Consider the following 72089-nt stretch of genomic DNA (forward strand, 5'->3'; position numbering starts at 1 on the left):
CTGCCGTCCTCAAGATGGAAGCAGAATTATTGCTGGCTAACAGTGTGGGAGATGGAAACGAGGCTAGCATCAGGTGTAGCAGAGAAACGTTACCAAACTTTGGAAAGCATTGTCTAATTGAATGAGCAGGGACAAACAGCTTGGAGTCAGATGTACGTGCGCTATTCTCGAACCTGAGCGCAGCCTAAGTCTTGGATGACAAATCAACAGAGCAGAGTCGACTCGACATGGCTGGTATTTTCTTCAAATTATTCAGAGTAAGTAACGCACCGCTTTTGACAGTCAGTAACGGTAACAGTGTCGTAACGGTGGAAAAAGTAATTAGTTAGATTACCCCGTTACTGAAAAAAATAACGCCGTTACGTAACAGCGTTATTTATAACGGCGTTACTCCCAACACTGCAAATGGGGCAGCATTAACATACAGTACCTGTCAAGTTGTACGGTTTCGACGTAATTTGTACAAGTGAGCACTGATTTTTAAACGTGTACGCCGTACGTTCAAAATCTGTACGTTTTTCGTGCCTTATGTTTTTTTTCTCCATTCAGATTTTGTCTCTGTTTCGTCAACGAGACAATGTGCGTTACTACGTTGGTTGAATGATGTGAGAAAATCAGAGACACTGAGAGAGAAGAGTGTTGTGACGCTGTAACAAACGCGATGCTAGGCGGCTCCAAAATTTCCTGACCGTAGCCGACAATCTACGCCTAGATATCAAATGCTTATAGAACTACATGCGAAATGACAGACGGCGGTGTTAATAAACAGCCGCCATTTTGAAGCAGTAGACTTCTCAGAAAGGCTCTGTTGTAGTGAACCTTCATAGCGAACTTATGTAACTTTTTATCTAAAATACTCCTAAATCGGCAAAATCTTGACGTGAATCTATCTTTAAATGATGAAACAGTTTTAAAATTTTAACATGAAAGTAGACAGAAGGGAACTAATGCAAAAACGGTAGCAATTTTAATACTGGTGCACGATAATTATTGGTCCGACAATTATCGGTCCGATAATAGGAATTATGACGTCATCCCGATAAATCCAATAACATTATTAATAGGACCCATAATATGTATTGTTCTGGCTTTACAGTTTACAGTGACTTTACACACTAGTATAGGAAAGCAGTTGACCATCAGCGGGGCATTACTCCCACCTGCTGGTCAGAATAATTAATTGCATCTGTTTTTTGTCACAGTAGTTTTGTTCACATTACAAGCTCATTCACATACACATTGCGGTGTCTAGCGGTCGCATTGACAATCGTGAATGCTTTCTGTTACGTTTCCGCCTCGGAAATATGTCTGTAAGTATTTAATGTTTACTTTCAAATATGGATGTGCACCATATGTTTACTTCTGGTGTGAAGGGTCATATGTACAGAACTTAATAAATTGTTGTGTTATAGAAGCCAGCCAATGCTTTAGTAGCTCAAGCTAGTGTGCTATGCTATACAAATAATAGTTGTGTATATAAGTGTATTGTGCAGTTTGTTGAATATTTAGTATTAAAAATGTGTATTTTTCTGTTGTACTTTCATATTATTAAGACGAGTGTCTTCCCATAAAAGCAAGACAAGACCAAGCCTTGTGGTTTATGGAAGTGCATTCATTTTTAGCTGGCTGTCGGGCAGTGCAGAAGTGAAACGCACTGTTTTGTTCATGTCATTATGAAAAATCTGGTGAGATCAAAGGCAAATCTATGTTGAATCCACCAACAGTTGTTTTTTTTTTTTTTAAACCTCCAGGTGTTCCAAAACTCAGGTTATACATTTAAAAAGAAATATTTATTATCGGTTATCGATATCGGCTTTGAGGAGCAGGAAGTTATCGATATCGGTTTCAAAAAATGGATATCGTGCACCCCTAAATTTGAACAACTTTAACAGTTGACTCACAGCATTTCCAAACATAGCAAAGGTTACTATGTTTTTTTCTTTTTTTTTTTTTTAAAAAAAACAAAAAAATATGAAAGGTAACACCAGTTACTTTGCCAAGTAACAACTCTTACCTTCAGGTGACTGAGTTACTAACCCAATTACTTTTTGGGAGAAGTAATTTGTAACTAATGAATTGCTTTTTAAAAGTAAGATTAACACGTCTCAGAATTAGCAAAAGAAATGTTCCCTGACTCAAAGATTGCATCGGTAAGTTAATTTTTTCAAGTGACCTTTTTAATTTATAATTGGACACACTAACGAACTACCTTCAAGTCAAACTGAATTGCGAGATTATAACAAAAGTCACTGTTAAATTTTAGTAATCATGATGTAGCTGAAGAATTTGATTGCTCTTTGATTGCACCAGGTTATACAGTATGTTACAATATTACCAAAAAATTCATAATATTTTAAAAATTGAGTTTTTTTTTTGTTTCATATTGCACGCTAAATACAACGTTGTAAGATTAGTCACCAATTTGTAAGGGCATACGTCACTATTTGTAAGATTGCCAAGGGCCTCGGGTTGACAGGTATGCATTAATCTCCCTTTTAATATCATTTCTTATCACATAACCGATTGCTTCAATTCGAGTCTTCTGTCCTCAGTTGAGCGTATGGCTACTCAACCTAGCTAACCAATAATGAAATAGAGGCCCGAATCTTCTTTCTCTCCTTTATTTCCTTGTGTAGCGGTAAAACTAAAAACATTCAAAAACACCAATGTTATACACAAAATAATTGTTCTATACAACAATGTGCTGAAGTAAATAAAAGAAAAACTGGCTACAATATAAGCAAGTAAAATGGAGTGGCTAATTTAGTTTAGCACAAAACGTGTGGGTTCGTGCCACATAAATAACAGCAAAATAACAGAATAGATACATCAAAATGACATCTGATCCATTGCTAAAACGTACAAACTTACAGATTTTGTTTTGTCAAGGGTTCCCAACGATGTATGGTGCAGAGGAGGTTTGCAACGTCTGAACACCTCAAGGCCTTTTTTCCAAATTCTAACTAAAATAATAAGTTCTTTATGCCTGCTGCTTCCAGCAAGTCGCCAAAAGGGGAAGCCAAGCGCACATAGCAATACCAAAGGAAATCTTAAGAGTCAGTTACAATAGCGACATCCTGTGGATAGATGAACAATGTACAATCTTAGAAAGAAATCAAACTTAAAAAGGCGTCAACATAAGACCAGGGGACATAACATAGATCGTTCTCGATTCTATTTGACAAGCCAGAAAACACAGTGGATGTGTCCAAATGTCTAGTTTACCTCTCATCTTTCTCAGCAAAAGCATGTAATAGTTCTACATCATTGCCAGCGTTAGAAGAGCTTGCCCTCTCATTGTTACCACGAAATGCTAACTAGTGTTTTGCTAGGATGCAGATTGTATTAATGAGGTCTTTCAAAATCTCTCGGTTTTCCTTTACCTTAGCACTGTGGTTGCTAACGTTGAGCCTCCGCTGTTCGTTCAAAGCCAAACCGATCCTTGATATTCCAAAAGTTTTTAAAGCAATCTAGCTTTGAATGTGAGTGGTCCATCGCTCATGTTTGCTGAGCTTCGTGGTAATTTTTCATGTACAAAATCCCGCGTTAGTCCAGAAACTGGCACAAGTTGAGAACAAAAGGCAGGGAAAGCAGTAAAGTCGATTTTTCGAACGACAGCCACATAGCCAGTCTTTTCTGGTGTACCCCCATATGGAAAAGAAATATAAAAAACATTTCAGGTCAATGTCTAACCAAGTGAGCTATCAAGGTTCTAGATATGCTGACTAATTGTATACCAACTGAAGAAATAAGTCAATAAATACATAGATAAATACATGAAAATATGAAAGTATATGGCGGAAAACACTCAGGTGACTTGAAGTTCCGCTCTGAAACCCCCAATTTGGCCAACTTTCAAAATTGTCTGCTATGCATGAGTGATACATCATTGGAAACCTTAAAATCTAAATTTTCCGGGGGGAAAAAAAATTTGAACAGGAGGGCATTTAAAAAAAAAAATTAACAGCAAAACCCTATCCGGAGGTGAGAGCACGCGAGAGCAGAATTAACAATGGCATGACATTAAAGAGTATTAAAACACCTGGGAAATGCTAATATTCCATCATTTATCCATAAACGCACGCCTTTTGGATTCATATCATGCTACTTCGTGTAATTACACACATCGCAACACCAAGAAAATGATAGAAATTTGGATCGATTGTCAAGCTAAAAGGACCCGCCCACGAGATCCCGGAAATCTAGCATATTGTGTGCGTGACATCACTACGAGGAAACAACCGGCTCAGTGCTTAGTACTGAATGGCAGCGACGATGGCGGACAATTTTGTTTCTAGTTGCAGCGAAGAATCCGACGTAACGAACGTTCTTCTAATGGTGACGAGGAGAGTTATGAACCTTTCTTTGGTGTTTTGGGTTATCAATTTGAGCCCAAACGAAAGCCAATGCAGCCTAATGAAAGGATCATTGAGGGGAGTAATCACACTGATGCAACACCGGCAACAGATCGTGTGGGAAACACCGAATGGTTTGTTTTGCATTTCTTTTTGTGAATCTGATACACCGTGACCGCAAAATAAAGTAATGTATACAATAATTATCATTTATTGTGCTATCATAGGTTCTCACTCTGCCAACAGACACAAATATGAATGGGATTAAAGGATTTGTTGTATATATTTTACAAGTGATAATTTATACGTGTCCTCTTTGCACGGACGAACTTTACTCATTGTCTGCATTGTCCAGCTCTTTTTCTGGCGTTCGGGAACTCATGGGTACTACATTGCGACAAATGGCTATTTGTACACCACATAGCATGACAGGTTTGAACTATTTTAGCAATTTTTTGATAAAACACGAACGCAACTCTCTCGTCGATAAACAACGATGGCACCTGCCTCGACCTTCTGTTTCCTGGCTGTGACGTCACAGCCCCATTCGACTTTTTCCCGGCTACATTTGGAAATGTTCGTAATTTTCGATCTATTTTCGATAATTGGTCATGAATGTGATTTATTTTTTTGTTAACGTTATCAATATTTGTTATCTTACCACATAACGGTTCTATTGACATCTCACAGCCCCTTAATATTATAATTCTCTTTAACAAGACATTATCGCGCACTGACTTTGTTTCTCTCCAAAAACTCCATGTAGCATGTATCACTGAGTGTCTAGACACAGCTGTGAATGGCCACAGCTGGATTTTGGGGGGATTTTATGGGTGAAACATGGTAATACAACAAGTGTCGCGATGCAGAAATCGCAGACATCAAGGAATGGTCGAGATGTTCTTTTTCATATACTATTTACCCTTTTAAACATTGTTTTTCAATTTTTCTTTGTTTGGATCGATTATTTATCATCTAACATATCGGAAAAAATACGACAGTAACAAAAAAACTACAATTAAGCGATAGTTATGAGGTAGATATCCGTGGTTTTTTTACAGACACCATTTTTTTCATTGTGACGTAATTTGATTAAAAGTTAAAAATATGTAAGTGAATATATATATATACATATATATATATATATATTTTTTTTTTTTTTAAATGATATATTAGACATCAATTAATGATTCTATGCTAAAAATGACAGACATTTTGAATAATAAATATAATTAATTACCTGCGCTTTATGGCTGGGTTGAAACAAAAGCGGTTGCGCGACGACTGTAAATGGGGGTTTTGAGGGTAAAACGGACCAATTAAAAATAGGTCTGGGGCTAAATGTGCAATGAATCTGCTATGGCAGCAAATAGACATATTGTTCTTTCAAACACAAGTTTTTTTGGCTTAAAATACAGAAATTTATTTTAAAGAGGGTTGCAAGAGCAGAGACTGCTTTTTCAGTCTTGTCTGTTTTTCGGCATATATATCGAGGTGTGTGTGTGTGGGTGTGTGTATTGGTGCTGCAAGTAACGATTTTTAAAATCGATTAATCAGACTATTAATTAAACAATTAATCCATTATTCGAATAAATGTCACATTTTTCTATCACCTTCACAATTTACCTTGAAGTTGTTTTAGGCATGTTGTAAGTAACAATGAAGACAAAATGGATGACCAGGTTCTACAAAAACACAATTTTATTTCAGCTTCCTGACCTTACTGTTCGTCTGCAACTGTACTGTTTAAAGTACATAAAACTTATTAAGTTTTTAATAAAAGTTTAGAGTATAAAAAACAATAAAAATTCTCAGTACACAAATCAGACAAAAGTCCTGTTTTTTTTTTTTTTTCAAATTAAATTAGTTGTTGTTCATCTTCTGGACAAAGCGCTGATATAAATTACCATATTTTTCGGACTATAAGTCGCACCGGAGTATAAGTCGCATTTTTGGGGGAAATTTACTTGATAAAATCCAACACATAGAACAGATATGTCATATTGAAAGGCAATTTAAAATAAAAATGCAATTGAGAACAACATGCTGAATAAGTGTACAGTATGATAATGTTACATGATGCATGAACAACGAAATGCGATTGTGGCCGGTATGTTAATGTAACATAGCTATGAAGAGTTATTCAGATACAGTAACTATAGCATAAAGAACATGCTAACAAGTTTACCAAACCACCAGTGTCAATCCAAAACACCAAAATAACATGTGAAATGATATAATAATGTGTTAATAATTTCGCACATAAGTCGTTCCAGAGTAAGTCGCACCCCGAGCCAAACTATGAAAAAAACTGTGACTCATAGTCCGAAAAATACGGTATTTATATTATTATGCTACATTATTACAAACATTTTGCACCGCCTGTCTGCCTTGCCTCCATTTCCCTGCGTTTGGGTCCGCACCATCTGCCCGCCCGCATTCCCTGACAGTTGCAGCCTTAATGTGTGTGTATATGTGTATATATACGGCATCCAGCACGCTCAAATTGCATGTATCAACCCAGTTTGTGATGGATTGCGCATTCAGAGGTGAGGCTTGATTCGTTGCTGGCGCACCTCTCGTTTCATTTCTTTATTTGAACAGGAAATAGGCAAATTCAGCGATTTTGACTATGAATAAAATGTTCAAAATTAGTCATACATAAAGATAAGTGGACAAATATCAATATAAATTTGAGGTATAAATTAGGGCTGTCAAAATTATCGCGTTAACGGGCGTTAATTAATTTTTAAAATTAATCAAGTTAAAATATTTGACGCAATTAACGCACTAGGCCCGCTCAGACAGATTTAAATGTCAGTACAGTGAAAGGCCAACTTGTTAATTGTGTTTTATGGAGTTTTTCCGCCCTCTGCTGGCGCTTGGGTGTGACTTGCATATGTTATCTGGCGTAATGTCGCCCTCTGCTGGCGATTCAGTGCAGCTGATTATTTGGGTTTCGACGCGCTTTTCTGACGTGATTATATGTCGACGCGAACTCACACTAATAGACAGTGCTATTCAGACCAGCTAACGTCCGCATCCAGTATTCAGTGGCAGTTCTCATAGCCCCATCGCACTGTTTGTGTCTAATACATGCATCGCTTGTGAGTTATATTCCTCCTTTGTTTATATTCATGAGCATTAGATAGTTATTGATGATGTGTATTTGAATTTGTTCACATATATGGTGAAATGCAGTTACATTGTTAGATGCTTGTGAGCTAACTGGCTAGTGCTACTGCTCAAATGGACACGTGTGTGTACATTTTATGTTATTTTGTGATTTATGCAAGTTATTGACACATTGCCTTGTTATTTTCAGTTTTACAAAAATACAAGAAACGTGCTCCTGTCAAAAAGAGATGACTTCAGTAAAGCCCATGCAACTTTGCCACACCGTCTGATTTCTTTTTGGAATTTATGTTCGCTGTCTGTCAATTTGTGTACTCACTCACATTGAGGACAGAATAGGGCTACTAGTTTATTTTTTGATTGAAAATTTTACAAATTTTATTAAAACGAAAACATTAAGAGGCGTTTTAATATAACATTTCTATAACTTGTACTAATATTCATCTTTTAAGAACTACAAGTCTTTCTATCCATGGATCACTTTAACAGAATGTTAATAATGTTAATGCCATCTTGTTGATTTATTGTTATAATAAACAAATACAGTCCTTATGTACTGTATGTTGAATGTATATATCCATCTTGTCTTATCTTTCCATTCCAACAATAATTTACAGAAAAATATGGCATATTTTATAGATGGTTTGAATTGCGATTAATTGCGATTAATTACGATTAATTAATTTTTAAGCTGTTATTAACTCGATTAAAAATTTTAATCGTTTGACAGCCCTAGTATAAATATTTTTGACATAATGACAGGTGAGACTCTGCCTCACCTGCCTCCCCTGACCGCACATCACTGCTGCCTGCCCACCCCCCTCGTCCAAATGGGTTGGATGTCTTGCGTCCTCAATTGCACCCAATGAGATAATAGTGGGCAAAAACCTGAATAAAAGCATGTATTTCCAGGAAGTAGGGGCAGCGGCTTTTATCAATTTCGGTGGTCTGCAGTAGTGACGGGATGAACAGTTCTTAAATTGCGTATGACAGGAGAAAAAAAAGTCATAAACAGCATTATTATGTGAATTAGAATCATAGTTTGGGATCATTCAACGATATACAACAATTTGGCAAAGCGCAGATGACGAGAAATTAGCCTTTTAATCTGCCGTTTAGCCACACCTACCATTATAGGGCTCTAGCATGCTCAACAGGAGGATGGCGTCAGCAAGGCCATGGTTTCATCTGATTTACAATTCAGCCCATTGAGGGGGAATTATTCAGAACGAGGAAAATGTGACGAAGAGAGCCGCAAAATGCCGTTGTTTCAGTCTCCCTACTCCAATATTTTTACAGGATATTCTTTTTATCCAAGTATTTTCCACAATTGCTAAATAAATGGTATGGTCATGACAAATAACAGTCTTCTGCTAAATGGAATATGAAATATTAAATATGCATCTATTTAGTACGACATGGCAAAATTACTAATAATGGTAATGGTCGACTTTACCTTTACTGTCGTACCTCCTGAACGACATTTTACGCCACCGGAATTAGTCCGGCTTTTGTCATTTCCCTACCCCGGCTTCGGAGAGCTAAAACAAACCAGGAGGCGTGACAGCTAGCCGACATGCTAACCCGAACCGAGTGATGTTTCAAAGTCTATTCTCACTTTTCGAGGCGAAAACTCACTCCAAAACTACTCGAGACACGGTAGACAGATGGGAAGAAATAAAACACTTCATTTATGTGACAACATGGCACCCAACAAAGCTTTACAAAATTAGATTACTAATTGACACACTTCTCCCCAAATTTCAAGCTCTACCTTCGGACCAAATGTTGTGTGTAGATTAGCAAATGGCTCCTTTCAAGGTCAGATTGAGCCTAAAACAATACATCCCCTAAAAGCCATACAAATGGGGATACACATTTTTTGTGCTTTGCGACACAAGATATGGAGTCACAGAAGTGCCAAAATAAAAATAAATAAATAAATAAATGAATGAATAAATAAATATCAAGAGAAATAAATATGTAAATAAATGGGTAAATTAATGAACGAATAAATAAATATAAAGAGAAATAAATATATAAATAAATAAAAAATATAACGGTATACTTTGTCATTGACATTTACTTTTGGTCATTAACAACCGCAAACGGAAAAAACAATGACAATATTTTTCACGGACTTTTACTTTCTGTCATTGAACACCACAAACGGAAAAAACAATGACAATTGTATTTTTTGCCTTTGCCTTTTCTGTTTGGCTTTCACGTTGTCATTGTCATTTGTCGATCGCCTTTCCTCTTTTCCTGGTTGGAAAGCCCCGCCCAACGTCACTTGATTGACAGACCGTTTCTCTGCGCATTTGCCATTTACATTCCCGAAGAGGAAAGGCGATCGACAAATGACAATGACAATGTAAAAGCCAAACAGAAAAGGCAAAGGCAAAAAATACAATTGTCATTGTTTTTTCCGTTTGTGGTTGTTAATGACCAAAAGTAAATTTCAATGACAAAGTATACCGTTATATTTTTATTTATTTATATATTTATTTCTCTTTATACTTACTTATTCGTTCATTTATTTACATATTTATTTATTTATATATTTATATATTTATTTCTCTCTATATTTATTTATCTATTCATTCATTTATTTATTGATTGATTGATTTATTTATTTTTAATTTTGGCATTCCTGTGACTCTATAACAAGAGGTCTGGTGCACTCATTTGATGTATTGACAGGGAAAATAGATCCGGTACCAAGCCAACCAGACATGCTCGAATGCAAAGCAACATTGCAAACTCCCAAACTGTAAGAGGCAGGGCGTTTTCAAATGTGAAAAGTGCAATGTACATCCGTGCTTAAACAGAAAGAATAATTGCTTTTCTGAATTTCACAAGCAGTAAAAAAAGATGTATCAATAAAAGTGTGTTCAGACCTGAGATGGGAACATGTGCCTTTTTTGCCATTTGTTTTACTTAATTGCCTGTTGTCGCTAATCGGCATCATACCTAAATGTATGCCTATTTTATGGGCTATATTCAATTGATCACTTTCAATTTAATTTAGCATCTATTTGAAGGTAAAAACACACCCAAACATTTTTTTTTATTATTGAAAATAAATTTAGGCATTAAGGGGTTAAGGAAATGAATCCATTCCGGTTTGTTCAATAAAAAGACTCGTTCTAACGAATCGATCGACACCCCCAACCCACCAAATGACTCATTTGGTTAGTGACGTCGCTCAACGAATCACCAAAGACTGCTGGACAACTTAACTGAACGGGAAGTGACATTGCTTGGTCCCTCCCCCTCTTGCACACAGGCTTTTCATTGGCCGCTTGTCATAGAATCAGAAGTGAGTGTCACTGAGGCGGCATTCCAATCAAGGTTTGAGTTCCCCTCCCTCACTTGCCCTAAGCAGGGCCATATGTTAAGAGGGTTACGACACTCCCATAGGGATCCATTATACGTTTTTACTTCGGGGTAATTCTGGGTTATGGAGCCTCGAGTAGTTCCAAACATGGGACGAGGGCGGACCCCATTCATACGAATGGCTGGCTGTAAAGTATATTCGGAGGTAAGTTGATGAAAAAAACGATCCCTTTTGAATTTTCAACCGTCTGTATTCTATCAGAGGAGCTTTATGATGTATATGTTGAGCTTTATTTGTATGTGCATGGTGTAATCATAGGTATATTTGATCTTGGTTGACGAGTGATTTTCTCCTACTTTTTAAGCTGAGTCTGCTAACTAGGAATGTATCGCCAGGGATTGTCAACTCTTTCAGAGGCCCTTTGTGACATACACACTCATCTGTATTTGTGAGTATTGGTAGACGACCGGCTTTCACGCGCTTATTAGCTCAATTTTTTAAGCTTTGAACTAAGGTATCCTCCTCATGAAAGAGTACCAAGTATGACCACCTGTATTCTTTACACCAAAATGTTTGACATTATTATATTTTAGAGATGTGTATAGATTGAAAAGTGATGTCAACAAATAATAGACACAAATTTAAAACAGGCCCGGATCAAAGTTTACCCGCCAGAGCGGCCACTCAGAAATCTTAAGGGGACATTTTTGGGGGGTTTATTTATTTATTTATGTATTTATTTCATCTATCTATTTATTCTCGCAGTCGACATGATGTCACGATTACGTCATCTCACATAGCAGCGTGTCGCCATTTTGAGATGGGGGCACGCACGGGTAAACATCCGTAGACAAACGTTGTCTGAAATTCATATATTTCAGCTGTGTTTTGTGTCTTTTTTTCATAAAAACGTCTTAAACATGACTGATTATTATCACGAGTCACTGCCCACAGACGCGAGGAGGCGATACAAGTTAAAAGCATGTATTGGCCTTCAAATCTGCCCATACAAAGTCGCAGCTGATAGCTGGATAAACAATCCAAAGGAATTGCCTGCAGTGGAGTCTACAACTACCTCATAAAGTCACCCAGTAAGTTGCCTTTATCAATTACGTGGAATATGTACTGTGTGGGACTAACAAAACTGGTAGTATATACGGAGTGATTATTACTGCCGTAACCGGTAATTCGCCTCCAAGCGTTATTTAGCCGTGAACACGTCACAGCAAAATAACCAATTCCCAGCAGGCCAAAAATATACCGATTGACCGATCAGAGCAGTTCGCAGCAAAAGAAAAGTAACGCTTTGCGAGTTGTCGGTTACGGAAATAATAACCACTGCCTAGTCTATTGAATCCTAGCAGCTAATTGGGGCAACAAAAAAAAAATCGATTAAAGTTTACTCACCAGTCATAAAATGTCAGCTGCAAACGTAAATGTGCCTGGGTTCCCACTGGCGAGAATGGTCCACGGAACCGTCTTCTTTTACTGTTCCTCGATTGATTGCTTTCAGCCATTTGCTTGTCCTTTTCTTCTCACCAGGAAGAATGAAGAACTTCAAATGCGGCTCCGAACTGTTCCTTGTGTTACAACCCGCAACACGGCAACTTTTAGTCATTCCGCCGGAAAAAAAGACCGCAAATAAGACAAACATTCAACGCGTTTGCACTACAATGCACGACAGCAACTGCTTGCGACTCGTGTTTCAATATGGCAACGCTTTGTTGTGGCTGGTGACGTCATTGATGCCCGGATGTCCGACTGCGAGAATGTGTCTGGCGGAGAGGGAAGAAGCGTGCGGATAACAAACAAGGTTGGAAAAACAGCTTGTTTTGGTGATTGCTTGTTCGGTGCGGTTGCGGCCAACAGTAACTGTTAATCCTGTAATAAAAAAAGTAGGTGAGATCTCCGTGCATTCTCTATATCCAGTGCGACGCTACAATAGATATTCCCGACATTTGGATTGGTTGGGGACGACTCACGTCTGTGTGGGCCGTGCCCACCCCGGTCCCCCCATACATCCGGCCCCGATTTATAATACAAAACTAATGTATATATATTTTATTTAGGTTACATTTTCATGATCCACATCATGCTGCTGCTGGTGCCTGCTGATGGCGACTGCTGGCTGTGGGCACTAAGCCCGTTTTTAAATGGCAACAAACACACAAAAAAGCCTGTAGAAGCCATATTCACTGTGACAATTCAGTGCATCAATGTGTTTATTTTGAAACTGTGTTATTGTTTTTGCCACCAGGGGGCACCACCAATGTCATTAGGTATTTTACTATAAAGGTGCGCCTAGAGAGCCACTGTTATTTAGTGCACCTGGTGGACACACGGTTTTTACCACAGCACGCCATAGCATGAGCTGCATTGGAAAGTGGACTGTTTGCTGAATGATTGGAATAAATCACCAAACTAAAACCATCCATGTGGGCAGTTCTTTGCCGGTAGCCTATGCGTACATTCAGGTTCAGAAGGTGTACTCAGTATTGGCTTGATTTTGATTTCATGTTTGGACGACTGACCATTGCCATCCATTTTTTCTCTTGCTCTTGGTCCTTTGGGAAACCATGCTGCATAACCAACCATCACAGGCCACTGATCTATAAATTGTTAGGCGTGAACAATGAACCATGACACCAATTTCACTAATTGTTCAATAAAAAATATGATTTTCTTTATCAATGGGTAATACAGTGTATCACAAAAGTGAGTACACCCCTCACATTTCTGCAGATATTTAAGTATATTTTTTGACACAATAAAAAGTATGGAGGACCAGGAGTGCAAAAATTCAATAAATAAATACACAATTTAATAAATAATTAAAAGTGTCATTAAAATGCTTCTATTTCAATATTTATTTATTTCAATATTTATTTCAATTTTTATGTATTTATTTCATTATTTATTTATTTATTTCAATATTTATTTATTTATTTCAATTTATATTTATTTATTTCGATTTTTATTTATTTATTTCAATTTATATTCATTTATTTCAATTTTTATTTATTTCAATTTTTATTTATTTCAAAATTTATTTCGATCTTTATTTATTTATTTCAATTTTTATTTATTTATTTCAACTTTTATTTATTTATTTTTATTTTTATTTTTTTATTTCGATTTTTTATTTTTTATTTCATCATTTATTTAATTATTTCAACATTTATTAATTTCACTTTTTATTTATTTCATTCTTGCACTCTTGTTCCCCGTGTGGCCGCATGAAATAATTTTATCTGTCATTGGCTCATCAAACTCGGTGGGCGGGCATGAACTAGGCGGGGTTTGAGTTGATTGAGTAATAAGCGATTGCTTCGTCCTATTTCTTCCCAACATGGCGGCATTATCTGAGATGTTGCATGAGCTCTCTTGGGACATATTAGATTTCTCAGAACAAATTGAAGCAGGACATTTGGACCCTGAGTACGTGTCCTACAAAAAAGAGCAATTAATTAACGTTATTGGCATCATCTCAGCTCTGTCAGATCAAGATGTTGATCGAAGAGTTTTTGATAGTTTGGAACTGCGGTCAAGCCAGCCTCCACTCGTAAAAACGAAGTCAAACCAGCCGCCCTTATTTGGATTATTGTTTGCAATATGTGCATTACGGTAATGCAATGCGCTGGCTTCAGAATGCAATGAGGTGGCTTCAGAGCGCAAGTCCCTTTATTAAATATATGGGGAAAAAAACGGTGACCTATTCGACAACGGGTCCACTTTAGAGAGACACTGGAGCACCCCTAGACCCAAACTAAATCATTATCATGTAAAAATGATGTCAGAGTTCAGAGTAAAACTACTTAGAAAACTGCTAGTTATTTCTGTCATTTAGCCTTATTTCAAAACTTGATAAAAAAAAAAATAAAAAAAATCTGGTAAATATCCAAGGACCGTTCCACTTCTGAGTTATACAAGAGTTTCCCGTATGCAGACATCAGCCCGTTTAAAGGCGCTGGCCCGCGCGATGTCGAAGCCACAGACTGGACTCCACCATGGGCTGCTGGTGGAGTTCTCCTCAGAGTGTCCTCGATTAAATTTGCTGCTTCTCCGAGCAGCTCTGGGCACATTTTGGACATATGTATGTTTTGCTTGGACAACACGTGAAATGCGTCAAAGCCTACTTCCGCTACACTGACCACACTACTAATCTTCGTCGTTTTTGTGATTTTGAGGGAGCAATTATTTTTCAGATTATACGGATCTACACTGCCACCTTATGTATCGGGTGTACATAAAAATTAGCCAATGCCTCAGGCGTCAATCTATTATCTGAGATCGACTAGTTAAGACTTGCTTTGCTGAGCAACCAATCAGATGTTAGAAACTTTGACGAGCAAACGTGACAGATAAAATTATTTCATGGTTGCACCCCCGGAGGAACAAGAGTGCAAGAACGAAATAAATAAAAAGTGAAATGAATAAATGTTGAAATAAATAAATAAATGATGAAATAAATGAATAAAAATTGAAATAAATAAATAAAAATCGAAATAAATAAATAAAAGTTGAAATAAATAAAAACAAATTGAAATAAATAAACATCGAAATAAAATTTGAAATAAGTAAATATAAATTGAAATAAATAAATATAAATTGAAATAAATAAATATAAATCGAAATAAATAAATAAAAATTGAAATAACTAAAAATTGAAATAAATAAATATTGAAATAAATAAATATAAATTGAAATAAATATTGAAATAAATAAATAAATATTGAAATAGAAGCATTTTAATGACACTTTTAATTATTCATTTAATTGTGTATTTATTTATTGAATTTTTGCACTCCTGGTCCTCCATAAAAAAGTAGTCTGTGTGCAGCTTATATATATATAGTGCTCCTTTATTTTTCCCCTCAAAATATCTTAAAATATACCCATTAATATCTAAACCCCTGGCAACAAAAATGAGTGCATCGCATGGGAACTACGTACATACCTAAATGTTCAAATTGAGTACTGCTTGTCATTTTCCCTCCAAAATGTCATGTGACTCGTTACAGGAGTTCTGTCAGCATTGCTGCAGAGATTGAAGAGGTGGAAGGTCATTCTCACTACCATGCTTGACTGTATGCATGACACACTTATTTTTGTACTCCACACCTGGTCGCCGCCACACATGCTTGAGACAATCGGAACCAAACAAATTAATCTTTGTCTCATCAGACTTTATGACACGGTTCCAGTAATCCATGTGCTTTGTTGACATGTCTTCAGCAAACTGTTCCCGGGCTTTTTTGTGTACCCTCTTCAGAAGAGGCTTCCTCTTGGGGTGACAGCCATGCACACCAATTTGATGTAGAGTACGGCTTATGGTCTGAGCACTAACAGGCTGACCCCCCACCTCTTCATACATGGCGTTATATTTAAAATATTACCACAGGTAGGTGAATCAAGCAAGTCTAGATATTCTCTGGAATAACAGTATTCTAGTTGTGAAAAAGAAAAACCTAAATCATCTTGCATTTCAATGTAAAAGTTGATTTCCCGTGCCCATGCTAACAGAAACATGATACTTTCACTCCACAACATCATTTTTCTCTGTAAACTCTATGTTGATGCCTTTTTCAAAAAGCTCTACTTTTGTCTAATCTGACCAGAGAACGTTCTTCCAAAACGTTTTTGGCTTTGTCGGGTAAGTTTTGGCAAACTCTTGCCTGGCTTTTTAATGTCTCTGGGTCAGAAGTGGGGTCTTCCTGGGTATCCTACCATAGAGTCCCATTTCATTCAGACGTCGACAGATAGTACGGGTTGACACTGTTGTCCCTCGGACTGCAGGACAGCTTGAACTTGTTTGGATGTTAGTCGAGATTTTTTATACACCCCCGCACAATCTATCATTGAAATCTCCCGTCAATGTTTCCTTTTTCGTCCACATCTAGGTTCGCTACAGTGATATTGGCTTTACACTTATTGATGACACTGCGCACGGTAGACACAGGAACATTTAGGTCTTTGGACTTGTAACCTTGATATTGCCCATGTTTCCTCACAATTTTGCTTCTCAAGCCCTCAGGCAGTTCTTTGGTCTTCTTTCTTTTCCCCATGCTCAATGTGGTACACAGAAGGACAGAGGCTGAGTCAACTTTAATCCATTTTAACTGGCTGCAAGTGTAATTTAGTTATTGCCACCACCTGTTATGTGCCACAGGTGAGTAACAGATGCTTTTAATTACACAAATTAGAGAAGACTCACATGATTTTTCAAAGGGTGCCAATACCTTTGTCCTGCCCATTTTTGGAGGTAAAATGATAATGATTTAAAAAATAAATCATTCTCTTTTGTGTTTTTTCATTGCAAGCAAAATAAATGAAGATGTTACTACCTACTACTACTACTACTACTACTACTACTACTACTACTACTAAAGCATTTATAATTGCAATCATTTTCTGGGAGAAATTGAGCATTATCTGACAGAATTGCAGGTGTGCCAGTACTTTTGGCCAGCACTGTATCTCCATAATACTATTGGAATAAGATGAATCACACAATAAATTACCGTGAAGATCTGCAAACATTTTTTGACATCACTCTCCTGCTAGACCATGGGAGAACGCAAGCTGTCACAAGCGAAATTGACGCATGTACACAACTCCTCTCGTCCAGTCTTTCGTGTTCATTTTGCCTTTGCTGCTCGTTTTGTGAAATATCGACAGGGCTGTCCTTCTCATAAATATTCCGCTTGGGTTCAAATTGGAAGGGCAGAACCGATGACTTGTTCATGTAGTTAAAGAGTGACACTGTGGAAGTCCAGTAGCGCGTCCATGTGACGTCACCGCCCTAAGAGGTCAACAACAATGGTGACCTACTAGTTAATTTTTTGGTTTAAAATTTTACAACTTTTAAGAGGGGCTCTATTATCAAATTATTATATTAGTACTAACATTTATCTTTTAAGAATTACCGTATTGGCCCGAATATAAGACAGTGTTTTTTGCATTGAAATAAGACTGAAAAAGTGGGGGTCGTCTTATATTCGCGGTCTAGACATTATACCCATTCATGACGCTAGATGGCGCCAGATATCACTGAAACGATGTTCTGTCATGGTAGATCTCAGCTACTCTCAAGTTTAACCAGTTTGCATTATTTTACTGCAATGCTTTTCCTTATTCAGATTTGTTTCAAAACTACAGTTACAGTTAGACCTCACTTTGATGGTTAATGCAGTTATTGCAATTTTGTTGTTTTATCACAATAGATTGGTTTACTTACATTTCAAAAACCATAAGCCATTCATTTAAGAATGTGATTGCACTTTAGATATTTAAATATTATACCGTATTGGCCCTAATATTAGACGGTGTTTTTTTCCATTGAAATAAAAATGAAAAAGAGGGGGACGTCTTATATTCGCGGTCTAGACATCATACCCATTCACGACGCTAGATAGCGCCAGATATCATTGAAGCAATGTTCTGGCATGACAGATCTCAGCTCCGCTCCCCATTCACGACGCTAGATGGCGCCAGATATCATTGAAGCGATGTTCTGTCAGATTTGTTTCAAGATTACAGTTACAGTTAGACTTCACTTTGATGGTTAATGCAGTTATTACTAACCCTATACTCATTTGTTTCGGATGTACTGTAATTATTTTCTGTATGAAAATTAATTTGGTGTTCAAAAAGTCTTTTTTCAAACTTGAGTCTTGAAAAAGAGGGGGTCATCTTATAATCAGGGCTGTCTTACATTCGGGCCGACACGGTACATGTCTTTCTATCCATGGTACCCTTTAAAACAGGGGTGGGTAAACCTGTCCTAGAGGGCTGCAGTGGGTCCTGGTCTTTGTTCCACTAGATCCAGCACAGATAGTTTAACCAATGAGGTTTCAGCAGAAATGAGAAGCACCTGACTGTAATCGCCTGATTGCACTTGTAAAACAGCAGATTGGTGAAAGAAAAAATGTCCTCTTAATGGGTTGCAACAAAAACCTTCACCCACTGCAGCCCTTTGTGGAATAGTTTGCCCACCCCTGCTTTAAAACCTAGTGACGCCCCTGTGAATCAGTTTACCCTTCATTGGTTCACATGACCCATTTTATTTTCCTAGTCCATCTCAGTTTGCACTTTAGATGGGGTAAAGTAAGACATAATAGTGTTTTTTAAAACTAGTTATATTTTTTCAATATTATTCATCTGTTCATTCTGAAAATTTCCCTTGCTAGGAAACGTCCTAAATTAATGGGAAATAAGCAAACTTTACTGGTTTGTTGTTTTAGCTTGCTTGGAGGAGAGCAAATGTGGAAAAATGTCGCACATTGCCCCAGTCTCTTCTACTTGATCTACTTGATATGGTTGAGAAAAACCAAGATGAATTTTGGTTTCCGCACTGAAAAACGGGTTAAAGATATTGTCATTCTTTAAGAATTGCAAAGTCCTAACATTACCTTTTAGAAATATCTAAATATCTTTATCTCACGAAGGTCAAATGTGGAGGCGAAGTCTCGTCCACCAATCAGATGGATGCATTGATTAAGCAAATAAAATTGAAGATAAAGTTCAATCAGTGGGATGAAAACTAAATGAGGTACACGTGTCCTCAAAGGCACCAGTGGCTGTGGGTCCAATGTTCATTCGCCCCTAATGCTCTAAATGGATTGGACGTCAAGTGCTGTCAATAAGTGAGCAAAAATATACAGGAAGTGACTCGAAAAAGCCTAAAAATCAACAGGAAGTGAGTATAGAAGTGAAATTGACAAGGGCTGCAGCTATCGAATATCTAACTAATCAAGTTATCGGATTACGAACATTTAATGCGTTGCAGAATTTTCATGAATGAATTATGCGATTTCATCAAAAACTGTAGGACAAGTCGCATTTTGAAAATTTTTTGTTGCATCCCCAAAAAAATAATTCACATTTATGGGCGAGCGGAAATTTTTGGGGGGTTGTTCGAAAAATTCACTGCATCACGCCAAAATTCCGTTCATTTTGACATTCAAACGGCGACGCATAGACTTCATAATGTATTGACGGCTCAGATCGGTCATGTACTGCGCCTCACATTCAAGTAAGGGGCCGCCCACATCAAGAAGAGCTATTCACACGCACGCAGCGATCTAATGTCGGATTTCTATTGAAAAAGTACAAAAGCTGTACCGCATACAAACAGGAATGATTGTCTCAGGAGTGATTTGTTCGAGGATTAAAGGTCATTATTATATTTTTCGTACCATGCATGCATTTTGAAACGTTAAAAAAATTGATGGGAGAAATTAGCCGCTACTGCATTGGCATAATAGTTCGCAATATTTACGTAAAAGAAATGCTAACTGCACGTTTTCTTTGCTTTTAACCAAGAAGCGAAACATTTTTACAACAGTTTTACATCCATATCTATGAAAAATTCGGAGATATAAAGCATTTATTTGCAATAATTTTAACCGGAAAAGCTCTGTTTACATCAGGCGGCCGCTAGCTACGTTCACTAACAGACCAGCATTTTACTTAGACGTATTTACGTAAAATAACCACTAATTGCATGTTTTTTTTTTTGTTTTGTTTTTTTTTTAACCAAGAATCGAGACTGCTTTACGTCCATATCTATAAAGAATTCGGGGATTTAAGCATTTATTCACAAGAATTTTCATCGGAAAGCTCTGTTTACATCGGGCGGCCACTAGCTACATTCACTAACAGACTAGCATTGTACTTAGACATATTTACGTAAAATAAATGCTAACTGCATGTTTTTCTTTTTGCTTTTCACCAAGAATCGAGAGTGTTTTACGTCCATATCTATAAAGAATTTTCACCGGAAAAGCTCTGTTTACATCAGGCGGCCGGTAGCTACATTCACTAACAGACGAGCATTGTATTTCGACATACAGGTATTTACGTAAAAGAAATGCTAACCGCACTTTTTTTTTTGGCTTTTAATCAAGAATAGAGACTGTTTTACGTCCATATCTTTAAAGAATTCGGGGATTTAAGCATTTACTCGCAACAATTTTCAACAAAAAAGCTCTTTGTCCGTGATACCACTTGGTCAGCTTTGACGGCCTTGCCAACAATGCCGGCCGCCTATTGATCGGCCCCGCATCCCATCAATACATTATGAAGTCTATGGGTGACGGTCGGTAAAACAGTTTGGGCTGTGCGGTGCGCCAAAGAAATGCTATCAAAAAAAAAAAAAAAATAGGAATTTCACTATATGGGCCTTTTCCTTTAAAAAAAATCCCATCTAACAAGGAAGTGACAGAGAAGTAATTTATTGCCTGCCATTGATGACAATAAATGTCCAGTTCATTGAAACTGGGCGGACTGGCTGTGAATACACACCTTTTAGTGCCACTGATAGCACTAGACATCCAATCCGTTTTGACTGCGTCAACAGCAGTTGATCAGTGTACAAGAAAGGGATGATATTATCGACTATTTGATTAAGTGTTTGTACTCGCGTGGGCCCCTGAGTGAATGACTAACTGGGAGAGCAAAGCTAACATCACGTGACGCCAGCATAACACAGGTCGTTGTGAGGAAGCGGCAGGTATAAAAGGGCCATTGCTCGGCGCTCTCCACCTGACCACTCTCATCTCCGCTCATCATGAAAGTCGCTTGTTTCTGCTTCCTGTTGGCGCTGGCGTGCTCGGGCGCCGTGGCCGTCCCGACGCCTGACGAGTGCGCCCCTCTGATCCACCCGCAGTCTCTGGATGACCACTCGAAGGTGAGATTGTTGTGGACTTCCTCAATCTAAGTACATTTAAGGCCGAGACTTGAATGGAACAACACTTCTTTATTCAGTTTGCTTATCATCACATGTGCACACGACTCATCAAAGAGGGTTCTTTTTACTGTAATACCACACCCACAGGGAGCGCACAACTATGGCAACAGCAGCGTTACAGAGACCGCGTACGCTAAATATTACACGTTTGTCCGTACGAGGCAGAATGAATTTTAGTTTTTCCACAAACTAAATTCCAGACCATTTCCAAGTGATTTTGAGACATTTCCAGGTCACTTCCTGTTTATTTCGCGTCATTTCTTGGTAAATTCCCATGTATGGTAGACAGTGTTGTCACGGCTTCTTTAAAAATGTCATTTAATTACTGATTACTGATTAATCAGAAAAAAGTAATCTAGTTACTTTACTGATAACTTTATTATCAAAGTAACTAAGTTACTTTAAAAGTAACTTATCAGTTACTTTTTACCAATTTTTCTCCTTTTGCTACCTCAACATAAAAATAACAGAAAAATGTCATCACGTGTAACTGAGTTTCTTCACATAAGGCTTAATCTTTGAGTTAGCGGGGGTATAGTTAGTCGACCACCATTGAGTTGCCCTAGCTTAGCCATTCCGGAGCCCTTAAACTAATAAATAACTGACAAACTGCACAAAATTTGTTTAAATCAACTCCAACGACTACCGTAATTAAACCCCCGCTGACTCCAAGATAAATCCTAATGTATGAAATTCTGAACTTCCCCTTTTGAGATAAAGACCTAGCTGTTAAAATGTTGTCTCTAAAAGTTGTAAAGCAATAAAACAAACAACAAAAATTAATAAAATGAACAAAAATCCTACAACGTAAAGTTTTCATAATGGGTCAAAATCATTTTTCGAAGAGATCATGTGACTAGCACCTTGGAGACTATCCTTTGCTTTGCTTAGCCAATACTACACCAGAGGAGGCAAGATGGATATTTAGAATTTCTTTAAACCTAAACTTTCAAGCGCTGCCAACAACAACTTGAACAGTTGATTGAACTCGAACAGTGTCAAGATGTGTTTAAATATACATTATTGGCCAAAAGTTTGGAGACACCTCAAAGGTGGATACTTTGAAGAATGTAGAATACAAAACTTGTTTTCAGTTATTTCACTTTTTTTGCCATTCCTTCATTCCGTTCCTTCATAGTTGTGATGTCTTCAGAATTTACAATGGTAGTGAAAATATATAAAACGCAAAAATGATGAAGCGTGTCCAAAGTTTTGACTTTCGTTTCAGAGTCTTCAACATGCCCCCCCCGTCCCATAAATGTAAAACTCTATGATTACAAACTCTAAAATGTACGTAATTACACATATTTTAAAGGCTGGTTACAAACTGTAGAAGTGCTGGCTGTCTCGTTACCTGTCAGCTTTGTTTCGAGTTTTGTTTGCGTTGTGCTGTAATTCCAAGTGCTTCCTTGTTGAATTGGATGTCGAGTTTTTAGCAGTCGACAGTTTTTCTGAGCCGGCGCAGAGTTTGCAACGCACGGAGATATTCTTGTCATCTTTACTGGACAGAAATGTGAAGTAATGGCTGTATTTCCATTGAGCAAATGCAGCCGTTTGTGGTATATTCTGACAACGTAGCCAGGCTATGTTGTTGACCGCCGTGGCAGACGGCGCGCACACAGCATGGTAATACACGTGACCCGTTTTTTTTTCGATTAGAAAACGTGAGATGTGATGTCACTCCGAAACTCAAAAGCAGTATTTTCTATTCAAATGCTCTTCGTACATGACTACAGTATTCTTCATTCTACATACAGTATGAGGCAACAACAAAATAGTAACGCACAGGCATAGGCGGATCTTCTATTCAGGCGAAGTAGGCGATTGCCCTAGGCCCCCAACCAGTAGGGATCCCCAACCAGCTGACCTTGCCCCAACGAGCAAGGGCTTGGGCCACCGGAGCCAGCAGCACCCCCAACTATTCGTCATGTATAATTATGTCAGCATACCAAACAAACAAATAACAAAACAAAAAAGAAAGCCATTTGAATGCTGCATTTATATTATCTCTCCCACACACACGCACTACAATGGACTGTTCCACGACGACGGACTGAGTATCAGTCGCTTAGCTTCATTTGGCACCGTTTAGCTTCGCTTAGCTCAGTTTAGCATCGCTTAGCTCCGCTTAGCTGTTTGTTAGCTTCACTTAGCTCTCCCGCTCACTTGCTACTTTGCACGTCGGCTATCGTTTATTTCGAACACATGACCGAACGTGCTCTCCATGAGAGCCAAAGTGCAGTGAGGGAGAAGTTGAGAACAGGCCGCTAATGCCTCTTTTAACTTTCTTCTTCTTTTTCACCCCGAACATAAAATACACGACAGCACACCCTGTGGCGAAAGAATGCAGTACAGTTCCAATCAGTCATTCAATAACACTCAACAGCTGGTTAACAGATTTTGCTAAAAATTAAATATATCAGTGACACCACAAGCAATGATGAAGAATGTTTATTTACGGTGTGTAAAGCTTTCAGTTAGCGGTTTAGTTAATGTACCTCCGGTGAACATTTCAAAATAAAAGCACGTCATGTTCGTCAAATAAATAACGATTTCTGGAGTTAATCCCACATACTTCAGAATTAATATTATAATATGTTGAGTAAATACTACAGAATACAGATTCTACACTAAGAATAGCTTTCAAACGACACTCTTTATGACAAATATGATTGGCAATGAATAATTATTATAATTATTATACTACTATTATATATAGTAGTATAGGCCTACAATAATTATGATGCTAGAATAAGAATTGTTTTGAATAATGTTGGAAAGGCAAAGTCAATGTTCTGAATCTGTTTACTTTCCATTCTTTTGCTCTAGTAAATGCTATCAGCATTTAACCTCATTGTTTATTTGTGATTAATTATTGTTATTTACATGATTATTTGTACTTTAATAAAAAATGTAAGTGTTCCAAAATGGTTTTGTGAATTAATAAGTGTCAACAAAAATTTCATTGCTCAATTAGTAAAAAAAAAAAAAAAAAACAGAAAATTATTAGATTAGTTGACTAATCGTAAAACTAGTCGGCTGAGTAATCAGGAGAAAATCTGTCGTTTAGGACAGCCCTAGTGTGCAGGAACATATTTCCTCCACACCCTTCTCACTTTTTTAACCCCTGACCCATGAAGAGGGCCCCCTGGATATGTTCGCCTTAGGCCCCAAAATTGCCAAGTCCGCCACTGCACACAGGCAGTTTTAATCAGATTACTGGCTTGGAAAAATGAAGGCGTTAGATTGCTCGTTACTGAAAGGAAGTAATCAGATTAAAGGAACGCGTTACTTAGTAACACGTTACAGACAACACGGATGGTGGACATTCGCGGTAAGGGATGCCTTCAAGCTGAAGAAGGAGGCCTACCGGGCCTTTTTGCCCTGTGGCACTCCGGAGGCAGCTGACAGGTACCGGCTGGCCAAGCGAACTGCGGCTTCGGCGGTCACTGAGGCAAAAACTCGGTCTACATGTGTTTTGTGGATCTGGAGAAGGCGTTCAGCCGTCTGCCTCGGGGAGTCCATTGGGGGGGTGCTCCAGGAGTACGGGGTACCCAGGCCCTTAGTAAGGGCTGTTCGGTCCCTGTACGACCGGTGTCAGAGTTTGGTCTGCTTTGCCGGCAGTAAGTCGAATTCGTTCCCAGTGAGGGTTGGACTCCGCCAAGGCTGCCCTTTGTTACCGATTCTGTTCATAATTTTTATGGACAGAATTTCTAGTCGCAGCCGAAGCGTTGAGGGTGTCCGGTTTGGTGGCCTCAGCATTGCATCACTGCTTTTTGCAGAGGATGTGATGCTTTTGGCTTCATCAGGCCATGACCTCCAACTCTCAATGGAGCGGTTCGCAGCTGAGTGTGAAGTGGTCAGGATGAAAATCAGCACCTCCAAATCCGAGACCATGGTCCTCAGTCGGAAAAGGGTGGATTGCCCTCTCCGGGTCGGGGATGACATCCTGCCCCAAGTGGAGAAGTTCAAGTAGCTTGGGGTCTTGCTCACGAGTGAGCGTAGGAGGGAGCGGGAGATCGACAGGCGGATCGGTGCAGAGTCCGTATGACTGCAGTGGTGAAGTAGGAGCTGAGCCGAAAGGCAAAGCTCTCGATTTACCAGTCGATCTACGTTCCTACACTCACCTATGGTCACGACCCAAAGCTCGTGACCGAAAGAACAAGATCCCGGGCACAAGCGGCCGAAATGAGTTTTCTCCGCAGGGTGTCCGGGCTCTCCCTTTGAGATAGCTTGGTCATCCCGGAGGGACTCGGCGTCGAGCCGCTACTCCTCCGTGTTGGAGCCAGCTGAGGTGGCTCGGGCATCTGGTTAGGATGCCTTCTGGACGCCTCCCTGGAGATGTATTCCGGGCATGTCCCACCGGCGGGAGGCCCCAGGGAAGACCCAGGACACGGTGGAGAGACTATGTCTCTCGGCTGGCCTGGGAACGCCTTGGGATCCCGCCGGAGGAGCTGGTTGAAGTGGCTCGGGAGAGGGGAAGTCTGGGCTTCCCTGCTAAAACTGCTGCCCCCGCTACCCGAGCATGTGGAAGATGATGGTATGGTATTGTATGACCGGAGCGCCCTATAAAAGCCAAAGTGTTGGTTGACGGGGCTTTTTTTTGCAATCGTGACTGACTTTTGATTGTCCTGCGTCGCGCGCAGCTGATCGGCACAAAGAAGTTTATCTCCGGCTTCACCGACCACCCCGCCTTCAATGCCATCCTGAAAATCACCGACAGCACACGCATCACCATCAGCGACGACGAGCATCACGACAAAAATCTGGGCTTCTACGAGGAGATGCTATTGTAAGTGGGCGCGAAAGCCAGCCATTTCCTAACCTAGTATGCTTTCAGGTTAATTTTCCAACCTTTCAAACGTGTTAGTTCATCGTGATGATCTGTATTCTAGGAATGGCACCTGCTACGGCACCAGGATCAACATGTCCATTGGCGACCACGTAATACATGCCAAAAGTCAGTTGTCTTTGTAGTCGAACGCCATCTTTGTGAGGGACAATTGACAGTAAGCGTTTGCCTTTTCGTTCGTCCTTAGTGCTGAACTTCTCGTCGACCATTGAAATGCTGCCCACGTGCGACGGCTGCCTAGTGATGAACATCAATAGCTCGGCTCACGACCTCAAGACCTTCATGGAGGAGCACGGGCTCCACGTGGACAACCTTAACAACGACGAAATCCACGTCCACGCACTTTACCTGTTTGGTGAGAATACGCATAAAAAAAAACTGCCAAATTTTAAGTGCGTGCCAATGACAATGGTCGTCCAATCATCCTTCTCCTGTGACTTGAAATGAATTTGTCACTAGTAGAGATCCAATCCATTTGAAACAGGAGCTACAAACCCTAGCAAAAAGTATGGAATCACCAGTTTTGGATGAGCACTCACTCAGACATTCTATCATGTAGAACAAACTCAGATCAAAAGCTCGAAAAAAATAATAAAATAGTTCAAAAGTGCAACTCTTTAGCATTCAGAAACATTAAAAGAAATGAATAAAAAACATTGTGGTGGTCAGTAAATGTTACTATAGAGCAAATGCAGGGAAATATATATGGAAATATTCCATTCTGAGGGAAAAATCTGGAATCATGAGAAAGAGTCGAGAATCTGCATTGGACAAGGTGTCAAGAGTCAAGAATCTGCATCGGACAGGGTGATGATGCTGAAACTTTTGTTTGGTGCTGTTCCAGTGAGATTTACTAAGACGATTGCCTGAAAAACACAAAAATCCCTCAGTCCTTGATGATATGGGGCTGCATGTCAGGCAAAGGCACTGGGGATATGGCTGTGGTTAAATCTTCAATAAATGCAATAACATGAAATTTTAGACACCTTGCTTATCCCTTCAATGGAAAATGTTTGTCATTTTCCAAGATGACAATGCATCATGCCACAGAGCTAAAACTGTTAAAGCATTCCTTGGAGAAAGACTCATCCAGTCAATGTCATGGCCTGCAAATAGCCCAGATCTCAACCCTATTGAAAACCTGTGGTGGAAATTGAAACAAATGGTCCACAGCAAAGCTCCGACCTACAAGGACTATCTGCCAACTGCAATCAAAGAGAGTTGGCACCAAATTGATGAAGAATACTCATCAAGTCGATGCCTCAGAGACTGCAAGCTGTAATAAAAGCCAGAGGTGGTGCTACTAAATACTAGAGATGTGTTTTGATTGTTATTTCTTTGTTTGCTTATCATGATTCCACATTTTTTCTTTAGAATGGAGTGATTCCATATATATTTCCCTGTACTTGCTCCATAAAAGTAACATTTACTGACTACCACAATGTTTTTTTTTTTTTTTATCCATTTCTTTTCGTGTTTCTGAACGCGAAAGAGTTGCACTTTTGAACTAATTCATTTTTTTTTTTCAAGCTTTTTACCTGAGTTTGTTCTAGATGATAAAATGTCTGAGTGAGTGCTCGTCCAACCCTGGTGATTCCATACTTTTTGTTAGGGGTTGTCGTTATGACCAGAGGTGGGTAGAGTAGCTAAAACCTTTACTCTAGTAAGAGTGGTGTTACTTCAAAATAATGATCAAGTAAAAGTAGTCATCCCAAAAAATGACCCAAGTATAAAAGTACTCGGTGAAAAGAATACTCAAGTCATTGTGAGTAACTGCTTAAGATTTCAGAAATTTCTTGAAGCAATGCTATCTTTTGTTTCTCAGCACAACATCATCTATATGAACGGTTATTATTATATTGTACTAGAACATATTGCATGACCCTATTGGGCCCAATAAATACACAAATATCTTTGAATTCAGACCAGAAAAATTTAGATATGAACCAAAACCCGTCCAGAGAGCATGACTGCCCGCTAGTGGAGAAAATATTTCTTACCACAGAATGAAAACAACCTTATCTCGGGTTTTCTGTGGTGATGACTGGTAGAAATGTCAAATAGTCAAATTGTAATGGCGCTTTCAAGGCGCCATGCGTATGAACGGCCCGGCTTAATAGTAGGACTTCCGACTGCAAGTTTGTGTGTGGTCATGTGACTAAGTCTTTCGCGATATGCAATAAGTCAATTCATGGTAATGAAAAAAATAAGGGGGGTTATTTTCCCGACTGCGATTGGTAATCGCGTGAGTACGTGCGTGTGTTTGCGTATGCTGTGTGCACTCGACACACGTGCATATGAGACTCCGTTTCCTTTTACATATGTTTATTGGTTATCAACACACCGTAGAATTAAAGCTCAGACGTACAAAATAAGGAAATGGGGGCAAAACACGAGTCACAAGCAGTTGCTCTGTTGTGCATTTAGTACAAGCGCGTTAAACTTTTGTCTTTGACTGTATTTGTAAGCCAATACACGCAAATTTTAAGTTGTATCGCCTCCTCGCGTCTGTCGGCAGTGACTCGTGATAATAATAAGTAATGTTTAAGACGTTTTTATGAAAAAACACAAAACACTGCTGAAATATGCGAGTTTGTCTACGGATGTTTACCTGTGCCCCCATCTCAAAATGGCGACACGTTGCTATGCGAGAATGACATCATCGTGACATCACGCCAACAGTGAGAATAAGTAGATGGATGCATTAAAAAAAAAACAAAAAAAAAAACAAACCCCCTCCAAAAATTAATGTAGCCTCAGCGGGACACAAGCCAGTGTCCTACTTGCACCGGTCCCAAGCCCGGAGAAATGCAGAGGGTAAAAAAAAGCCTGCATTGGGGGTGCCCCCTCAAGATTTCTTAGTGCCCACTCTGGTGGGTAAACATAGGTCCGGGGCTGCTGAACATTGTAAAATGCAGGCAACATTGAGGCTAATGGAAAAAGACAATGTACGAACCACTTTTGCCTGCTATAAAACATTGGCAGTTTTCTCCAAAACGCAAACTTCCAGTTAAAAGGTGACACTTCAAACATGAAAACTCTTTTTTGCAAATGATGTGAAGACATTTTTTTTGATCAATTACTAACACCAAATGCATGACGAAAATAGAACTTTTTTTCATACTGAGTGTCTACAGTGGTATGAAAAAGTATCCGAACCTTTTGTGGAATTTCTCACATTTCTGCATAAAGTCACCGTCAAATGTGATCTGATCATTGTCAAAATCACGCAGATGAGAAAACAGGGTCTGCTTTAACTAAAACCACCCAAACATTTATAGATTTTCATATTTGAATGAGGATAGTATACAACCAATTACAGAAGGGAGAAAAATAAGTAAGTAAACCATCATCTTTAATATTTTGTGCCCCCCCCCTTGGCAGCTGATAGACTTTTGAATTAATTCTTCCATTAATGATAGCAAGTTGTCCAGGCCCTAAGGCAGCAAAACAGCCCCAAATCATGATGCTCCCTCCACCATGCTTCACAGTGGGGGATGAGGTGTTGATGTTGGTGAGCTGTTCCATTTTTCCTCCACACATGCAGTTGTGTCTTACTCCCAAACAATTCAACTTCGGTTTCATCAGTTTTGGCAATACTTTGCCAAAACTTCTGTGGAGTGTCTAAGTGCCTATTTGCGATCATCAAACGAGCAACAATGTTTTTTTTTTTTGTTTTTTTTTTTTTTTTTAAGACAGCAGTGGCTTCCTCTGTGGAGTCCTCCCATGAGCACCATTCTTGGCCATAGTTTTACATATAATTGATGTGTGCACAGAGATATTGGACCGTGCCGGTGATTTCTGTAAGTCTTTAGCAGACACTCTAGGGTTCTTTTTAACCTCTCTGAGTATTCTGCGCTGAACTCTTGGCGTCATCTTTCATGGACGGCCTCTCCTTTGGAGAGAATCAACAGTGCCAAACTTTCTCCATTTCTAGACAAATTCTCTGACTGTCGAATAACGAACATCCAGACTTTTAGAGATGGTTTTGTATCCTTGCCCAGCTTTATACAAATCAGCAATTCTTGATCGCAGGTATTCAGACAGTTCTTTTGGCCGAGCCATGATGCACATCACACAATGCTTCTTATCAAGACAATTCTTACCAGGTGTATGTTTTATAGTGGGCAGGGCAGCCTTAAACCACTCATTAGTGATTGGGCACACACCTGACTTAAATTGTTTGGTAAAAATTGGTTTCAGTTGTTCTTTAAGTCTCCTTAGGCAGAGGGTTAACTTACTTATTTTTCCCCTTCTGTCATTGTTTGGATGCCATCTTCATTAAAATATGAACCTATAAACGTTTGGGTGGTTTTAGTTAAAGCAGACACTGTTTTTTCATTTGTGTGATTTGGACAAAGATCAGATCACATTTGATGGTGATTTTATGCAGAAATGTGAGAAATTCCAAAAGGTTCAGATACTTTTTAATACCACTGTAGCTTACAGTTAGCAGCTTAGTGAATGTACTTCCGGTGACCATTTCAAAATAAAAGCACATTGTGTTCAACATTTAACTAAAGATTTCTGGAGTTAATCTCACATACTTGAGATTTCAGACTAAGAATAGCTTTAAAGTGACACCGATTATGAAAAATCTGATTGGCAATGAATATTAACATGCGCATTGTGCAGGACAAGATGACAGTCATTTTGAATCAAATCTACACTTTTGATGGGCTCTAATTGGCAGAGAGAAAAACGGCGTTCAGTTTCTTTCCTATTTCATATTCATCACTTAGCTAGCTGTCAAATGACTCATTACGCATTGTTGTTATTAATATTTATTATTTTCTTGTATAGTTTGTGTTTTAAGAATACAATTCAAATATCGCCTACTAAAATTTGTTAACGCGACAGGCCTACTGTAACGTCTGATTGGTGTCATGGAGTCATGTGATTATTGTTGCGCCATCTCATCGGTGAAACTGGTAGAGCCACCGTGCTGGCAAAAAGAAAGTCAAATCTATTATATAGAATAAAGAGGAAAAATGTCTGGCTCAAAGTAGCCGTTGTGGTAGTAGTAGAATAAGAGTAGTGTTTCTTCACCAATCTTCTAAATTAAAAACCATGGCGTACATTTTTCTCCAAAATTTATGTTTCTCCGTCACATCATTTCAGACCCAAGTACTAGTGCCATTTCTGGTGTGCTAGTATGTGTGGGAGCTTAACGGGGATATGGAAAAAAATGTTTAAACAGCTCGTCAGGTAGTAAAATGTTTATTTTGTGCTGCTTTTGTTTTTGAGATATTGAGATATTAATTTCGAGATGACGTCACGCAGCCCCCATTTACTGCAAAATAGACCCGAAGGGGTGCCATCGTATATGCTACGTTTGGGCTAGTTGTTGGGATACCCCTTTGTTGTTCAGAGAGTTGGTACGCTCCGTCAGCTGGCGGTTGCTAGGCTGGTCAACCTGTTTGTCCCTAATAGTAAACGCATGGAAATAGTGTACGAACGGGATGTTTACTGAGCTAAAATTACCAATTCTGTCCGAAATTGATGTCCCTGGTGACAAATTCACCGGTAAAGATGTGAAAGAACATACAAATGTTCAGTTAAAGAGATGGCTTGAGTGTCGAGGGCTGAGAAAGACGTGAAAAAAAGCCGACCTGATCCAGGGTTAGCTTTTTTATCGACACCTTTTTCATGTGTGTAATGCCTTACGCCACTGACAATGACATTCTCCTGTTTCAACAATCTATCCTTTACCACCATATGCTGTCTTTCTTATATATTATATCCTCTAGTTGTCTTACGTCTCTGACCGTTTTTGGGTTGTTGGGAGTTTTTTGTTTCGGGAAACGTATAAAGAAAACATCCTTCACATGTTGTAATGTCTAGAGTCGTTTCTACAAGTTCCATTGCAACAGTGTTTGATCGGCCTGTTCTTTTTTGAAAGATTCCCGGAGAAAACAAGCAGAAATAACATGGATTGTATGTGAGGGTGTGTGTATGATGACCCACTTCCGCGTATGCATAGCGACGTCATGGTCTAAAAATAGCATTTGTGCAGTACGCTATTGAAATTAATATCTCAATATCTCTAAAACGAACCAGCAAAAACGGATTTTGTTTACAGCACTAACAAGCACGAACGTAGCATAAACGGATGGCACCATTTCGGGTCCATTTTGCAATGAATGGAGGGCTGTGGGTCATCATCACTCCTAATTAATATCTCAAAAATGATAGCAAATGAATTTTTTTTTTTTACAGCACAAACAAAGCATAAACGATTGACACCATTTCTAGCCATATTTAGTCAAAATGGGGGGCTGGTTGACCTCAGATTGACCTATAAAAGAATTGTAAATATCTTAAAACGACAGCAGCACAAATGAAACTTTTTAGAGCACCAACAAGCACAAACCTAGCAACCTCAATCTGATGGGGGGCCAACTTCTTTTCCTCTGGGGTCAATGGCGTAAGTCACTGGCGGCCATCATGCGACAGAGGCTTTCCCTGGCAGGCTCTTCAAGAGCAGATGTTTGACTCTGCTAAAATATTCGCTTAATTCTTGGCGGATTTAGCTCTTTTCATGGTTTTTTTTTTTTTGCTGGGAACTGAATGTTCACTCGTTCGCTACCGAGCCTCTCTCTTCAAACGGATTGGACGTCTATCATCATCAGCTTGTGCCATTTGAGCCAAAGTATTGTGTGGGATTGCTTCAGCAAAGGGATCGAGTAGGAATGAATGGAAATAAAGTTGCCTTGTTGTTTGTCTTTGCCCTCTCAGCGGCCGACGAGAACACGGTGAAGGACGCCGAACTGGAACACTTCAAGAAGCAGGCCGCGTGCTTGCACCTTTCCGGAGAACCCGTCTTCAAATTCGACCCCAAGAAAGGTCGATAGCAAGCTTGCTCATTCGCTCGTCCCCTCACTCACGCATTTGTCCTTTCTTTCCCTCTTTAGAATCCTGTGACGGCCACAAAGTAGTCATGCTCAACTGAAGCCTTGAATAAAGAAAGCTAAGAGTGAAAACGTGGCCTCCTGTGCTTTTTCCCAAAAGCATCTTAAAGGGACGGACAACAGCATCAACATGCCAATCCTGCCAAAAATCCTCTTTAAATAAAAAATAAAAAAAAAATTAAAAAAACAAGTTCATTTTTCTGATATTTAACTCATTCACTTCCATTGACAGCTACGGACATTAAAATCTATCAGCGATCGCTGCCAGTCCACCCCCCCAGTCCAAATGGATTGGATGTCTAACGTCCTCAATTTCACCCAATGAGATAATAGAACCCTTAATAAAAGAATGCATTTCCAGAAAGTGGGGGCAGCGGTTTTGATCAATTTCGGTGTTCTGCAGAAGTGACGGGATGAACAGTCCGCTTGAGTAAACGAATCCATTCCGGTTCGTTCAATAAAAAAGATTCGTTCAAACGAATCGTTCAACAAATCACCCCCCACCCCCCAAATGAATCCTTTGGTTAGTGAACGGGAAGTGACGTTGCCGAACGAATCGTCATGACCGCTTAGCAACTTAACTGAGGCTACATCTACACTAGGACGGTAATGGCCTTGAACGTGTAATCAGTTGGACTATGTGGCATGTTTGCTACACTTATCCGGATTACAGTGATCCCTCATTTTTCATGGTTGATAGGGACCAGAACCTGCCGTGATAAGTGAAAAACTGATAAGTAGCGCTCCACCCCCCCCCCAAAAAAAATTCTGTGTTTAAGTATAATTTAAAAACAATTGGCACAATTATTGAACACATACACAAATATATTTTTCGTACCGTGCATGCATGCATTTTGAAACGTTCTGAAAAAAATTAATGAGAAAAATTAGCCGTTACTGCATTGGCATCATAGTTCGCAATATTTACGTAAAATAAACGCTAACTGCCAGTTTTTTTTTTTTTTTTTTTTGCTTTTAACCAAGATTCGAAACAGTTTTACATCCATATCTATAAAGAATTCGGAGATTTAAGCATTTGTTCACAAGAATTTTCACTGGAAAAGCTCTGTTTACGTCAGGCGGCTGCTAGTTACATTCACTAAAAGACTAGCACTGTACTTCGACATATTTATGTAAAAGAAATGCGAACTGCACGTTTTTTTTTTTTTTTTGCCTTTAACTAAAAATCGAGACTGTTTTACGTCCATATCTATAAAGAATTCGGGGATTTAAGCATTTATTCACAAGAATTTTCAACGGAAAGCTCTGTTTAAATCGGGCGGCCGCTAGCTACATTCACTAACAGACTAGCATTGTACTTGGGCGTATTTACGTAAAAAAAAAACGCTACCGGCACGTTTTTTTTTTTTTGCTTTTAACCAACAATTGAGACAGTTTCACGTCCACATCTATGAATAATTCGGAGATTTAAGCATTTGTTCACAAGAATTTTCACTGGAAAAGGTCTGTTTACATCAGGCGGCTGCTAGTTACATTCACTAACAGACTAGTATTGTACTTCGACATATTTACGTAAAAGAAATGCGATCTGTACTTTTTTTTTTCCTTTTTTTTTGCGTTTAACCAAGAATCGAGACTGTTTTACGTCCATATCTATAAATAATTCGGGGATTTAATCATTTATTCACAAGAATTTTCAACGAAAAAAGCTCTTTGTCTTTGATTCCACTCGGTCAGCTTTGACGGCCTCGCCAACAATGCCTCAACAAGGCCCCCTATTTATCGGTCACACGTCCCATCAATACATTATGAAGTCTATGGGTGACGGTCGGTCAAACGGTTTGGGCTGTGCTACGCGCCGCAGAAACGGCATTCAAAAAAAAAAAAAAAAAGGTATTTTACCATATGGGCCTTTGCTTTGAAAAGCCCCATCTAACATGGAAGTGACAGAGAAGTAACTTATTGCCTGCCATTGATGAGAATAGATGTCCAATTCATTGAAACTGGGAGGACTGGCTGTTAATACACACCTTTTAGTGCCACTGATAGCACTAGACATCCACTCCCTTTTGAGTGCATGAACGGAAGTCAATGAGTGTACAAGAAAGTGATGATTTTATTGACTCTTTGATTAAGTGTTTGTACTAGTGTGGGCCCCTGAGTGAATGACTAACTGGGAGAGCAAAGCGAGCATCATGTGACGTCAGCATAACACAGGTCGTCGTCCGGAAGCGGCGTGTATAAAAAGGCCGTTGCTTGGCGCTCTCCACCTGACCACTCTCGTCGCCGCCCATCATGAAAGTCGCGTGTTAGTGCTTCCTGTTGGCGCTGGCGTGCTCGGGCGCCGTGGCCGTCCTGACCAGTGCGCCCCTTTGATCCAACCACAGTCTCTGGACGACCACTCGAAGGTGAGAATAGAATGGAAAAGAATAGAAAAAAAAGAATAGAATAGAATAGAATACCCCTTTATTGTCATTATACGGTTGTCCAATGAAATTGTGGAGCATCTCCCCTTACAGTGCAGGACAAGTAAAAAAACATTTCAAAGTGGCCTGCAAGAATAAAGTATCAGTGTGGCCTGCAAGAATAAAGTATCAAATCTAAATAAATATAAAATATGTATTAGGTAGTCCTATGTTCAGGCAGTGCAAATAATTGAAGTGAAGTAGCAGCAGTTGTCAGTGAAGGCAATGAATATTGCACAAGTAAAAATCTCAAAAGTGGCTTGCAAGAATAAAAGTAAAAAATCTAAATAGCATAAAATATGTATGAGGGAGTTCTATGTTCAGGCATTGCAAATAATTGAATTAGCAGCAGTTGACAGTGAAGGCATTGAATATTGCAGATTAATATTGCACGTGAATAAGTATTGCACAAAGAATATGTGTGAATAAAAGTTAAGTTGCAGAAATTGACAGTGAGGCATTGAATATTGCACTTAGTATGCATTGCACATAGTATATTGCACGTAAATGAATAATGGACATTGGGTGATGTGGTACATATGGCTGTTCAGGGTGGAGATGGCTTTAACAAAGAAACTGTTCCTCAGTCTGTTTGTTCTTGCTTTTAAACACCTATCGTGTCTCCCAGAGGGGAGACTGTTATGTACTTCCTCAATATAAGTACATTTAAGGCAGAGACTTGAGTGGAACAACACTTCTTTATTCAGTGTGCTTCTCGTCACATGTGCACACGACTCATCACACAGGGTTCTTTTTTCTGTAATACCACACCAACTATGGCAACAGCAGTGTGACATAAATATGTTACAGAGACCGCGCCCGCAAAATATTAGACGTTTGTCCATTCGAGGCAGATTGAATTTTAGTTTTTCCACTAACTACCTACGTTTGTCCATTCGAGGCAGATTGAATTTTAGTTTTTCCACTAACTACCTACGTATTATGGTCACTTCCTGTTGATTTTGGGACACTTCTGTGTCACTTCCTGTCAGTTTTGGGTATTTTTAATTTATTTCGGGTTATTTTCTGTTAAATTAGATTCAATTCCAGACCATTTCCACGTGATTTTGAGGCATTTCCGGGTCACTTACTGTTTATTTTTGGTTATTTATGGGTCAATTCCTGTTTATTTTGTGACATTTCATGGTAAATTCCCATGTATGTTGTTGACTTTAGGGCATTTTTTTGGGTCACTTCCTGTTTATTTTCGATTTTTTGTAATTTCTGGGTTACTGACCGGAGCGCCCTATGAAAGCTACGTGAAATAATTGACAAAAGCGTTTTGCGATGCGATAAAAGCATTTAAAATAATACTTGAAAATGTCAGCCATGGACTTCATAGTGATATTGACGGGACACATTCCCTAGACACTGTGCCACACATTCAAGTAGGAATTTTGATGTCTTCTTCAGGCATTCATCTTTGTGAATCTCACTAGAACAGCACAAAAAAAAAGTTCCAGCATCATCACCTTGTCCAATGCTGATTCTTGACTCTTGACAAGGTCAAACTTTTGTTTGGTGCTATTCCCGTGAGCTTTACAAAGATGACTGCCTGAAGAAGACATCAAAATTCCCTCAGTCCTTGATGATATGGGGCTGCATGTCAGACAAAGGCACTGGGGAGATGGCTGTGGTTAAATCTTCAATAAATGCACATGTTTACATTGAAATTTTAGACAGCTTTCTTATCCCTTCAATTGAAAATATTGTTGTCATTTTCCAAGATGACAATGCATCATGCCACAGAGCTAAAACTCTTAAAGCATTCCTTGGAGAAAGACTCATTCAGTCAATGTCATGGCCTGCAAATAGCCCATATCTCAACCCTATTGATAACCTGTGGTGGGAATTGAAAAAAAAAAAAAAAAGGTCCACAGCAAGACTCCAACCTACAAGGATGATCTGGCAACTGCAATCAAAGGGAGTTGGCAGCAATTGATGAAGAATATTCATCAAGTCCATGCCTCAAGGACTGCAAGCTGTCATAAAAGCCAGAGGTGGTGCTACCAAATACTAGAGATGTGTTTTGATTGTTATTTCTTTGTTTGTTTCTAATGATTCCATATTTTTTCCTCAGAATGGGGTGATTCCATACATATTTCCCTGCACTTGCTCGATAAAATTAACATTTACTGACCACCACAATGTTTTTTCTATTTTTCTTTTAGTGTTTCTGAATGCTAAATAGTTTCACTTTTGAACTATTTCATTATTTTTTTCAAGCTTTTTATCGGAGTTTTGTTCTACATCATAAGATGTCTGTGTGAGTGCTCGTCCGAGATTGGTGATTCCATACTTTTTTGCTAGGGGTTGTTTTATGAAGTCTATGTGTCAGTATCGATCTTGCGCTAGTATGTACCGTATATTAGGTTAAAGTTATTGTACAAGCCTGAGGTCCTTGTGCATGGGCTCGTCACTGTTTTGCACAGCAGCTGTTCTTAGAGTGACCACTAGATGTCGTCAATCTAAGATACTTGGGAATTGTTAACTGAGGCAGAGAACCTGATCACCCATGGTGCACAAATAATGTGAACTCATCACTACTTCCTCACAACAAAGAAATAGTCACTAAGAAAAGTAATAAAACACCTAATTATAATTAGAAATCTGTTCAAAAGCACAGCAAAACTGACATGTCCTATGATTGCCTACCTGTATTTGTAATGCTTTGGTCGCCCCCTAGTGGCTTTTTGGGGTAACTGGCATCATAGTTCGCAATATTTACGTAAAATAAATGTTAACTGGATGTTTTTTTTTGTTTTGTTTTTTTGCTTTTTTTTTGCTTTCAACCAAGAATCGAGACTGTTTTATGTCCATATTTATAAAGAATTCTGGGATTTAAGCATTTATTCACAAGAATTTTTACCGGAAAAGCTCTGTTTGTATAAGACGGCCACTAGCTACATTCACTAGCAGACTAACATTGTACTTCGACATATTTACGAAAAAAAAAAAAAAATGCTAACTGCACGTTTTTTTTTTTTTTTTGCTTTTAACCAAGCATCGAGACTATTTTAAGTCCATATTGAAGGAGATGGTACCTTTTCTCGTAGGCACCGTCTAACTGTAGTCTAACTAGTGTGCCATGAGAGATGGTCAGGTGCGCCGCGAGAAATTGCCTAATGTCGCATTTTTACAGTATATATAAATATTGTCATGTCCGTAACTGTGCGGGCCCTTGAAGGGGCCATCAGACTGGAAAGTGGTGACGTAGTGGGAAGCAAGCAAGGAGGTAGGGAGAACGGCGTGAGAGCGAAGTTAGCGGTCGCATGTTGCGGATGCCGCTGTTATTTTATTATTTTCCATTGTTGCCACAATAAAGTGGGAAAGTCATCACCGACTCCTCTCCTTTCTATTTCCCCATTCGAGGCTATTACAATATTTTTTTTACGTCGTTGGGCAGTTGCAGTAGGAAAGGTAGGAAGGAGTAAGTAGGAAGTTCTCGGTCGTGTGCAGTTGAGCGCAGTTTTGCTCGTGTAGCGTTCAAAAACTGCTCGGATTTCTAGCCATCAACAACTTTGTTGTCCGCGAAAATGTGGACCCCAGCACGTCTACTGCACATTATTTGGTTAGACTCGTCATGTGTTGATATACTCGAAAGTGTCCTTTCTATTTCATCCATATGTGACGACCGTCAATCCTCCCCCTGTGTTTTATTCCAACACATTGTCAAGGACAGCAAAATGGCTGACCGCTAGAAATCTGAGCAGTTCTTGAACGCGACACGAGCAGCTCTCCTAAACATCATCTCCAAACGAAACACCCGTCACTCCAAAACTACTCGATGGACTAATTTGTTCGCCTCTATGAAAACACAGAGAAACAGGCAATTTTTTTGAATTAAAAACTACGAAGGTAAATGAGAAAGCCCTCAAAGCCAGTTACCTTGTTGCTAAATCCAAAAAGTCCCACACCATGACAGACATTAATTGATACTACCGTCCTGCAAAGCCATTGTCTGCGAGATGCTCAGCCCTGATGTGGTTAAACACTTTGCTCAAGTCCCCCTGTCTGATAATTCTGAGCTTTTTCAAGCCTAACTGCTATTAAAAAAATAAAAATAAAAACAGTGAAAGACTGAGAGCTGTTGAAGAATAAGGATAGTGACTCTGTGTTTATCTAAACAGGCTCAAGTTTCACACTGACTAAGTATACATACTGAGAAATTATTTTATAATTAAATATACTGTACAGAAAATAATTTTGGAACATTTTTGGTTTGTGGTGTGCCGCGAGATTTTTTCCAATGTAAAAACGTGCCATGAGTCAAAAAAGGTTGAAAAACACTGCTCTAACACATTTATTATAATCAATCAGGGAATAGTATCGTTTCTCGTATTTCTTGTATGGTTGTTTGTATTACTCTAACACACCCAATATAAAATAAATAGCATTTATACCATAGTTTAATGAAAACAAGTAGAATACAGTGGTACCTCTACATACGATCACTTCGACACACGATCTTTTCGACATCCGACGTAAAATTTGAGCCGCCATTTGTTTCTACATCCGACGAGTTGCTCGAAATACGACGACATGACAGCACTGCAAACGAACGCACGGTGGATTTTCTTGTGTGAGAAATCAACACAGTTTTCAAAAAAAGTTGATACAGTTGGAGAAACAAGGAAAAAAGTAATGCTTACCTTTGAAATGAAGATGCAAGTTATAGAAAAATATGAGCTTGGGGTGCGCGTCCCTGAACTGGCTCAACAATACAGCTCCATGGTCCTCTTCCGACCACCGTTCGCCACTATTTATAAGTTAAGGTGACAATTATTATTGTGGTAACATTGCCAAGGAAATCGCCAGCTTCGTCACGTTTTTATCATTTATTTAAGAACTTATCCAACACAAAACGCCCATTGTCTTAAGCAGTTGACTGCTCTCAAGAAAACGAAAGTATTATCTCTACCGCACCGACCTATCTCACTATGACGTCAGCTTCGCGGTGCGTTCAGGGACAGTAAAAAGTGTCCGCCATATTAGAATCCGATTCGTTACATTATTTACAGGAATAATTATTAATTATTCTTATTATTATTATATTATTCTGACTTATTTATTTATAACTTATTTGTTTTTCTATGTTTAATTGCCATTTGTAACAGTGCCAGCAGTATTTATTAAGAATTTAGTGTATGTTTTTAGGCTTTGGAACGAATTAATGGAATTATAATGTATTCCTATGGGAAAATCCTGCTCGACATACGACCATTTCGACTTACAAACAAGGTCCTGGAACGAATTAAATTCGTATGTAGAGGTACCACTGTATAGGGAATAAGAGATAAACAGCACCTTCCTATTACGGAAGCAAGATTGACGCTGACAAGCCCTTGTCTGCACCACCAAGTCTCTCAACCAGTTCTCCCGGACTGTCCACGACAAAGAGCAGGACGGTCTGTCCTAACAAGAGGAACACAGGAGAACACCCGATATCCAACTGATAACACGACTGACAAGACTCCAAGAGCCCCATTGACGCGGAGGTGGGAAAAAATCCACATCCTCGTTGCCCGGACAACAGTAACTCTCGAATCCTCCTGTCCAATCAACAAACAGACAATATTCCCAAACACACCCTTCTTCCTGCTCACGGCCCGCCCCACGAGAGCCTTCAAAAGACTGAATGTTTAACTAAGCGTTGTCATTTTTCTGGGGAACTTTTATTGACGTACGATAAGGTGACTGTGCCTTGAGTGTTAGTGTTTGCTGTATTGATCTTTGTCGATCTGAATAAATGGTCAACTTGTCCTCGGTGAGCTTTCTTTATACCGTTCTAAATGGAGTCGGTACAAAGGGTTAACGCTGGAGCGGACACGCGGGGTTTGGCTTTCCGGCCGACTTGCGGGGGCTGCGCTGGGGGGATGCCTACCGTATCGGCTGGCATGATTCCTGCGACTTGGCTGGAAGCCGAATTCCTTCAATATCTATAAAGAATTTGGGGATTTAAACATTCATTCACAAGAATTTTCACCGGAAAAGCTCTGTTTACATAAGGGTAGCTACCTTTACTAATAGACTAGCATTGTGCTTCGACATATTTACATACAATAAATGCTAACTGCACGTTTTTTTGCTTTTAACCAAGAATTGAGACTGTTTAATGTCCCTATCTATAAAGAATTAGGGGATTTAAGCATTTGTTCTCAAGAATTTTCAACAAAAAAAGCTCTTTGTCTGTGTTTCCACTTGGTCAGCTTTGATGGCCTCGCCAACAGTGCAGGCCCCCTGTTTATCGGCTCAGCGCCCCATGTCCTGTCAATACATTTTGAAGTCTAAGCTATGACGGCCTCGCCAACAGTGCAGGCTCCCTATTTATCGGCTCCGCGCCCCATGTCCTCTCAATACATTTTGAAGTCTATGATTCCTTCCTGCTCCAAATGGATTGGACGTCAAGCGCCTTCAATGAGCTTACAAGGAAGTGACCCAAAAAAGCCTAAAAAAATAACAGGAAGTGAGTGGGGCAAATAAGTATTCAGTCAACCACTAATTGTGCAAGTTCTCCCACTTGAAAATATTAGAGAGGCCTGTAATTGTTCATTCATTCATTTTCCATGCCGCTTTTTCCTCACGAGGGTCGCGGAGGTGCTGCAGCCTATCCCAGCCAATTACGGGCAGTAGGCAGGGGACACCCTGAACTGGTTGCCAGCCAATCTCAGGGCACAAGGAGACCTACAGTCATTCACGCACACACTCATACCTACGGACAATTTAGAGTGTTCAATCAGCCTACCATGCATGTTTTTGGGATGTGGGAGGAAACCAAGTTCCCGGAGGAAACCCACGCAGGCACGGGGAGAACATGCAAACTCCACACAGGAAGGCCCAAGCCCGGGATTGAACCCTTGATCCCCTGTAATTGTCAACATGGGTAAACCTCAACCATGAGAGACAGAATGTGGAAAAGTCACATTGTTTGATTTTTAAAGAATTTATTTGCAAATCATGGTGGGAAATAAGTATTTGGTCAATGCCAAAAGTTCATCTCAGTACTTTGTTATGTGCCCTTTGTTGGCAATAACGGAGGCCAAACATTTTCTGTAACTCTTCGCAAGCTTTTCACACACTGTTGCTTGTATTTTGGCGCATTCCTCCATGCAGATCTCCTCTAGAGCAATGATGTTTTGAGGCAGTCGTTGGGCAACACGGACTTTCAACTCTCTCCACAGATTTTCTATGGGGTTGAGATCTGGAGACTGGCTAGGCCACTCCAGGACCTTGAAATGCTTCTTACGACGCCACTCCTTTGTTGCCCTGGCTGTGTGTTTGGGATCATTGTCATGCTGAAAGACCCGGCCACGTCTCATCTTCAATGCCCTTGCTGATGGAAGGAGATTTTCACTCAAAATCTCTCGATACACGGCCCTATTCATTCTTTCATTCGTCCTGGTCCCTTTGCAGAAAAACAGCCCCAAAGCATGATGTTTCCACCCCCATGCTTCACAGTGGATATGGTGCAATTCAGTATTCTTTTTCCTCCAAACACGAGAACCTGTGTTTCTACCAAAAAGTTCTATTTTGGTTTCATCTGACCATAACACATTCTCCCAGTCCTCTTCTGGATCATCCAAATGCTCTCTAGGAAACCGCAGACGGGCCTGGACATGTACTTTCTCCAGCAGGGGAACATGTCTGGCAGCTCAAGATTTGAGTCCCTGGCGGTGCATTGTGTTACTACCTTTGTTACTGTGGTCCCAGCTGTCTGTAGCTCATTCACTAGGTGCCCCCGTGTGGTTCTGGGATTTTTGCTCACCATTCTTGTTATTTTGACGCCACGGGGTGAGGAGGGAGTTGAAAGTCCTGTTGCCCAACGACAGCCCCAAAACATCACTGCTCTTTAGGAGATCTGTAGACTGGTGTTATTTGTTATTATGCTGGCGTGATGCAAAAAATAAACGTATTAATCTGCAAAATCAGCTGAATCCTTCGTCCTCATACACAACAGTACACTGTAGCGTGAAGAGGACGTCTTCTACCGTATGTCTTTCAGACAGTTGAAGCTGAAAAGAGGATGGATCCTGCAACAAGACAATGATCCAAAACACAGAAGTAAATCAGCTTGAGAATGGTTTCAGATGAACAAAATAAGCTGGAGTGGCCAAGTCAAATGACAGACTTGAACCCCATTGAGATGCTGTGGCATGACCTAAAGACAGCGATTCATGCCAGACATCCCAAGAATCTGACTGAACTACAGCAGTTTTGTAGAGAAGACTTGGCCAAGATTAGTCCTGATCGATGTGCCAGACTGATCTGCAGCTACAGGAAGCATCTGGTTGAAGTTATTGCTGCCAAAGGGAGGGCCACAAAATATTAAATGTGATGGTTCACTTACTTATTTATACCCCTTCTGTCATTGTTGTCATACTATCCTCATTAAAATATGAACGCCTATAAATGGGTGGTTTTAGTTAAAGCAAACACTGTATTCATCTGTGTGATTTTGACAAAGATCATATCACAATTGATGTTGATTTCATGAAGAAATGTGAGAAATTACAAAAGGTACAGATACTTTTTTCATACCACTGTACGTAGTTCCACACATGTTCATTTATAGTTATTTTACCTTCAGTGAGAATTTACAATGACACTTGACGAGTCAAAATAAATGATGGACAGTAGATAAAATAAATGAGCCTCTTCAACTCTTTCCTTTCTCTTTAAAGAGCTGATCAATTTTCTTTTGCATTGCCCTTTTTTTATCGCATCAATTCAACAAGCTTTGTTCTTTTTTTGCTGTTCCAGAAAATATGCATTTCAACCAATCAGAGTTAACATCACATTAAAAATGTGTAAATTTGCTAACCTGCAAAACTCAAGTAGGAATCTGCTCAGGGAGAAGTGTCGTTAGTTGCAGCCCTATTTAAAATCAATGTCAAAGCATTTGCTTTTTACTCCGTTTGCTATTGACGGCAATCAATGTCCGATCCATTTGAAGCGGGAGGGACTGCAGGCGAAGGTTCATACTAGGCGTTGTCCGCGATTGAGCCAAAATTGATGTGATGTGACTCAGAAATGGACTCAAGGAAGCAAGAAAGCATTGGAATGCAGAAGTCAAAAAGCGGCCGCCTAGGAATTGTAACAAAATTATCAGCGGTAGTAATTGCAAGTAATTACCTTTAATTCAAATGCCTCTAGTTGGCAAACCACAGGCACCCCGGAATGTTTATTTTGCGTTCCGGTCCTCGCCGCTCCTTTTCCCCCGAACCTTGTTCATTGTTTGTATTTTTCATCAAAACAAAACCACACGTAATCAGCCCTCTTGTCTTTTTGGTCTTCTGTTCTGTGTTGAGATGACACATTTGATGTTATTTTTACATCTGACAGCTGGAGATCTGTTTTTCTTTTTAATTCTGCACCAAAGAAATTAATTATGAAAGGCTGTAAGGTATTATAAAACAATAATTGTCTTCAACTTGTGCATCATCATGACGTGTTTTTGGTTAACACAGCTGACAGCCGTGCCCACAGTGCACCGCAAGTACAATGAAAAGGATTTTTTTGTATTTCGAACTTCCTCAACTTTTCCCGAGAAATCAATTATATGATGTATAAATGCTGTTCGATCCTTTTTCGGTCAAAATGAGTCAGACATCAATCGCTGTCAACGTCAGGCAGTGAGTTAAAAGTAACATGGTAAGGAAAGCGAGCAGCCTAATCAAACTCCATTGGGGAGTAATCAGGAGTCGACAATATAAAGGCCCGGTGGCCCAGACGCACGTTTAAAATCATCAGGGCCAGCAGAATGCTCCAACCACTGGCCCGGTGGTGCATAGGCAGAGTTTGACTTTTGTGGGAGAGGGCAAAACATGTCGATGACCCTGAAATGCAGTGTCAGTAATAACATTAACTTACAATGTGTATATACAGGTAGTCCGCGGTTTATAAACAAGTTCCGGATTTAAATTATATATATATATATGTATATATATAATAGGGGTGTCAAACGATTAAAAATTTTAATTGAGTTAATTATAGCTCAAAAATTAATTAATCGTTATTAATCGCAATTCAAACCATCTATAGAATATGCCATATTTTTCTGTAAATTGTTGTTGGAATGGAAAGATAAGACCGAGATCGATATATGCATTCAACATACGGTACATAAGTACTGTATTTCTTTATTATAACAATAAATCAACAAGATGGCATTACCATTATTAACATTCTGTTAAAGCGATCCATGGATAGAAAGACTTGTAGGTCTTAAAAGATAAATAAAAATAATAAATAAAAAATATAAACATATAAATAAAAACAATATATAAATATTTATAAAAATTTATAGAAAATAAATAAAAGATAATAATTAGTGCGAGTTATAGAAATTTTATATTAAAACCCCTCTTCATGTTTTCGTTTTAATAAAGTTTGTAAAATTTTCAATCAAAAAATAAACTAGTAGCCCGCCATTGTTGATGTCAATAATTACTTACACAATGCTCATGGATGCTGAAGCGTATAAAATCAGTTGCACCCAAGCGCCAGCAGAGGGCGGCAAAACTCCGAAAAACACAACAAGTTCACCTCTCACTTTGCAGTCCTTTTCATATGTTTGAGCGGGTCATTTGTGCGTTAATTGCGTCAAATATTTTAACGGGATTAATTTAAAAAATTAATTACCACTCGTTAACGCGTTAATTTTGACAGCCCTAATATATCTCCAACATTATTATACGTCATTGTACTATCCTGGCCAAGAAGTTAGAGTTAAGTCCTAGCTAGACAGCGAGCTAAGCTCCGAAATGATGATGTCAGACGTCTGTGTGGTTTGCTTACTTTTGTTCAGCTGCTCATTACATCAACACTTGCAGAATGAAACTAAAATCAAACGAAATTAAATCAGTCTCATCTTCAATGCAGCAATTCAAATTTGCGTTTCCAAGTAGCTGCTGATAAAGTAATAACAAACGATTAGCATCAGTGCTTAGTTTGTAAATCATAAGGTGCCGGAAGGCAAAGTACGTATGACGGCACAGTGATGACAAGACGGGCACAGGTCCCGGATCATACGCAGAAAATGATGCTGCAAACAACACGCAAATGCCCACTTGTCATTTTGTGGAACAAGCCAAACCCGTAAAACAAACATAAAAAAATCAGAGATTACAGTAAATAACACAAAATTCCCATTAATATTATTTATCATAATAACGGGTGGTGGCTTTGAGAAAGCTCTCTGATTGGTCAGTTGCCGTGTATTAATCTCGATATAACATGGCTAGATTGTTAATACATTGCTAGGGCCTCATCACCAAATGTATCATTACGTCGTTATATTCGTGCTTTGAGTCTGTGGTTTACAAACATATTTATCCCTTAATTCATTATACTTCTGTAATAATTTATTCCAATAACACAGTTGTAATTATTGTATTAGCCCATGCAAGCAAATAGATTGGAAATAATTCAAAGCGGTGTCGCCTACTTTATTGCAGTCATCTTCAACTGAGCAGCTGTCCAAACAGTTGTGCATCCCATCCCTGACCTTTCACTGGATGTCCCACGTTCTTCTTCACTCAGTGCGCTTTCCTCTCCTTCTGAATCTTTCGGTCAGCGAGCTGATATCGCGGTTCCCGTGTTTTGCTCCGGCTGCTCTACCGGGCTAGCTGATGCCAGGGTACTGGCCTGTTGCTCCAGCTGTGGGTGGTCCACCTTGTAGCGGCCTCCTGCCCCGGCTTGGCTGGCTGTCCGTGAGCCTGGCTAGCTGCTGTGGGGCTAGCCTCATGCTGCACCCGTTCTGGCCCATTAACATGATTGCTGCAGCTGTCCTCATTGCCGGTTGTTGCTTCTCTCTCGTTTTGGCCATCTTCCTTCTTTTTGAAAAAGGACAGTAAATGCAACTGTCTTTTTGGCATGTTGAAATACTGTTTGATCCTGGCTGCTTGCTCCCAAATGCCACAAATTTCCAAAGTATTTTTTTTTTATTATGTCGGGCGTGATTTGTTGGTCCAGATTTTCAGTGCATCAACAAATCTTAAACTCTTTCAAATGACATTAAAATGATGTTCAAAGGACGAGGACGTCCATCCAACCAGGGGTCCAGATAGTCAGGAGGCTGCGGCTGAAAAATAGCCCCTCCCCAGTGGGGAGAGGAGAAAGGGGACAACGGGTGACTAGTGAGGAAGAGATTAGTCAACTAGATATTAAAATTAGAAAAGAGAAATGAGAAATAAAGTAAGACAAGTGGTAGGTAGAGTTAGAAAAAAAGAGATAGAACTCAGTGGCTGTACTTCCCCCAGCATTATAGCTTCTAGTGCAGCTTAGACTGAACTGTGAGTCTAGTCCGATTTCAACTAGCCTGACCATAAGCTTTGTCGAATAGGAACGATTTTAGTCTAATCTTAAATGTACAGACTGTCTCGGCTTCTTTAATACTAGCTGGAAGCTGATTCCATAATACAGGATCTTGGTAGCTAAAGGCTCTAGCTCCTTCTGTACTTTGGAAACCCTGGGAACTACCAGTAGACCTGCATTATGAGAACGGAGTGTTCTGTTGGGGCGTTATGGAACCAGAGCATCGGTGAGATAAAATGACCCCAAACCATTAAGTCTTAAATGTAAGACGGAGGATTTTAAATTTAATTCTAAACTCGACTGGAAGCCAGTGAAGGGTCTGGAGCACAGGGGTGATGTGCTCTCTTCTATTAGTTCCTGTTAAAAGTCTTGCTGCTGCGTTCTGGACTAGCTGAAGACCTTTTAGAGAACTTTTAGGACAAGCTGCAAGTAAGGAGTTACAGTAGTCCAGTACTTCTCAAATGGTGGGGCGCGCCCCCCCTGGGGGGGCACAGAGCGATGCCAGGGGTGGCGCGAGTGACCTCGGGGAAAATGCTTTTTTTTTTTTTTTTTTTGCCATACTAGAATAAAGTGTACTTGCACATCCACAGTGGCGCTCTCATTTTCAAAGTGCGTGCAGTATTTTTGAAGTAAGCAAGAGCACACGGAAGAGACTCATGCAGAGCTGGACTCACGCACACGCAGCGACCCACTGTCTTCTCCGGTTCTCACGTGTCCGGCCGAGAAGTGCCGTTTTCGGCTTGGGATCGTCACGACCACCGCCCTCACCTACGGTTTTCCCTTGGCCGCCGAGAATGCGCTTTTTTCGGGCCGTTGGCCTTTTGGCTTTGACTTTTAATATAGTGGAAAGACCACTGTTTACTGAGTCTAAAAACGATTATAGCGGAGAGTCTGAAGCCAAATCAGTTAAGACGCCACTTAAAGACATTAGACCTCAATCTCATTGATAAGCCGCTTGATTGTTTTTCAGCGAAAACATGCCGAATATTGCCAATTGTCACAATCGTCCCACTTTGTCAGTGTTATATCAGTAAAACAGTGAGCACTGTGGTGAATCAGCGAAAATAAAAACTTTCCTTCTGTCCAAAGACCCCGCCCCCACCCCTTCTATTCAGTTTTGTTTTTTTCGGTCAAAATTTTTGGCATGTTGTCCTGAAGAGTAAATGTTTCTTATCATTTTGAATTTGTTATTATTTACTGATTTTATTGCATTTTATTTTTCAGTATCAAATGGTCAAAAATGTACCTTGAGTGTATTTTTACAGTTTGGATGTGACTTTAAAAAAAAAAAAAAAAAAATTATTTTTTTACTTCAGGCAAATTGATGCGTGTTGTCTTTTCTGTTTCAAGAAAAACAATGTTAATAAAGTTATACTTTATTACAAGTTGATCTATGTTACTTTTTTTATTTAATAGAAAAAAAGGACACAATGTTAGGCTGAGGCGTACTTATAATAGTAATATTATAGACAAATGATACTATTTACAGTGGCGGCAGAGAGTTGGGGGGGCCGCAAAACATTTACGTCTTCCTTCAGGGGGCGTTACAGAAAATAATTGAGAAGCACTGCAGTAGTCCAATCTAGATGTAACGAACGCGTGACTTTAATTTTTCTGCATAGTTTTTAGACAAAATTTTGGCAATCTTGCGCAGGTGAAAAAGGCTGTTCTGCAGGTTTGTTTAATATGAGCTTTAAATGATAAGTCTGGGTCAAATAGAACTCCTAGGTTTTTAACTGTGGTGCTGGAGGCTACACTTACATTGTCTGGAGTGACTATCTGGGCAGTTAAAGAGTCTCTCACACCTTTGGGCCTATTATAAGGACTTTCTGTCTTTTCAGGGTTAAGTAGAAGATAATTAGTGCTCATCCAGCTCATCATCATCAAAAATGGACCAAGCTGACGAGAGGATCATCGAAGAGGTCCATAAGTACGACCGCCTGTGCAATGTTTCATCATGGCATTATAAAGATTGCCAAATGGCAAGCAATTCGTAGAAGGAGATTGCGTAAAAAAAATAAGGGGCTGGAGGTCAGCGAATGCAAAAAAAAAAAAAAAATACGGAAGAACCTCCGAGACAAGAATGTGTGTGTTCGGAAGCGAATGGCCACAAGGTTCGGAAGCGAATGGCCACAAGAAGCGGTGACCCAGTCGGCCAAAATCTGCAAGCTTTTTTTCACTTGTGTCGTATTTTTGGTTGGTGCACTTTATTGTTAACTTTTTATATATGTTTATTGTGAGTCTGTGACTTATTTACATTTTACACTTCAAGTATATGAAGAATAAAGCATAGGTTTGATGTCAAAAGAGTTATTCTGATGTTTAATTTTCAACAACAGACAGTTTGCACACTTGGTACATCATCACTGATTGAGAGTGCCGTGGTGCTTTTATGATAACGTGTTTACCATCAAGGCTTCCAACGCAATTGGGAAAGTTAGCCGCCAGAAATCTGCTATGGCTTCCCAATGGCTGGTTTTAGGACACGGCAAAGAAATTGGACAAAATGCTGGACAACGCAGCTTGCTGGCTTCCACCCGATGCTAGAATTCGTAATGTGACTGCTAGTCTCTGTGCGCCATCAACAGTCGGACAAACCACATCCGCAACCGTCTTCTGCGTCGCCTCCGCCTCAACATTTGTATTATCAACATTTGTTGTTCAAATGTTCCTGAGCTAAAGATCCACATTCAAGGGTCCCATCTCTGTTGCCATTGTTGTCTAACCGTAAGAAAACTCAAGAAATTGGGAGAGGAATTCAACAAGAACCCAAAACCGCACAAACACAATGCAACACCCCTCTAGTGGCTTGGCGGTGAATTACAGAGAAATGTGTTCCCTTGACACAGAACTTCGATTGCTTGTTGACGAAGTAGGGTCTATGCCAGGGGTCCTCAAATAAAAATCTTGAAGGTCCACAATTATTTTTTCATACAAGCATGGGTCCATTTATTATTGTCGGTCAAGTACAAGGCAGGTCAAAGGTGGTAAAGGTGGTTTTCTGTTGACCGAACAAAAATAAAATGTACATTCTGAATACATAAAAATAAATGAACAACAAAGACTTTTTTTTTTTTTACTTAAAATAAAAATACAACAACAACAAAAAGAACTCGCAAGTACAATGTTTACATATGTCCACTAAATAATTGACTAGATCTGTCATTAAGGTGCAAACAACAACTATTGACAGTACATAAAACACTGCTGGACAAAAAAAGAAAACATGTCCAAGTAGTACAGTACATGTTCACCTGTTCAGAACATAAATGACAAGCTCTGTCATTAATGTGCAAACATAACAATTATTGACAGTAACTAACTGTAAAACACTGCTCATTGAGAGAAATGGCATTTGGGGGTCACAAAGCTGTTTACTCACATCATCAGCCAGTACTTCAGTGCGTCTTGTGGTTGATAAATCTGAGAGTGAGATTTGTTTGAGTTTTGTTGTCATTTCCTCCTTTTCTTTCCCTCTGAACACTGCTGTCATCACTTCAGTCATACACTCTTTTATTATTTCTCCATCAGAGAACGGCTTCCTTTGTTTGGCCAACACCCACGACACTCTGAGTTTCAATGTGTTCGTTGCAATTTGTTGTTGAGTCATAGATTTAACAATAACTTTGCTTGACTCTTGATATGACTGCTTCAACCTGTTAATTTCTTGCCTTCTCAACTCTGATTTAACTTCTCTTCAAAAGAGTTGTGCTCTTTAACATAATGGTGTTTCACATTTTCGCTTTTCATCAGAGCAACTTTCTTTAAGCATATTAAGCACATAGGTTTGGTACTTGCAGTTGGTATAATGGACGCATTTTTGTCATTACATTCCTCATTGAAACGACTATTTTTGTTGTCCACTTTTTCTTCACTTGATCAACTTTGAGCATGCCATTTTGTTAGATTCGGTCTTTTACTGGTGGCATGTGTAGTGTTTGTGAACTTTACTTTGTGAACGTTGTGATCTTGAATGTTGCCCGCATGCAGCGAGCGTGCCGGGGTAAGACAGGGAAATCAATAAATAAATCACGTTTGCTCACAGTATGACTCACGTTCTTGAATGAAAAATAAAGTACACGACAGCATGTACAAACAGATTGGAAAGTGCCGGGTGCGACTCATGTTTGAGGTTGCTGACACTGCTGCGGTCCGTCCACGCTAGCTAGAGTGCATGCAGGCTCTCTCAGCCAATCAGACCATCCATGCACGCTCTCTCTGCCAATCAGCACATCTTCACAGGCTCTCTCAGCAAATCAGCGTATCGTTGTCATAGAGATGACAAAAGAAGTGAGAACATGGAAGATATCTTTACTGAAAATGAAACAGAATTTAGCATTTAGAATTTAATTTAATGGACCGCGGTCCGCTAATTGAGGACCCCGGGTCTACGCCGTCGCTACTCTGTCACTGCAACGCAGGAGCACAAATTAGGCTTAAGTTGTGAATGAGAATGTCTGTTGTCTTGTTGGTGCTGGGAAAGTACCCTTATCTTGACCGTTTCAGAGAGAAACTCACTTTGTGTCATCAAAACTTTATTATTCCTGTGTCTCTATGCTTGCTGTGTTTGCCTGTACCCATTCCATTAATCTGTGAAAATTTAATTTAAAAAAAGTTGAGGAAAAAAAAAATTACTCTAGAGTGACGTAGAGCCAATATTTGTAGTCATTTGTTTTGATGCTTCTGCGCATGTGGGTCAGTTTAGTTGAATTTCATCAGATGAAGGCGGAAGTGTTCGTCGAAACATGTCAGCTAACAGGTATTTAAAACCACCTATAGAACCTACCCACGTGACGTCACAACTCCGCTCTCCTGAATGGTACCGCCCAATTGTCCGTCAAAACATAGTGTTAACCTGTTACGGCTACGTACATTCCTCCTATTTACGGCGTGTTTTTCTGCTCCTTAACATTAATAATCAAAATGGTGAAGGCGTGTGTGGCTGTTGGTTGCACTAACAGAGAAGATGGAAGGAGAGACTTGAAGTTTTACCGTATTCCGAGGGATCCAAAGAGGAGAGCGAAATGGACGGCTGCAATTCGACGTGAAAACTGGGCACCAAAAAATCACCACAGACTATGTAGTAGTCATTTTATATCCGGTAAGATGCATTTAAGATATACTTAGAGGGTTTTGGGCTGACAAATAACCACAATTAAGATCATTACTAGGCTAATCGCCGACAACATACACGTATGTATGTAGTGAGAGTGCTATCGCTAAACCATATAAACATAAAAAGCCCTAACTGCATTGACAAATGACATGAAATAAATTAGACTTGACAGTGGATGTTAGCGAGAATAAAAGATTTTGAATTGAAAATTTCGTAACTCACCTTTTCAAGCACAAGATAGATTCCTGCCGAATTTTCGTGGACGAGGACCCGTTTCACCCAACCAGCAACGAAGTATTTATAAGCCTCCAAGCTCTTGAAGTTTTTCAAATTTTCGTGAAAATAGGCTGATTTTGTGTGGACAAGATAGTTGTAAATATCAGCGTAACAGATGTCAGGCAGACAGGGCGAAGACAGTGGGTCGAAAAACATAGATTTGGGCATCAAATATGGATCTGGCGACTGTATAGAACGAAGCCTTTCCACATAACGCCTTTTATGCAACACATCCAGTGAGTTTACGGCATCCGAAAGCACCGGGTCTTCCATGAAATGCATTTTAAATTCCTCGATCAATTGAAACCAATGCTAATACAGAGACAAAATGACGGACAAGTGGGCGGAACCATACAGCGAGCACGTGGTTTTGTGACATCGGTGGGTAGGGTCTATAACTACTGTCTGGGATAAAAGTACAATTAAACTAATCATAAGTGTAGACAAAATTAACTCCACAAACCTAAGTGGGTTAGTTTGCTCAGCACTTGTTGGACTGCGAGTTTGTGTGCATGCGTAATAGATGAACGTGCTGCTCAATAGAAAAAGGCAGTCTAAACGGGCACACCAAAAAAATAGATATGAAGTAAAATCGGAATTGTGCATCATATTGCCTCTGTAAAGCCCTTTGAGACCTCTGTTGTGATTGTGGGCTATACAAATAAAATTGAATTGAATTGAATTGCATCAAGACCTGTGGTCTGAACTTATGCCTAATTGTCCTTTTCGCCATTGTTCACAACTGCTGTCAAGTTTTTCCGCTATCCCAATTATAGCCCACTCCACACATCGCCTACTTCCACCTTCATTTTCTTCTGTTGTATTTTCCTTTGGCAAACCAGCTCATTACGTTCCTGCCAACTGGTGGATTTCACCTTGAAGATGTTTGTCATCAACAACAACAAAACCGCAATCGCGTATGTGCAAGCAGATGAAAAATCTACCTGTGCTGGCTCTGATTTTAGTCACAAAATGCAACCATTTGGTCTCAGTCTGGAGCCTTGCAATTTCTCCAAAAATGGCATTTTCTAGTTTCCCAATAGACTTTGGACATCGTGCTTTTTGCTTCATTGACATTGGCAGACAAACCAAAAGATAACACACTTTGGCATATAAACACTTTGCACCACTGACATTACAGCAGAAACACATCAACAACCTCCCTACTGGCTTTATTGTTATATCATGAATTAACATGGACGTCCAATTCATTTTAAATGGGTGAGATGGCAGCAATCAGTGAATCTCATCTTAAAGTGCCGACGACAGGATAAAAAAAGTGCTAAATAGCATTATTAAGTGAATTGGAACCATATTATGAGAATATTCGATATATATACAATAATTTGGCAAAGCGCAGATTAGTCTTTTACTCTGCCATTTAGCCACGCCTATCATTATAGAGCTCTAGCATCCCCAACAGGAGGATGACGTCGGCAGAGTCATAATTTCATCTGATTTAGAATTCAGCCCATTGAGGGGGAATTGTTCAGAATGGGGAAAATGCGACGAAGAGAGCCGCGAAATGTCATTGTTTCAGTCTCTCTACTCCAATATTTTTACAGGATATTTATCGAAGTATTTTTTCCCCAATTGCTAAATAAATAGTATGGTCATGACAAATAACAGTCTTGTGCTAAATGGAATATGAAATATTAAAAATGCATTTATTCATTACGACATGGCAAAATTACTCCATAATGGTCAAAACTGTCCACTTCTTGCACATCCCAAACTATATTTTATGCCACTGGAGTTAGTCCGGCTTTTGTCATTTCCTTGCCCCGGCTTCGGAGAGCGTAAACAAAACAGGATGCGTGACAGCTAGCCGACATGCTAACCTGAATCGAGTGACGTTTCAAAGTCTTATTCTCGGTTTTTGAAGCAAAAAATCACACAAAACCACCCAGGATCATTTCACACGGCGGCGGGGTTGTCGATTGTCTTTGCCGATCAGCAACCTGCCCGGCGGCAATTTTTAACACAAGAATACAAACAATACAATTGGCTTATTGTACTCACCTCTGACAGAGACACACTGGATCTAACAACACAAAATGCAATCTAACTCTTCACTTCATAATATTGTTGATTCAGCAACCAAACAGCAGCAGTTGCAGCAGTGAACTCTGTCATGCTCTAATCACTGGCAAGCGCGCGAAGCATTGGCAGTTTGACTTGTGGTGGTGATGGGGGTGGGGTGGGGGGGGGGGCAAAAATGTTGATGCAGTGTCAGCAATAAAATTAACTTACAAGATATATGCTCAGATAGTAGTTTAGCCCATGCTCATACATACAGGAATCCCAGCTGTGTGTGTGTGTGTGCGTACGTGTGTGAGCGCACGCGAGCAAGTTACAGCTCGTCGGACGCTTCCCCTGCTGCTGGCAGGAGAGCTCGTTTGCCGGAGAAGCAGCTGGAGAATGCCCAGCAGACATGTGGAGTGCTAGCTGCCACATGGTCAACAGGAATATGGCGTAAAATAATGCTTTACCACACGACGAAGACATAAACAGTGAGAGAGCAGTGAGCAGTTGTTGTGCAGCTAACATGTCAGGATGTGTATGAGAACTTTTCTACATGTCCGTCCATGATCCAACGTAAGTAAATAGTCCTTTATTTAAAGAAAGTATGTTGTGTTTACTTTGCAATCGCTGTATTCACGGCCATTTTTAACACAAAGTTGCAATTTCTGATGGGGTTGAAAATTTGACAGAACACCGGGCACACTGAGAGCACAATAAGCAGAGTATAGAAGGGGGGGTGTGACAAGCCGCCGGTCAAGTGGCATTCTCTGTGGACAATCAGCCACAAAATGCAAGCCACCTCCGTATTAAAACGTGTGCCATGATCCCAGTATTTGACATGCTACAAAATATGATTTTTACTCACTTTCTTGTAAGTCCAATGGTCCCACAGTAGTAGGGCTTGTTTTGGCCAACATCCGCGGAGAATGGGAACCTTTTGAAACCCATAAAAGGCTCACACGCCTCTCCCTGGTGCAGCAACAAAACCCTGCAGCGTATTTGGCTGGCGTAATGCGAAAAATAAACAAATTAATCCGAAAATCAGCTGAATCCGCAGTCCATCTGCATGCTATAAAGCAATGCTGTATTGTGAGATGCTGACCTGGGTGACGTCACATTCGCATGCCTCCTCAAAACAGGAAGTTACTCTTGATTTTCATGGAGCGGGATTCGAAAAATTTAAATAAAATGATCTCTTCAACACACATCCAAGCGGTCCATTTCATTCAGCAGCATAAAATATCACATGAAATATGAAATAAACATGCTTTTTGGTGTCATAAGCACTTTAAATGGGCTTATTTCCACATGGAGCATATTTGCTCAGACTTCGTGCTTTGAAATCACTGGTGATTAGCGTGCAATCCATTTGGACAGGGAGGGATGGCAGCAGTTCATTTTTTCATTTTCTACGTGAACTATTTAAAATTGCAGTTCACAAATTTTTAAATGAACTGTTGAGTTCATAGTTCATAATTTAAAATTTTGTACTAAAGTTCATGGTTCGAAAAACTGCAAAAAACGTGTAGTTCTTTTGTAGTTCTCACTTTTTTTTTTTAATAAATATTTTTAACTTTAGTAGTTCTTTCTTCTCCCCAATAATTGCTTTAAGCTATTATTGATATAGTTGATATTAGAACCACAGCCAGCAACTATTTTACCCACTTAAACACTGAAACTGCGTCAGATTCATCTTCATATTTCATTTAAAATCTTCTTCGGTACTGAGCTGTTGGTAAAACTCAATTACATGTTGGTACTGGGCCAGTGTTCTGTCAGATTTTGTATTCATTCATTCATTCATTCATTCATTCATTCATTCATTCATTCATTCATTCATTCATTCATTCATTCAGTCAGTCAGTCGGGGTTGGAAAGTACTGAAATGCAAAGAAAACTGTTTTGGTCAGTTATTTCTATAGCACATACAAAAACTGATTTTCATTCAAAATTGTATTTTTCCAATGATTTGCAAAATAAAACAAAAACAGCTATAGCCCCAACCTCCATCTCCTAATTTTTATTTTCCCTCATTTCCTCACATACTAAATTCCAAATCTCAATTTTAACTACTTAAGAACAGAGGGTGTATATTAAAATTGAAGATAATGTAAACATTTACTTTTTGTTTTGTTTTTTTAACATAAAGATATAAGTAATATATACATTTAGAAAAAAAAGTACAAACGACTTACAGTATATTATACAGAGTGAAATGGAATATATTTTGAAGATTGCGCAAATATTGACTTTTTTTTAAATCATAAGGAAATGAATAACTAGCCAAAGTCCAAAGTGCATATTGACAGCTAAGATGTTCTGAACCTCCCCATAAGAGCAAATAAAACTAATATGATTAATAAGCCTCCTTAACTCTTTCCTTGCTCTTAAAGATTTGATCTATTTTCTTTTGCATTGCCCTTCTTTTCTGTTTCAGAAAACATGCACATTTGAACCAATCAGAGCAAACTATCTCTGGTGATCACATGTCATATGTCAGCCAACTGGACCGATAAATGAGTCAAGGTGTTTTGCTTTGCTGCGTGCATTTGCACCCATTGATGTGACTCGTCATCGTCAGACTCAGATAACTACAGCAGCTGGGGAAACCTCCATGCTGTCCGTGGAATAAAATAAATAATAAATATCGGTGGAAACGGATTATGCTACACAAGCACTGTATTATGCTTGTTGTTAACATAAGTGTATGTAAATCTGATGTTGGTGGATTGTTTTCTTCTTGGAGATGAAATGCATGTGTGGCAGCTTTGTATATATTTTTTTAACATAAGTGTTTTGACAGTTGCCGTCATATTTTCGGAATCAAAGCACCATATACCGGAACTGCGTTCCTGACCGTTCTGGCCCACTTTCATCCCTGCCTACCATGCATGTTATTGGGATGTGTGGGGAAACCGGAGTACCAGAAGAAAACCCACACAGGCACTGGGAAAACATGCAAACTCCACACAAAAAGTCCAGAGCCCAGGATTGAACCCTTGATCTCAGAACTGTGAAGTGGTTTGGGGCTGGGGTGGTCTGGGCCCTGGTGTGTCTCTTGCCCTGCGGCCAGTGGTTCTGGCGGACGGGGCCCAGCCTGCGGGAGCCTGCCTCTTAACTTACGCACTCTTCACTTTGCACTGTAAATATAGTTCACCTTGGCACCTACATACATATTGTACCTACTCATTCATGCCATTAGGGAGAGTCAGAACGGGGTTGTACAGTCCCGAGCCAGCTCCCCCTTGATCTTAATGCATCACATACCGAGGTTGTGGGAAGGATGGGACCTATTGGGCGGGGGTGACATCACAGCTGCCTCCTCACGGTAGGCCCCGCCATATCCGCACCTCTTTTAACGCACCACATATATCATTCTCCACGGGGCGGTGGGGGGGGCTGCTTTGATCAGGGACGGTGGGATGGGTGGCTGGGAAGAACGTCCATAAGGCGGTCCCACTGCCCGAAGCCGGCCTCTCCTATTTTACTGCAAATACTGCACACTCCTCTCCACACAATCCCATCACGGTGCTGGGAAATAGGGCGGTAGGCGGCTCCCACACTTTTTGTCTATGACATGGCTCCCGGGGCCTTGCCTCCTCTCTGCCTGGGCTACCGGATGCGGGGGCGGGGCGACGGCTGCTTCTCGGCACTCTTCTGCTTCTGCCTTCCCCTCTCTTTCTGCTTGGGCATTCTCCCTTCGATCCGGTGCGGGTCGCTGGCTGGGTGCCGGTGGGTCAGCTGGGTATCGCCTGCTCTGGGTGGGGTTCCTGCACTGCCCTGGGCTTAGTGTTCTGTGGGAGTCCAACGGTGTGCCGTGTCGGTTGGGGGGCTCGTGGGCCTGGTGGGGGGGTCGGCGTGGGGGATGGTGGCACGTCTTCTCATCGCATTCCCAAAGGCCAATTGATGGGGGGCGCGGATGGCCAGGGGCACCACCCTGGATTCTGGGGGGATGACGGTGGCCCCCTTGCTATAGGTATGGGCTGCGCTGGCTCGCCCCCCCCCCCCCCTATTGGCCTGGGAGGGGCCGTGGCCCTTAGGCAGCTCCCGCGTGGCATTTCAACTCATCTGCAGGACAAACACATGTCTGATGGGGTGCACGTATGACTAGGTGCAATTAGACACACTCAAGTAGAAAAACTGACAATCAGGCAGCATAGAATAGAACGCCAGCATACTCACACTCACAGGGGATTCCCACAAATACTGAGTTCTACACCTCACATGTCCGATTTGTGTACACTTCACCCCTCTTAATCATTTATGTTTCTGACCCCTCCCCCTCCTCTTTTGTCCTTGGTCATTAGGCCCCACACATGGTGTCAACACCACAAAAATACTAGCTAACGATAGCACTAGCCAGCGATAGCACCAACATATTCATAGTTAGTGTAGAAGTTCAATGTATTTCTTGTTGTTTGTGCTCCTTTCGTCTCTAGCTCTCCTTCTCTCTTTTCTTCTGTCCCCCCATAAACCTTTCCTGTTGGCTGCTTTCAACTAATAAACGACGCACGTTGAATGATCACAATGGGAGTATGTCATACTACCATGTGATACATTAAGACTGTTCAGACCAATCGGAAACTCAGATTTCCATCTCTCCGTGTCCAGGTAACTTCCTGTTGATTTGGGGACATTCGTGGGACACGTCCTGTTGATATCAGGTCACAAAATGTCAATGGGCTGCAATGGTAAATGGTAAAAAATTCACGAAAACCTATGTTTTCCTGGCATTGAAAATGCATGGGAAATTTGGATGTACATGGCCGTCAGTGACATCCCATTAGAAATGAATGGGACCGTTTTGGTGAATTTTCGGGGACCCATACATTTTTGCCCAATTCTGTATCCAACTGTTATGCCTCCAAGATTTTTTGAAGTGTAAGTTAAGTGATTTGGTCAAAAATTGTAGGACAAGTAGCGTTTTGTGATTTCCCCCCCCCCCAAAATTACGCGTTTATGGGCGGACAAAAATTCCAGTCATTTTGGTAGTCAAACGGTTCGGGCTGTGCGGCGCGTTGAAGAGACATCATTAAAAAAATTTTTAAAAATGGGCCTTTGGCCTTGCAAAGCCCAATCTAAGAACTGACATGTTTTCATTCAGACCAAACACTCTACCGAAATGCCTGGAGTTCTCATGCAACGCGGGGAATCTTTCGAATGATCCCCCAAAAATTACTGTTCGCGCCAAAATGCTGGTTTTTTGAAAAATTATTCTTTCAAAATGTATCTAGTCCTACAATTTTTATCCAATTCACATAAATCATACATCAAAATGAAGGTAAGGGGCATAAAAGTTGGATACATAATTTGCCAAAAACCTATGGTTCCCCGGGTCCCGCCAAAATTTTGCCATTCGTTTCCAATGGGATGCCATTGCCATCGTTCCATTCATTTCTAATGTTCAAAATTTCCCATTCATTTTCAATGGCAGAAAAACATGGGTGGTTGTGATTTTTGACCAAAAACCATTACAGTCCATTGACATTCAACTGGCGCCCAAGTAAGTCGACGCCATTGACGGCCATGCACGTCCATGCCATGAACAGCCATGTATGTTGATGCCACTGACAGCCATGTTTCTCGATTCTATTCATGCCAATGTACTTGGATTCCATTGACATCCATGTACGTCCACATAAGACACACATTAGCATAATAGCTAACTACGTAGCTTAGCGCTCCGTGATTAGTAGTAATGTCCCATTAACAAAGAATACAAACAATACAATTGGCTTATGGTACTCACCTCTGACAGAGACACAATGGATCTAACAACACACAATGCAATCTAACGCTACACCTAATTATATTATTGATTCAGCAACCAAACAGCAGCATTTGCAGCAGTGAACTCTCTCATGCTCTAATCACTGGCAAGCGTGCGAAGCATTGGCAGTTTGACTTGTGGCGGGCGGGGGGGTGTGGGGGGCATTTTTTTTTTTTTTTTTGCAGTGTCAGCAATAAAATTAACTTACAAGATATATCCTCAGATAGTAGTTTAGCCCATGCTCGTACATACAGGCATCCCAGCTGTGTGTGTGTGTGCGTGCGTGTTTTTCTGTCTAAAGCCTGAGTTATACTCCCGCGTTGCGGTGACGGCGTAGCGACTACGGCGTCATTCGACATTCGATAGTTCTGCGGTGAGGGAACGCGTTGCTCTGTAATTCACCGCCAAGCCACTAGAGGACGTTATGTTTGTACGGTTTTGGGACATGATTGTTGACTACTTCCGCTAGTCGGAGAAAAAATAAACAATGCAAGATGGAACTCTTGAAAGTAAATATTCTGCTCATCAACACTGAATAAATATTGAACATACAAATGTTGACGGGCAGGCGACGCAGAAGACGGTTTCGAGGCGGTCTGGCCGACTTTTGATGCCGCACAGAGAGTTTTAGACTCGGGTGGAGAGAGCTAGCTGTGGCGGCTAGCTTCAAACTGGCGTCGAGCACTGCGTTCAAGGTCTGCAAAGCCCTCCAGCCTGATTTGTTTGCCGTGTCCTACAACCAGCCAGTGGGAAGCCATAGCAGATTTCTGGCGTCTAGGGAACTTCCCAAACTGCGTTGGGAGGCTTGATTTTAAGGTTATCATAAAAAGCACCGAGGCACTCTCAATCAGTGATGATCTATTGTGTGTGTGAACTGTCTGTTATTGAAAATTAAAGATCAAAACAACTCTTTTGACACCAAATCTGTGCTTTATTCTTCATATACTTGAAACATGTGTACACAGTAAATGATGAAGTGCACCAACCAAAAATGCGACATAAAGTGATAAAAAGTTGGCAGTTTTTGGCCGACTGTGTCACCGCTTCGTGTGGCCACTCGATTCCGACAACCCACATCTCGGTGGTTCTTCCATTTATTTATTTTTTCGATCGCCGACCTTGCCATTTGGCAGTCACAATAATAATTTCTTGACGAGACTTGCTCTTCGATGATACTCCCGTCGGCTTGGTGCATTTTTGCGTGTAGAAAATAATGTTTGATTCTATTCTACAATGGCGGTGTTTTCGCCCGGAAACAACAGTCTGAGCGGACCAATCACAGTCCGTTTTCGCTACGTCAATGCGTCTACGCGACGCGAAGGTTAGAAAAATCGAGAGGTGCGCGTCAGGCTACGGCGTAGGGTCGTAACTCGATTCTTCCTTGACGGCGTAGGTCTGACGCGGAAGTATAACTCGGCCTTTACCTAGTGGAGAAGTAGATGCCGCATCCGTTTTGATTGAAGATTTATAACAATACATTGAAAATGAGCGTTTTTTGGCTTCCCATTATTTTTGAGGGTAAGCGTCTTTAGTGGAGTAAGCTGAAGCTCTGCTCACCATTTTGGCGGTGCTCTCCAGCGGTTCATGGTCCACATCTTCCATCCTTGGTTCTCGCTCAGTAGTTGTTGTCACTTTTGAAAGCTTAGGTTTGAAAAAATAACGTACGAGTATATTCATCTTGCCTCTTCTGTCATCAAGTTTTTTTGGGGGCTAAGCAAAGCAAATGACCGTCTCTAAGGTGCCAGTCACATGATCTGTTTGAAAAATAACTTTGACCAATTGTATATTTTTTTTGTTCATTTCATTCATTTTTGTTGTTTTATTGCTTTACAACAAAGACAGCATTTTACCGGCAAAGTCTTAATTTTAAATTAATATGTTGGAAAATCAATTATATGCATTGACATTTTAGGCCACCGGGGGGGGGGGGGGCAATGCCCCCCACGGCCCACGCCTTAATGTCCGTATGGCGCGAAGCCTCACTCTACGTACAAACAAGGACCCAAACAGGGCAAAAATCGATTCTCAAATTAGTTGGCAACTAATTCGTTAATTGATTTAATTGATTAGTTGTTGCAGCCTTAAAGTGCATGTGACACAAAAAAAGCATGTTTATTTCATAATACAGGCGGTATTTTATGCTCCTGAATGATATGGACCGCTTGGATGTGTGTGGAAGCGATCGCAATATTTATTTAGTTTTTTTAATCCCGCGCCATGAAAATGAGTGACTTCCGGCTTCGGTCTTGCATTGAGGAGGAGGGTGCTGTTACGTGTACGGATGAAGGCGTCCTCTTCACTATACAGCCGTAGTGTTGTGTATGAGGACTAAGGATTCAGCTGATTTTGCGGATTAATACGTTTATTTTTCGCATCACGCCAGCCAAACGGCTGCAGAAAAATCTTGCTGTATGAGGGAGAGGCGTGTGCGCCTTTTTGGAGTTTCAAAAGGTTCCTATTCACCGTGCATATTGGCCAAAACAAGCCCTACTACTGTTGGACCATTGAACTTATGAGGAAGCGAGTAAACATCTTGTTTTGTATTATGTCAAATACGAATACAGCGATTACAAAGTAAACACTACAAACTTTCTTTAAATAAAGGACTACTTAACGTTTGATCATTGATAGGCATGTAAAAAGCTCTCCTCATGCAGATTAGCTGCACGTTAGCTGCACAACAACTGCAGCCGCTCCCCTCCGGGGAACGAGCTGTAAATTGCTCTCCGCCGGGCGGTTTGCCGATCCACGGAGACAATCGACAACCCAGTCGTCGTGTCAAATAATCCGGGCTAGTTATGTGTGATTTTCTGCATCGAAGACTTTGAAACATCACTCGGTTCGAGTTAGCATGTCGGCTAGCTGTCACGCCGCTTGGTTTGTTTACATTCTCCGAAGCCGGGGAAGGGAAATGATATATGTCCGATTTAGGTGGCATAAAATATCGCTCGGGAGGTGCGACAGTCAAGGTGAAGTCGACAGTTTTGACCATTATGGAGTAATTTTGCCATGTTGTTCTGAATAAGTGCATTTTTATTACTTCATATTCCATTTAGCACAAGACTGTTATTTGTCATGACCATGCCAGTTATTTAGCAATTGCGGAAAATATTTGGATATAAAGAATATCCCGTAAAAACATTGAAGGAAAGAGACAGAAACAATGACATTTTGCAGCTCTCTTCATCGCGTTTTCCTCGTTGTGAATAGTTCCCCCTCGACGGGCTGACTGGCCATTTATTTAGCTATTGGGGAAAAATACTTGGATAAAAATTATATCCAAAAAAAAAAAATATATATATATATATATGTATATATATATATATATATATATATATATACCCACTCAAGGTGGACCGCCCAGGACAGAAATGCCAGGGCAATTTTTTGGTTCCAGCCAGAGGTTGCGCTAGACATTTTCGTTGTCTGTCATTTTGACTGACAGGGTCATAAAAATCCGGTCATAATCTGTTTTTACCCATCACTTAAATTTTAAAAATGATAATGATGACAAATTCAATAGTATTTAGTTTTCATTCATTTTTAATTAATATTGTAACGCTTGCTTGGCGGCGAAAAATTAGACACGGAAGTCGTGGTATTTTTCTCCCTCTTTTTACTCTGCTTACCGCCAACAACACCAACAAAACAACAACTCCGCCCCCAAAGAAAAAGAGGCAACTATATAGACTCCAATCACCAATGTCACACAATGATCTTAATTGCGGTTGTCAGCCCAAAATCTTCTAAATATATATTAAATGCATCTTACCAGATATAAAATGACAACTACATAGTCTGTGGTGATCGTTTGGTGCCCAGATTTCTTGTCGAATTACAGCAGTCCATCTCGCTCTCCTCTTCGGGTCTCTCAGAATACGGTAGAACTTCAAGTCTCTCCGTCTATCTTCTCTGTTACTGCAACCAACCGCCACACACGTCTTCACCATTTTGATTATTAATGTTAACGTGCAGAAAAACACGCTGTAATAGGAGGCATGTACGTAGCGGTAATGTGTAAACACGACGAGCTGACACACAATATGGCGGCTCCAGTCAGGGGGGCGGAGTTGTGACGTCATGCGATTGGGGTCTATACACAGGCGGCAATCTAGTCCACCAATTAGATGACGCGCTGGCACACCGGGTGCACCAATAAGAACCTCGCGTTGATGTGTCAATCACAGTGCCGCCGCCAGACCCCGGTGACGCTACAATATTCTGACAGAATAGACAACGACGCCATGCATTAAGAGAGACAATAGCTAATTAATATGCTCACTCGCCACCCTGTGGTCTGGGGTGTGAATTGCAACCTGTCAAAATGACGGACGGACTTCAGTTTTTTCCGTCACCGTTTTACAAAACCGGTCAACGACGGAAAATATTCGGTTAACGCGACCTCTGGTTCCAGCCTACCCTGCTTGTGGTCAATGGCGAAATACTGGCAAGAAGTGGTCATTGATGAAAGTGAAATGGAATTTTACCACATGTCAAAACAATGCTGTTTAACAAGGTACACCTTGATGGTGATAAGTTGATAACCCTGAATAATGCCAATTATAAGAGTACAGGGAGTTACAAAAGGTGAAGGTGTGGTACAGGAATAATTAAAGACACCTGTAGGATGACTGCGGTAATGATAATTAATAGCCTCACCACACTTTCAAGGCAAGATAAATAGTAAGAGCCTCTGCTTCATTTATTAGAAGCAGTCTTGATTTCTTGAGTGCGGTGAGTACTTCCTCCATCCCGATTATGACAATACCCAACCAGCATTAACTTTGTTTTTATTTATCTAAAATATGTTTACTTAATTTTTGCTAACTACACTGCAAATTTATAACGTCTTTATCAGATTATTTTTCTTAAATCGATACAATTTTCTCCATCCTGTTTTGTGTGTGAAAGACTAATTAACAGATTAATGCGCCAGATTATTCCACTTACTTTAACCCTTTAAAATCTGGACCAATTTTATCCAATTTTGCATGCCTTTGATGTTGCCTTTTATATTTCATAGACATTTTTTTCCCACAATGGCCTAGTAGGGTCCCTTTTTTCAGGACACCAATTACACAGCAAATTTATCTTAATAAGATTATTTTTCTTAAATTTAGTCAAATAATTTTCTCCATCTTGTTTTGAGGGTTAAAGACGTGTTAACAGATTAATAATGCGTCGGATTATTCCACTTTAAGTATATATTACTACTGGTTCTTATTAAGACCATACATCTAAGATTTGGTCGATTATTCACCTAAGTCAAGAAAAAAAATCGCTTTCAAAAGGTTTTGAACAATATCTATTCTAGAATTAAGAACATTTCTGAAAAGCAAGCTTTTTAAAAAGACTACTACTACTACTAATTTATTAGTTAAAATTAGTATGTGAGGCTCATTTGAAGAATTCTAAGTAAAATTTACTTGATAATTTCACATATTTTTTGGTAGATTTACACTGAAAACAAGGAAATTTAACTAGTTTTCAGGAAGTGTGTTATTGCAGTGCTCAATGAACATTTTACACCCAATTTTTTGTTGTTGTCAAAATTGGTAATATTTATGTCCTATTGACAACCAAACATGCTCCACAAACTGTTTTGAAACGTGATAATATTTATTCAACTTGTTAAGATAAACATTCAACAGAAAATAATAAGACCGAAGTTTTATATTTGATAATTCAACAGAAACAGCAGGTATGGTCATAGGCGTTTTTGGCCTTTACACAAGCTATGGTCAAAACAGGTTATGTACAGCAGACCAACGATGCAAAATAGCGGTGGAAAAATATATACATACCATTTAACACAAAAAGGGTTTGGTGGATAGCTATTTCTGAGGTTAGGTATTGCACCCATCACGTTATAAAAAGTATGTACATACAATCAAGCTTTTTGAACACACACATATAGATACAAATTGAAAAGATTGTGGGGGGGAAATAAATTAAAATATAACATTAACAAAAAAGTATTTCCAAAAATATTGACAACAAACTAGTCAAGTTAAATTATTCAGGCATGACAGTCATGTTCAACACAGGGGGTTAGTAATTACAAGGTGATTAGGTTTTAATGGTGATGTGAGTGCAGGACGCGTGGGCGCCTCCCACGACTTTTAAAGGGATCCGAGGATAGAAAGACATGTAGGTTTTAGAACATAAAAGCTAGTACGGGATATACTAATTTGATATTAAAACCCCTCTTAATGTTTTCGTTTTAATAAAATTCATCAAATTATTTTTACTAGTACGTCGCCATTATAGTTGTTGACATCGCAGGGCGGTGACGTCACATGGGCTCGCTGCCGGACTTCCACAGTGTCACTCGTTAACTACATAAACATGGGGTAGGTTCTGCCCTTCCAATGTAAACCCGAACGTAATATTAATGAGAAGGATAGCCCTGTCGATATATCACAAAACGAGCAGCAAAAGTAAAATAAACATCAAAAATGGGATTAGAGGAGTAGTTTACATGTGTCAAGTTCGCTAGTGACAGCTAGCACTCCTGCTCTAGTGACGGAGCAGGAAAGTGATGTGAAAAAATGTTTGCAGATCTTCACGGTAAACTATTGTGGGATCCAACTTATTCCATTGTCATTGTAACTTCTACAAAATGTCACCCGCTTAGTAAATTAGACAATTGGAAAGCGACTTGGAGAGAATAAATCAACAGTTGCAGCAATTGTTAGAAAATTGAAAAAGCTAAACTTTACTCATAATCTACCTCAGATTAGGGCTCCATGTAAAATTTCTCCTCGTTGGGCATCACTCATGATGAGAAAAGTGAGGGCTCAGCCTAGCACTACACGGCAGGAGCTGGTCATTGACCTGCAGAGAGCTGGGTGCACAGTTTCAAAGGCTGCTGAAGCCAGTACATGCGAAGGTCTGTCTGAAGTTTGCCAGGGACCATCTGAATGATGCAGATGGGTCATGGGAGAAAATCATGTGGTCAGATGAGACCAAAGTAGAACTTTTTGGTGCGAACTTTACTTGTCGTTTGTGAAGGAAAAAGAAGGCTAAGCACAATCCCAAGAACACCATCCCCACTGTGAAGTTTGGAGGTGGAAACCTCATGCTTTTCGGCAAAGAAGACAGGACGACTCTTCTGTATAAATCAGAGGATGAATGGTGCAATGTATCGTCAGATTTTGGGCCACGACCTCCCTCCCACAGTCTGAGACTTGAAGATGAGTCGTGGCTGGGTCTTCCAACATGACAATGATCCGAATCAAACAGCCAAGCTGACCAAGGAGTGGCTACGTAAAATGCATATCAAGGTTCTCGAGTGGTCTCCAGACATCAATCCAAGAATCCAGAAAATCTTTGGATGGAGCTGAAACGACAGCCCCAAAACCTGACTGATCTAGAGAAGATTTGTGTGGAGGAATGGGCCAAAATCCCTGTTTTCATATGTGAAAACCTGGTGAAGAGCTACAGAAAGCGTCTGACCTCTGTAATTGCAAACAATGGCTGCTGCACTAAATATTATCAATGCTTTTCTCAAGGGTACAAATACTTATGAACCCCAAGAAATTACGAATAAATTATTGAAAAAAATCATACAATGTGAGTTCCAGATTCTCTTTAAGATTATGTCTCTCTAAGTTCAAATGCATCTATGAGTGAAATTTCAGCCCTGTACCTATTTTCTAAGTGGGTGAACATGCAAATACCACAAGGGGTGCAAATCCTTCTGCTCCGCACTATACATATGAATGATTGACCAGAGCCTTTTTGCGATCTCATTCCAAGATGACGACTGGCGGCAATTAGCCTCCTTTGTTGAAAAAACGGCTCGACCTGAGGGATTAGCTAACGACTTCTGGCCATTTTGTGCCTTGCTCCTTATTTTCACATTTCTCCTAAACTCCACACACAACCACTGGAAAAAATGATTCAAATGTGTACATAAAAAAAAAAAAAAAAAACTAAAAAAACAAAAAGCGTTTTAAAACTGGAATTTGAGGGTAACGCAGGAATTGTCTCGGTAGTTTAGAAGGACTGAATCAGGGGCATAGAATTGTGGTCATTGTTTGTGAACTACGAGAAAAGGTGTGCAAACTTTTGAGAGAAATATTAACGGACAGAATTTGTGTCCTGAAGTGGGGGAAGGGACCTGTCATGGAGGTGAAGCTCACCAAATTGGTGTCATAGTACCTTCAACGACATTTTTATATATACAGTGGGGCAAATAAGTATTGTCAACCACTAATTGTGCAAGTTCTCCCACTTGAAAATATTAGAGAGGCCTGTAATTGTCAACATGGGTAAACCTCAACCATGAGAGACAGAATGTGGAAAAAACCCCAGATAATCACATTGTTTGATTTTTAAAGAATTTATTTGCAAATCATGGTGGAAAATAAGTATTTGGTCAATACCAAAAGTTTATCGCAATACTTTGTTATGTACCCTTTGTTGGCAATAACAGAGGCCAAACGTTTTCTCTAACTCTTCACAAGCTTTTCACACACTGTTGCTGGTATTTTGGCTCATTCCTCCATGCAGATCTCCTCTAGAGCAGTGATGTTTTGGGACTGTCGTTGGGCAACACGGACTTTCAACTCCCTCCACAGATTTTCTATGGGGTTGAGATCTGGAGACTGGCTAGGCCACTCCAGGACCTTCTTACGAAGCCACTCCTTTGTTGCCCTGGCTGTGTGTTTGGGATCATTGTCATGCTGAAAGACCCAGCCACGTCTCATCTTCAATGCCCTCGCGGATGAAAGGAGATTTTCACTCAAAATCTCTCAATACATGGCCCCATTCATTCTTTCCTTTACACAGATCAGTCGTCCTGGTCCCTTTGCAAAAAAACAGCCCTAAAGTATGATGTTTCCACCCCCATGCTTCACAGTGGGTATGGTGTTCTTCGGATGCAATTCAGTATTCTTTCTCCTCCAAAAACGAGAACCTGTGTTTCTACCAAAAAGTTCTATTTTTGTTTCATCTGACCATAACACATTCTCCCAGTCCTCTTCTGGATCATCCAAATGCTCTCTAGCAAACCGCAGACGGGCCTGGACGTGTACTGGCTTCAGCAGGGGGACACGTCTGGCAGTGCAGGATTTGAGTCCCTGGCGGCGCATTGTGTTACTGATAGTAGCCTTTGTTACTGTGGTCCCAGCTTTCTGTTGGTCATTCACTAAGTCCCCCCATGTGGTTCTGGGATTTTTCCTCACCGTCCTTGTTATCATTTTGACGCCACGGGGTAAGATCTTGCATGGAGCCCCAGATCGAGGGAGATTATCAGTGGTCTTGTATGTCTTCCATTTTCTCATAATTGCTCCCACAGTTGATTTCTTTACACCAAGCGTTCTACCTATTGCAGATTCAATCTTCCCAGCCTAGTGCAGGTTTACAATTTTGTCTCAGGTGTCCTTCGACAGCTCTATGGTCTTGGCCATAGTGGAGTTTGGAGTGTGACTGACTGAGTTGTGGACAGGTGTCTTTTATACCGATAATGAGTTAAAACAGGTGCCATTAATACAGGTAACGAGTGGGGCCTCGTTAGACCTCGTTAGAAAAAGTTAGACCTCTTTGACAGCCAGTAGTTTGTAGGTGACCAAATACTTATTTTCCACTCAAATTTGGAAATTAATTCTTTAAAAATCAAAAATGTGATTTTCTGTTTTTTTTTTTTTTTTTTTTTTCCACATTCTGTCTCTCATGGTTGAGGTTTACCTATGTTGACAATTACAGGCCTCTCTAATCTTTTCAAGTAGGAGAACTTGCACAATTGGTGGTTGACTAAATAATTATTTGCCCCACTGTAGGGGAAGAAGGAATGTTTTTGAACTTCACACTTTGCACCTGTTTTTTTTTTTTTTTTTCCAGGGAAGAAGCCCAATTAGGCAGCACCATGAGGATCTTCACTTTGCTTTTTGTGCTTCTACTTCTCGGTAAGCATAGGCGGAGATTGAGGGTTGGCAGGCCCCCGGTGGCCGAAAAATGCCATTGCATGTAATTGACGTTCCTATAAAGCAGGGGTCTCCAAACTGGTCATCGAGGGCCGCTGTGGGCCCTGGTTTTTGTTCATACCGACCAAGCACTGACCTTTTAACCAATGTGGTTTCTACTGAAACAAGCAGCACCTCACTGCAATCAATTGATTACACTTATAAAACACCAGATTGGTGAAAAGGTGTCGTCTTGTTTTGTTGGAATGAAAACCTTCACCCACTGCGGCCCTATATGGAATAGTTTGGAGACCACTGCTATAAATGAATTTAAAAGGGTAAGTTTATGTTTTACACGAGGCTTAATCTTTGAGTTAGCGGGGGTTTAATTAGTCGGTGGAGCTGATTTCAACGAATTCTGTCCAGTTTTTCAGTTATTTGCTAGTGTCAGGGCTATGGAGTGGCAAAGCTAGCGCAAGTAATTCGTGCAACATGATTGAAATAAGCAGATTCATGACAGCGTTGCAATTTTTATGTTTTTTTTCCCCCGCAAGACGGATATACATCTTTCATTATCATTATTATTGTGACATCAGCAAGGAAGTCGCCAGCTTTGTCAGGTTTTTAATCATTGATATCAGCAACGCAACACTGCTACTATCCGCTGTAGCTGACGCTAACAAGAACAGGAAAAGTAAATACTCTTCCACACCTCTCTCTGTCGTCAGTCACACGGTGCGTTCAGGAAAAGCATGCAAAACACAACTGCCACATTAGAAGCCGATTCGTTACATTACTATAATTCTGATTTGTTTTTAAAGTTTGTTTTGTTATGTGTAATTGCTATTTGTAATTGTACCTGCAGTTTTTATGAAGGATTTAGCGTAGGTTTTTGGGGCTGTCTAACAAA

The 72089-nt window shown here is 40.0% G+C and overlaps 1 protein-coding gene and 1 long non-coding RNA gene across 3 annotated transcripts; both read left to right on the forward strand.

The window, feature by feature from the left end:
- Positions 1–10715: 10715 nt before the first annotated feature.
- Positions 10716–13526, forward strand: LOC130910811 (uncharacterized). 2 transcript variants are annotated; one of them, XR_009061909.1, is made up of 4 exons: positions 10716–11034; positions 11195–11278; positions 11785–11921; positions 12373–13526. It is a non-coding gene; the product is annotated as an uncharacterized LOC130910811 (long non-coding RNA). The 2 variants fall into 2 exon arrangements; XR_009061908.1 differs by having other exon boundaries at positions 10716–11278.
- A 7825-nt stretch (positions 13527–21351) lies between these two features.
- Positions 21352–33533, forward strand: LOC130910170 (uncharacterized). Its single transcript, XM_057827184.1, has 6 exons — positions 21352–21520; positions 26227–26372; positions 26476–26540; positions 26620–26787; positions 33171–33278; positions 33347–33533. Exons 1-6 carry the CDS (start codon positions 21401–21403, stop codon positions 33382–33384), a joined length of 645 nt encoding a protein of 214 aa, XP_057683167.1. The 5' UTR covers positions 21352–21400; the 3' UTR covers positions 33385–33533.
- The last annotated feature ends 38556 nt before the right edge of the window (positions 33534–72089 follow it).

Source organism: Corythoichthys intestinalis, chromosome 22, assembly GCF_030265065.1.
Source record: "Corythoichthys intestinalis isolate RoL2023-P3 chromosome 22, ASM3026506v1, whole genome shotgun sequence".
NCBI lineage: Eukaryota > Metazoa > Chordata > Actinopteri > Syngnathiformes > Syngnathidae > Corythoichthys > Corythoichthys intestinalis.

Bases quoted from the DNA above. Each gene is read 5' to 3' on its own strand.
- LOC130910170 (XM_057827184.1), top strand. From the start codon at position 21,401: ATGAAAGTCGCTTGTTTCTGCTTCCTGTTGGCGCTGGCGTGCTCGGGC. The intron at 26,373-26,475 runs GTAAGTGGGCGC...TCTGTATTCTAG, and splicing joins TTCTACGAGGAGATGCTATT to GAATGGCACCTGCTACGGCA. The intron at 26,541-26,619 runs GTCAGTTGTCTT...GTTCGTCCTTAG, and splicing joins CCACGTAATACATGCCAAAA to TGCTGAACTTCTCGTCGACC.